The sequence below is a fragment of the Lethenteron reissneri genome, chromosome 8 (genome assembly GCF_015708825.2).
Source record: "Lethenteron reissneri isolate LAM-NWPU_2019-01 chromosome 8, ASM1570882v1, whole genome shotgun sequence".
Lineage (NCBI taxonomy): Eukaryota > Metazoa > Chordata > Hyperoartia > Petromyzontiformes > Petromyzontidae > Lethenteron > Lethenteron reissneri.
The window spans coordinates 3,874,479-3,946,567 of NC_083786.1; the positions used below are offsets into that span (position 1 = coordinate 3,874,479).

At 46.1% G+C, this 72,089-nt stretch overlaps 1 protein-coding gene across 1 annotated transcript; it reads left to right on the forward strand.

Annotated features, from left to right (window-relative positions):
- The first annotated feature begins 20,898 nt into the window (after positions 1–20,898).
- Positions 20,899–55,472, forward strand: LOC133360030 (transforming growth factor beta-2 proprotein-like). Its single transcript, XM_061578602.1, has 7 exons — positions 20,899–21,991; positions 37,491–37,654; positions 40,261–40,393; positions 41,363–41,473; positions 43,951–44,131; positions 48,724–48,877; positions 49,624–55,472. Exons 1-7 carry the CDS (start codon positions 21,658–21,660, stop codon positions 49,780–49,782), a joined length of 1,236 nt encoding a protein of 411 aa, XP_061434586.1. The 5' UTR covers positions 20,899–21,657; the 3' UTR covers positions 49,783–55,472.
- The last annotated feature ends 16,617 nt before the right edge of the window (positions 55,473–72,089 follow it).

Below are 72,089 nucleotides of genomic sequence, written 5' to 3' on the forward strand. Positions count from 1 at the left end.
GATCCCCGAAACGGAGTAAGTGGTCATGCCGTGTCACTTCCTGTCATTTTGATTTAAACGATCCCAGGACAACTGCTAATTGATTGCGCCCCCCTCCCTCACACGCGCCCCCCCCCCTCCCCTTTATAACGGCTCTGCGTTTTTGCATCAGTGGCACACATGACCAATTCCATCGATCAGACCCCAACAAGGTCACCACTCCCGATGCCGCTGTATCTCACCGTGACTTGCCTTCCCCGTGCCAGATCTTGCAACTGTCCCACGGTCGACACCGCACACCCAAAGGTCTGTTCTTACAGCGCTGCGCGTGACCCCGGTCAACGTGGGCAACGCCTGATCCGCCACGGGAAAAAAATAATTATCAGAGCTCGTGTCACGCCCGGTGGTGGTGGTTTGGTGGCTGCTGGATGCTTGAGCGGGTAGCCTCTCCACTCCCAGTGGTTGCAGCATTCGCCTCCTGGTGGCCCATCGGCGATTTGCGTTATTGTTATCCGGGGTTTCGCTACCTAGTTGCTGACACCACTGACCTGCGGGGTCTTCCTCTGAATGTGTTGTACGACTATAAGTTCCTATGAATGTGGACAAGAGCCCGATTGAGCACCGCTTTCAGATGGCTCTGACTCGCGATGTTGCACATTGCCCACAATGAGACGGGGGAGTTCGATTTAGAGAGAGAGACGTTGATTTTAAAATCCCGTAATTGCCTCTCCAAAAACGTTGAACTCTATCCCGTTATGTGCATACACGGGATAGCTAATTTGTATGCCGTGGTGATTTATGCGCGTGTAAAAAAAAATGCCGATGTAAGCGAGATAGGCGTGCGTTTGGAAGATATAGCGAGCGAGATACGGGCAACAACTGGTGCCCCATGTTTGTCGGAAGGCGAACCTATAAAGTGCGTGCTTCCTGCATCGGCCAATGGCCAGAAAACTCAGCAAACCCTCCCCCGCCAAACACACCACCCCAGCAATTACATACTCGAGTGTGTTTGTTGTTTTTGTTCATAGTCTCGGCTGAGAACACGGACCCTTGTCCACCCACAGCTACGCCGCACATCCCGGGCTCACTGTAAACAGTCGCATTTTTACATCCTTGCGTGATTCCGGAGGCTCGGCATGAGAAGTGCAAAATTAGTGTCACGGTTAATAATGCCGCGCGCACATTCGTGAGAGCATCTCTACATGGTTAGGCCAACGTGCGTCTACCGTAACCGTAGGTTTGCGCAGTCGGTGTCGGAATTTCCCTTGAATGCGCTGACGCAATTGTCTGAAAGCAAGAAAAATATTGTAAAAATAATTCCCAGCCTTGCTTATGTACATTGATATCTTGGCTGTACAAATACACTATGTTTAAGGACTCTTAACGTAACAGTCAAGATAAATTGTCTCCCTGATCAAACGAATTTGGAGGGAAATGCCTGTCTTGCTTGGTGACCTTTAGCTAAGGGTGAAATGTCCACATTTCTTTGGTAGCTTCCATATGATGGTTGCCAAAGGAATGCAACAACATTTTCATTATCATGGTATTATTTTCTTTGGCAACTTGAGAAACACAACAATGCACCTTTCTCTTTGCCAAAGTCAAAACCAAAGCCTCCAGTCGCATATGCGGTGACCAAATCGGCAGTGTGCATTGAAGAGAAGAGGGCAGACACTAAGCTGCGTGTTGTTCAAAACAGAGTGCATTACTGTAAATGTTCAAAGGACACCTGTGCAAGAACTATTCTCTGACACAATGCAGGTGAATGACAGCATCCGAGCTGTTCGTGATTTTACAACGACGAAAAAAAAAACCGCCTGTTGTGAATTCCCCCTTTTACTAAAGAGTCGTCATGCAGTCACGTTAGATTCCAGGAAGCCAAACGCGCACCTACAACTCGGGCGTTTGAACTTGTTCCAATAGACGTTTTAGTGCTGGCTAAGGGGGCGGCTTGGACTCAATGGTGGGTGTGCACCCGTGTGGTCGCATCAATGCGCTTAGAAATCCCTCATGCAGGTGTTAGATTTCCCATTGGCCCGGTGTCCCATTCTTTTCGGAAAAGAGCAATGGATCTCACACGGACACACACAAATACGGATACAATGATTACCTACCCATTAAGGCTTACAGACTGTTTGGTGCAAGTGCTGTTAGCAACCGACTGATAATAGCGGCGGGGCGCGTACGGCGACGCACGCCATGCAGCATCAGTGCTGGCCGCATTCACCTCCTGAGAACTGATTGATATTCGCAGACTCTAGAATGTATTCTACAGCTTGACAAAAGGCAGGCGGAGGGGTAAAGTGTGGGTACTACCACTTCTTCCAAGTGGACCTGTATATATGAATCCCATAGTGGAGGCCTTTCCATCAGGCGGTGCCGCGAGCAAGTCATTGCAGGGCTGCACCTTTATCATTCAACTTTTTCGCATTACATGCATGTTGTGGATCGTGCTTGTAATTATACACTTTGGGCGTGGAGTGTGGGTGATGCAGAGAGCATCATGTTCTCTGTGAGATTTCGTATGCATGCTTCTATACTTGATGTGCACGACACAATCACTGAGCTAGCAAACAAGACAAAGATCCACTCTTGAGCCCCATACACTTGTTGGGACTGTTAGAGAGCACCTACTAAGGCTAACACAGCACACAAGGGAGTGATATGGTCAGCACAATGCCCAGCCACCCTCATCTCTCTACATTGCTAATGATTACTGCACCAAGTATTAATTAAAGGCTGAATTGACCAATGGAATGCCCAAGACTTGTAAAATACCACTTGGCACTGTTGTGGAATGACTGGGGGATCGAATCCAGGCCACTGAGATTCTGAGCGCAGCAGATATGTGAATGCACTGTGAGTGTGGTGACACAAGCATCGCATTTGACACAGAGATGGGGTATGTCCTCAGAAGGATGTACAGTTAAGAGGGCCATGGCAGATTTTGCCTGGGGCAGATATGGCAGCCATTTTTCAAGAGGGCCACCATCCGTTTAATTGTTTCCCTTAATCTGGTAGACTCGGTCTGCTTGTGGGGTTGAAAACTTCATTAAATTGTATTATTTAAATAATACAGTAATTGTACAAGGATCATATGAGATAATATCATTGATACATTTCGTATTCTATGGTTTAAACATATGAAATGTGACAATGTATGGGGCAAAAGCACACGTTTATATCCATCAATTACAAAAGTATTATGGGACCTTGGGGGGGGCTGGTTCGAACGTTATGATCCCCCGGGGCCCCACCCCTCAGGGAGGGGTTGGGTATAAAAGGCAATGTTCAAAGGGCTCAAGGCAGTTATGTTTAAGCTAAGGGAAGAAGATTGAAGACGTCTTAGATAGAGCCCTGGACTCCCCTGGTTCGATGTCCTTTTCAAGGCCGGACAGGATTGAGCCAGCGGCGTGGTCCCGAAAGCCAGAGCCGGTGCTCTTGTAAGAGCTGGTCTGGAACTCCGGGTACCGGGCCCGACTTACCAGTGTCGGGCCAGTTAGCCTCCCCTAGCCCATTAGTGGAGGATTCGGTGCTAGGACAGAGTTAGCTAGGGGTGTATCCCGAGTTATACGGGTGAGGGGGCCGATACCCCCTCGAGTGTGTATATGCCCACTGTCATATTGTGAATAAACATACGTGTGCCTCAACCTCGGCGTCAAGCGTCCTCACCGGTACTTCAACTGGTGTCAGAAGTAATTCGAACATGGACACGCGGAAAACAGCGCGGGCCAAAGTACCGCAGGAGGAAGACACTGCCGAGATCGTCGAGCCCGAGACGGCTCCACAAGACAAGGTGCAGCCGGGGCCTGACGCCTCCTTACCGGGGCATCGAAATGAAGAGGGGCCGCAGCCAGACGTGTTACGGCTGGCTCACGGGAGGCTGGCGGAGCTGCTGTATGCCGCTGCCGCCACGCTGGAGACCATCACGCGACTAGGGGCCGGTGATCCAACACGGGGCGAGGCGAGCCAACGACCAGGGCGCCTTCCCGCCATTTCGGAGCAGTCCGAATTTGAAATTCCCGCCATCGACGCTACAGCTGTTCGGGGCGTGGCCAGCCTAGACATCCGCTCCGACATCGCCGTCGCTGAAGCTGCAACGTCATCACAACCGCGACAGGCGATCCCATCGGCCGCTTGCACCGATGCACAGCCGAGTGGTGGTGACATCAGCCTGCGGGAGTCTACAACGACCGCTGCGCTTCATCAGAGACTGCCCCCGCTGAAGGAGTTCATCGGCGCGGAGGGGGACTGGGCCGGTTTTCGCCGACGTTTCTTCGCCCATCAGGAGATGGCGAAATGGTCCGATGAGGAGGCTCTCTGCGCGCTGCCGGCGCTCCTCGACGGCGACGCGCTCGCCGCCCTCACATCGGCGCCGAGAGAGAAGCGGTCTACGTTACCGATGGCACTACAGCTGCTGGGCGGGGTCTATGGACCATCGGCTGAATGCCGACAGCAATTTTACGACCGCAAGCGGGGTGAGAAGGAGTCGCCCCTAGCATATCGGACGAGCCTCCTGGCGATGGCTAAGTCGGCCTTCCCTCGTATGGACGACGACGGCATCGACGCTATGGTCACGGAGAAAATCCTCCTCCTGGCAGACGACCTTGACATCGCTGTGGTCGCGCAGGAGGACGCGGAGATGACATCGCTCCAGGCGGCAAGGCTCCTCCACGCCAACCTCCTATCGCTCCGGCGGAAAGCCAGCAGGGCATCGGCGGGGCGTGCGGTGGCTGCAGCCACCCTTCCGACGGAGGAACTCTACGCCGTCGACCACCGACGGCAACAGGCGACGGGAGCACGGTCGGGCCGAGACGGGTCGGGCCGTTCCGACCATCCGTCACCTCCGACGGCGCTCCCGCGGTGTTTTAACTGCGGCGTCCGGGGCCACGTCGCCTCGGGGTGCCGCTCTCCTCGTCAGCGCGGGACGACACCTCAACGGGACGACGGGCCTCATCACAAGCTCCACCATCATAACCCGGCGAGTCGCGGCACCCCACACGTTTGGCCCACACACACGCCCGTCACGCACTCAAACACCGCAACGAGAGGGGGGCCGATATCGCGCACCATCGCACCATCACGCACCACTCCGGGTACTCATATCGAACCCGGCCAGTGGTCCGTGCTGGCCGATCGTGTGATAGCCGCATCGTCGGGGTCGTCGGCCGTTGTGGGGCACATCGACGGGGTTGAAGTGCGCATCCTGGTCGATACGGGAGCATCGGCGACCATTATTTCGGAGTTAATTTACAATATTCTCCCTGTCCGGAGCCGTCCTTTGATGCCTGTTAACGTACCATTCTATGCGGCTAACGGGGGCTCACTTGGCATCATCGGACAAATTCGTGCCCAAATTTGTATTGGGGAAATTAAATTGTCTGGGCCGATTTTTGTTTCCTCCTTCCTGGCCAAAATGCCGATTAGGATATTAATCGACCAGGGATGTATTGAGCTCCCGTCGGGCAGACGCATGGCGTTTCTGCCATCGCCAGTTACGACTCGGACGGCGTTCGCGACGGTGCCGGCATTCGTAGAGAGAACGGTGCGCGTCCCTCCGGGGGCGCAAATGTTGATTCCTTTGAAACTTCGGCGGCCCTTCGCTAAGGGTATTGGGGCCCAAGGGGTTCTGTTGGGGCCGTCTAGGGCCGGGGTTAGTGGACCTCATTTACTTCCGGCCCAGACCATAGTTAGAGGGGACGGTGAACCCTTCATCGCGGTCCTCAATGTGGGCTCGCAGACGGTGGTGGTCCCACAGGGGACCGTGCTTGCTCACGCAACGCCGGTGCCATGTGAGGAACCCGTCGCAAATCACGTCAGCGTTGTCCCTGCGTCGCGACCGCATTCGGACAGCGATGAAGGGTGGCTCGAGGCGCTTTGTGCGGGATTGACGGACCTGTCAGATTCAGAGCGTCAACAACTTAAAACACTACTGCGGGAATTTTCCGACGTTTTTAGTCGGAATAAATACGATTTGGGTTGTACTCACCTGCTGCGTCACCATATTGACATGGGTGACAGCGCGCCAATTCGCCAAAATCCGTTTCGTTTGAGTCCCGCCGAAAAGGACCATGTCAAATCGGCTATTGATGACATGTTGGCCGCCGACATCATTTCTCCGTCCACCAGCCCTTGGGGAGCGCCGATTGTCCTGGTTAAAAAGCAGGATGGATCGTTGCGGTTTTGCGTAGATTTTCGGCGCCTTAACAAAATTTCGGTTGCCGACGCATACCCGCTCCCTCGGATGGATGAATCGCTGGACGCCTTGGCGGGAGCGCGATTCTTTTCCACACTCGATTTACTTTCGGGATTCTGGCAGCTTCCTCTGGACGATGATTCAAAGCCTAAAACTGCTTTCCGTACACCGCATGGCCTGTTCCAATTCAACCGGTTGCCGATGGGCTTACACTCAGCGCCGGCAACTTCATTGGGTTCGCGTCAGTATTACCGACGGTTCGTCGCTGATTTTGCGACAATTGCAAAACCCCTGCACGCTTTAACATCTAAAGGGGTTCGGTTCCACTGGGGTCAAGAGGAGGAGGCTGCTTTCTGCTCCCTTCGGGACGCCCTGGTAAAAGCCCCTCCCTTGGTTTACCCAGATTTTTCTAAACCCTTTTTGCTCGACACCGATGCGAGCAACACGGGTATTGGGGGTGTGCTTTCCCAGGTGGTTGATGGCGTGGAACGGGTGGTTGCGTACGGTAGTCGGGTGTTGTCTCCTGCGGAGCAAAGATATTGTGTCACCCGTAGGGAACTGTTGGCAATTGTCTATTTCATCCAACAGTATCGCCCATATCTGTACGGTCGGCATTTCACCGTCCGCACAGATCATGCGGCACTACAGTATGCCCTGCGAGTTCAACAACCATCGGGACAGTTGTCTCGATGGTTGGAGGTTCTCCAGGACTTTGATTTTGAAACCACCTACCGTAAGGGCGTTCGCCATACGAATGCGGACGCTCTGTCGCGCATGCCAACCACCTCCGAATGTGCATGCCTCCTGGGGTCGGGACGTTGCAGGCCTTCAGGGGACGCATCGGTTCTGGTCTTGGCAGCCACCGACGACGACGAAACATTAGTTACTAATTCGATCGAACAACAGGGAAGAGATTCCCTGTTGGGGTTGCCCGTCGCTGAATGGGGGCGCCTCCAAATGGAGGATACCTCCCTCCTCAGGTGGCGTCGTCGCGTCGGGGGTGCTGGGCGGGTGAAGGGTGATTCGGATGCATGGGAAATGGTGCAAGGTCTGCTGATGCATTGGGACGGCAAATCCCAGCGACATCGGCTGGTGGTCCCTTCTGAGTTGCGAGGCAAGGTGGTGTGGGCCGCGCATGAGCGCCTATTACACCTGGGGACCCAAAAGACTCTTGCACTGCTACAACTTGATTTTTTTTGGCCTGGTATGACGAGGGATGTTGGGGATCTATTGGGATCATGCCCTCGGTGTGCGCAACGGAAACCGCCGGCGCGGGAGTCTAACCCGCCCTTGCAATCGATCAAAGTGTCCAGAATAAATGAGCTTGTCGCGCTGGACATTTTGGGCCCATTTCCCGCCACCCCCAGGGGCAATAGGTATTTGTTGACAGGTGTCGAGTATTTTACGCGCTGGCCTATGGCCTGGCCCCTTGCCAACCAGTCGGCAGCAGCCATCGTGGAGGCCTTTGTTCAGGGATACGTCCTGGACAAAGGTGCTCCGGAGCGGCTGCTGACCGACCAGGGCAGAAATTTTTCCGGTAAATTACTCAAACAAGTCTGTGACCTCTTAGGCACGAAGAAAATTCGTACCTCCCCGTATCACCCGCAAACTGACGGAATGGTCGAGCGCCTGCATCGCACCATTACGTCAATGATGTCACAGCAGGTCTCGGACTCACAGACTGACTGGGACCTGCATATTCAAGGGGTCTTGGCGGCATACCGGATGGCACCCCATGCAGCTACGGGATTTTCCCCCTTTTACCTCATGTACGGTCGCGAACCCGACCCGCCTGTTCGCGCCCAGCTGCAGATCCCCGACCCGCAAGGGAAAACTAAATTGGCTGACCACGTCAAATTTAATCTGGCCAAATTAACAGAGGCGCGGGATGCTGCTATGCTAAACTCGGACCTCCGTCAAAAGGCGAATGAGCGCCTCAGGCTGGGTCGGGCGCACGTGATACAGTGGAAGCCGGGGGACAAGGCATGGTTGCACTGTCCCCAAGTGCCCCTGGCTACCTCCCCTAAGCTGGCGCGGCCGTGGCGGGGCCCTGTGGAGGTGGTCGAAGTTTTGCGACCACAGTGCGTGCGCATTAAATGGGGGAAGCGGCGATGGTTCGTGCACCCCTCTAGGTTAAAACCCTTCGTTGCGGTACACAAACCCACTTCACACATGCGTGGCCAAACGTGTGGGGGGTCGACCGACTCACTGGGTCCGTCTCCGTCGTTCTCACCTAATGCCTTGCCGGCCGTGCCACCTCCAGGTGCATCAGGACTGACGGGCTCACGCCCGACCACCCCTCCTGGGGATACCGACGGTCGCGCGGCATCGGATGAGGTCTCACTCCGGGACGGACAATTGGCACCTGAGGGTCCGCCACCCGGGGTTACCCCGTGTGAGGGGCCCGCTGCAAGGACGCGCGCAAAAATGCGCAGACTGTTATGAGGCCGGAAGATATGTACATATGTTGGGTTCATTGTGTGTTGTGTGGGTGGTGTGTTCCCTGCCCATTGAAATGTACATACGTTGGGTTCACCTGGTGTTGTGTGTATGGTGGGTTCCCTGCAAATTGTATATAGGTTGTTTTTTTTTACGGAATTCGTATTTATTCAAGGAGGGGTGCGTCGGGTTGTTTTCTCTTCTTGCTGTTGCATTTTGTTGTGTTCTTGTTGCTGTTCTTGTTATTGTTGAAAAATAGTGAGGCACACGCGCGGTCAAGGTGTAAATGCACTTTTATTGTCATTTATGTATGTTGGCAGCCGGGACGGCTGCAAGCTATGCGGGGGGGGTGATGTAGGGGTGTTAAAGAGAGGGCCCGTTATGCATGGCAGCCTATGGAAAACAAACACAGTGGGCGGGGCTACGTAAGTGCACGAGCAAGTGCCCTCTACGACGTCCGAGCCAGACACCCTGGGGGGGGCTGGTTCGAACGTTATGATCCCCCGGGGCCCCACCCCTCAGGGAGGGGTTGGGTATAAAAGGCAATGTTCAAAGGGCTCAAGGCAGTTATGTTTAAGCTAAGGGAAGAAGATTGAAGACGTCTTAGATAGAGCCCTGGACTCCCCTGGTTCGATGTCCTTTTTAAGGCCGGACAGGATTGAGCCAGCGGCGTGGTCCCGAAAGCCAGAGCCGGTGCTCTTGTAAGAGCTGGTCTGGAACTCCGGGTACCGGGCCCGACTTACCAGTGTCGGGCCAGTTAGCCTCCCCTAGCCCATTAGTGGAGGATTCGGGGCTAGGACAGAGTTAGCTAGGTGTGTATCCCGAGTTATACGGGTGAGGGGGCCGATACCCCCTCGAGTGTGTATATGCCCACTGTCATATTGTGAATAAACATACGTGTGCCTCAACCTCGGCGTCAAGCGTCCTCACCGGTACTTCAATAGTATAACATACTATTAAATGCATTGTTTCTGGAACGGGACGTAAGTCCAACTTTATTCCTGTCGATTCCAAACATGTTGTTTGGCATGTACACTAAACACGGGGAATAGCTTTAAAAGTTGTACCATCTCCTGTAGATGTAGATGCCACTGGTTCTTCATGTGTTGCAGATACTAATGCCACCACCGTCATCTATTGCGCGGCGATTGAACTTACGACTCTCAGTCCGAACAGCCATCTGGGCATACGGACAGATTTATTCGTATCTCTGAAAGTTCGTAAGTCGAATGTTTGTAAGCAGAGGAGTCCCTGTACAATGACCACTGGGCAGTGGTAATGGAGACCTCACTTACGTCAGATGCACTGTTCCCTGCAACAGCCCTTCTCGCAATTGCAGGGCATTAACTCGACGGCAAATTTCCGTAGCTCCCGGAGGGAGTTGTCCAGCTTATTTCCCATGAGACACTCTGTCAATTTCGTTCCATCGCCACTCAACTTGGAAGATGCAAGCTCAGCAGCCGCGATCATCACCTGGGACCAACAGCAGCGAACGGCCTGACACGCAAAACTCTCTTCGTGTGCTTGATGAGTTTGATCCATTTGTCGGTAGAAGGCTGTCAAGTGCTCCTACTCTTCTGAGTGAAGAGCTCTCAGCGAGTCTGGTTTACACACTCCTGCCTGCTGGTACGGTCATACAACAAGACCACACGTGGACTCTGGCGAAGCTACCAAAAGCACATAATGCTCGAGTTCCTTTGCTAAGTGTGCCGAGGTTGAGCCACAGTGATGAGTGGCACCTATCCAGTTGCCTATTATCACTGGTTGGCGTGCAAATAGCCAACTCTTCAATTTGTCTAACGATGTCTTTACCGTGGTCGTGACATTAATTATCTGACCACAAAAACATCGGCGGACAGTCGGCTGACACCACCTCTGCTGCCTGTTTTTTGGCCAGCTTTTCGACTTGTCTAACTGTGCTTTGAAGTCAACATTTCAACGGATGAAGGACATCTTTTAAAAAAATGGTTGCCACTTCAGCTCCAAGAAAAATCTGTGATGGCCCAATAGATAAAAAAAAATCATTGGCCATATCCTAGCTGCATGCCACATTTCATGCTTGTATCCCCAAACCCACAGTACCCCCTGGTATTTCACATATCTGCTGCACGATGTAGCACAGAGTACAAGTTATTATTTCTAATCTATCCACACACAGGACAGCCTTGGCACACGAAGACAAAGATCCCCCCGTTAGCCAGCACCTACGAATGCCGACACAGCACACGAGGAGGTGGGTGACCAGCACCACACACGTGCACATCTACACACATCTGCACACGTATCCCCACGGGGCAGTTTTTAAACACACATGGAGATGCACGCGCGCACGTGCACATACATGGCAGCCTGTATGTGGACGGTGGTTATCCGTCACGAGGCAGATAGCATGGGCCAAAATACAACATCATCTCGAGACATTTCACACAATCATGATGGGAAACATATGCGAAGAAGCAAAACAATAAGCACTGGGAATTTGGTGTTGGGACAATACTGTAGAGGCTTACACAACACGATCAGCGTTTGGGGATTACATTGGACAGGGCGTTGCGGTTGGCAAAGAAATGGACTCGTTCCCCATCGCAAGATTGCATTCTTTATTTGAAAGACCAATAAATGGCAATGTGATCACGACAAAAACAACTATTAAAGTTACGCCACTTTTAAATGTTTACAAATTAACTTTTTGGAGGGAATTAAGCAAACTCCAAATGCCTGCATCGCCACAAAAAAACACATGTTGTATGCTTCGCAAGCAGTGTTTACGCATGCAGTATGTAAGTATGCTGTAAAATCCTGTGAGGCGGGCGGGAGGGGGAAACACAGCGCACACGTGTTGGTAATTAACTTCGGAACCTACCATTTTATTTCGGTATAATTTCGCTTTTGGAATCCAACCCTTACCCACATCCCACTCACCCCCCCCCCCTCCTCCGCCTCTCCTTTGCCTCCTCTCAGCTCCGATCATATCCCCAGCCCGATGGTTTGTGTTGTTCAAGCACAACGCCGATGTCATAATATACATTGCTGCCTTGCTGCCTCGTGTGTTTTTTCGGGTCGTGGAACCATCCCAAGACTATTCGAAGCTGGGACTGACACAGTGGGTGCACTTTTTTCCCCCTCTCTCCAAAAGTATGTTAATCGCAAAACGATTCTGGTATACAACACTAAAGGGTACGAAGGAAGGTGGGGGGGGGGGTGACATCGGCACAACGCACACATTACGGATGAGCGTGCAATGGAAAAACCTGTCTCAACCGCACGTTTCAATAAAGTGTCAATACACTCTACGACCCTGTGGTGTTTTCCAAAGCTCTGATAACCCCCTGTAATCGTGCGAGAATTTACGTGCACCCAAAAAAGTGCAATCATTTCTGTTCGCCACACCTGGCAATGGATAATAGGTTTAAAAAGCAGAGACGTGACTCTGCAAGGCTATGCGGAGTCTAATAACCTGCCTAATTTGAAAGCCTGGCATAACAAGGAGGGGTGTTCTTTCATAGCCTGTTTTTTTTCGGTTAATTTCCGCTGGGAGAGTGGGAGAGTGTGTGTGTGTTAGCAGGGCACATGAGCTGGGGGTGTATCGAGAACCAAGCTGATTCCTGGAAGGCACGGAGGAAGAGGAGGGGGGTTGGGAAGGTTATTTAAAGAAATAAGAGATAGGAAACAAATTGCAACATAAAAAAAGTAATTGAATAACGTTTGCCCAATTACTGCATGTACAATAATACATCCGTCCGCACGACGCTGTTGGTAACTTCGTTCGATTCGCAATCGGAAGGTTGAGAGTTCAAAGCTTTGTCAGAGGTTCATGTAGCACACGACATTCCTCCAGGGGGTGAATACAAAATAGTAGTTGAAAGTTGTCAGAAATCAACAATTGCCGTCCTGTGGAGCTGATTGGCCCTGGATTTTCTTCAGCTGCCACGAAGATGAGCGCTGCACCAATGTCCATTTGAGCAGGAAGACAATTTGATGACCACTTTGTTGTTGTAAGCACGTATCATTTATCAACAGAACTGTAATGTGCGTCTTCTTTCCTATGGCTGCTGATGTAGATGCAGAGTAACAACTATAATTTCACATTTAGGTGGTGAAGCCCAGACAATCCGCGTCAGGGGCAGCCGAGTGTATCACTACGATGCCTCCGTCGAATTCGTGGATGGGGGCATTGGGTCGTTGTACGTTGTGTATGGTCTATTTCATTTTCCATTTGTGCATCAGGTATCCGCATCTGCCATGGTTTGTGCATCTGCCGTTTGCAAACAAATGTACGTATTATAATTGTGAATTCGTTCATTATCATCCAGTATTGTCTGTCTTTTAAATACATGTATCACTACTGCACTACTGCTATTACTCTTCTGTCAGCTATCATCATCAGCAACAGTGGATCTATTCATTGCTGGATGATAAAAAGTATATATATATCCAGGAAATAATTGTTGGGTTTTAATAAACTTTCTGGTGGGTTGTGCATTTCGATATTTGATCAACTCCATATTTAAGGAGTCTATTGCATGTGGGAGGAAACTTGAGTATATGGAGAAAACCCGTGAGGGATTATCGCTCAGAGGTCTGCACAGACAGGTTCACTCGGAATCCATTTGCTGTACTGCCTACTCATTGCCACTTGGCATGTCAGCATGTTTTTTTTGGACTTTCACAAATACATCTGTTCCGGCATCGCCTGCTTTTCCAAGCGTTGGAAAACAGGGCGTGACTTTTTCGAAGTCTCTCACATTGCTCCACGCACGTGTCCGTCGACCCGATCATGATTACCGTCTGAATTCATCTTGCCATGCAGAAACCGTCTTTCACTGCTGACCTGCAAGACAGAGCGTTTTTACTCATCTTACACACCACCCCCCCTCCCCCCTTGTGCTGTTAAACTCTGAAACTCATCACCCTCCGCTGCCCTCGAAAACTGATTACGACTTGCAGTCTTTCACGCCTGCGGTCAATCGCTTCCCATTTTTGGATCAGTGCATCTCGAGGCGGCGATTGTGTTCGCAATGGGTCTAGACGTTTCGTCAGCGACTTTTAATATAAATAAATGAAAGGCGTTGTGGGTCGGGGATTATGAGACTTTGCCGCAACTCCTACCGAAATCTAACTCTATCTCTCGCTGTATTCTTTTAACGGTTGCCATAGCCCTTTGCTTATGGAGAGCGATGTTAATGGTCCTTCAAGCCGAACACTAAATTTGTTGGCAACGAACTAGGCTTTTTTTGCCTTTGATTCCTCTGGGTTGAACGAAAGAGCGGTGGGTTTACGAGTACAGACCTCGCAATTCCGCTTAAAACAAATTTCCCTGAATTGCCAAACTGATATCCCCTTTGGGTACGCATACACATAGCGCCGTATATAATGTTCACGCGCGCAGACTCCGTCGCCCGCTGAAAGGGGGCTCAAGCTTTTTTTTTTGCAGAGATAAAGTGATGTTGAATATGTATTGACAGCGACATCTATACAGTAGCTCGTGGAATGAGCGTTGAACAGGCAGCGCCTAACCAGCAAGGGAGCACTTTCACAACGAGGTTTCTGCAACGAAGCCCGCTTGAATCGTTTAGCCTGGCAGAGACCAGCCTAATAACTCACACGTGGGCTCCCCCGCTCCATCCTCCAAAAAAAAAACAGCACCACAAACAAGCGCTAACAATTGCATTGATGAATGGCAAGGGCTTAAAATGTTTTGCAGCCTAAAGTGTGCGGTCTGTAGAGTGTCATCAGAGAGTACTGGGGTACAGGACTCTGTTACAGGCTCGAGAACTGAATCTCTTCGAGGCTTTTCACACTCCAAAATGTAACCTCTTAAACGCGTTTCACAATTCACTTTTCAGAGAATGCCACGCTTTATTCTCTAGAACATAAACAACGCTGCAATCAAGTCAAAATGTATCGCCGTTCCAATCAGCAATGGGCTGTGTTCATCTCTACAGTTGTCTAGCGTGTGTTCGTGCTGTACTACCAATGAGCAGTCACTCTGGCTGACCATTGGTCGACTTGTAATATGTCAAAGTCATCGTCCAGGGTAGATTTGCAGCACTCGAACACGATTCCAGCAGGAATAACCCGGGATTTAAATACACAATATTGCATATGTATGATTGTTCAGTAGAAATACCAAGGCAATCTATTGCACAGTTATTAATAAAATATTAACAGAATCAACGGAATAAAAGTCACGATTTCATGGCTTCGCAAGTAAGAATATAGCGTGGCATGGCAGAACATAGGATGATGCAAGTTTGTGAAATGCAGCCTACAGCCCCCATCACATTGCGGGCAAATGTGTGTTGAAGCTGGTAGGAGTGGTGTCAATGATCGGCCTCATTGGAGGAGGCTCATCAAGGATACTGCTGGCCAGTTGTAGGCGTTCTTACTCCAACAAGGGAGTGGTAAAGGACTGACGCTCACAACAATAAGCAGAAGAGCCTGGCATATACATTATAAATAATTGGCACAGTGCAGCGCACAGGTGGTGCATCTGCAATTCATCTGAGTCCGTTAACCCGGACCATCTGCTGTGTCTCTCCCATGACTTTCTGCCACTGACTCTTCGACACTTCACGCTGGCCTCAAAGTCCACTTCGCCTGTCGCAAGCGCCGTGGTGACATCATTGCCCTTAAGCGGCAAGCGGCGGATGTTGTTGTTGTTCGACGTTCAACAATGCTCAAAACCATTCACACATACAATGCACAAAGCCCCCTCATGTAACCGTAGCAGACTGTAAGGGGACGTGCTGCATGGAAGCACCTACTGATGTTAGCACTGCACCAGATCGGTGATGTGGCCGGCAACGCTCTTGGCCGTCTTTGTCTCCCCAACGCTGACGCTTGCACTGTGCATCGAGGTTGAGTTATTTTCAGGTTGAGTCAACCTAGGGGAGGCTCAGGACAGGTTCGGGTAGAACGGGCCAGCGGTGCGCATGGCGGGGAATCGGAATAAAGGTCACCGATATCACAGTGCAATTTATATATATATTGGCGTGCGGCAAATCCCACGAATAAGTGTTATGTGTTTAGCCTGTGTGTGGAGGGAAACTGAAGAACACGGATACAACACATGCGCATGAGAGGGCAACGCTCAAAGCTCCACAGGGATGCGTTCAATGCACAGACACCTCCGATTGGCACGGTTCACTGCGTGCGGAGGCAAAGAAGTTCAGCATAGACACGGGACACACAAAGCAGTCGGTCCCGTCAAGGAACATCAACTCTCGTCGAGGAGCATACAACGATCGCACGAACTCCGGTCATCCTCGCAGCTTTTGGCTGCTGGCCATCGAACAGAGACGGTCACCGCACAGCGCACTTTCAAGTGTGCTTCTGTGGCCGTCTGGAATGCTCTTCCTTCCGATATTGGGAAGCCACTGAAGCTGTGCGCTTGTAAATCTACATTGAAAACGCATTGCTTTTCGTGTTTAGTTTGTTGTCCTTCCGCCACACCTTTGATGAGCACACTTGGCTACGTACCGTGCGAAAAAAGTTCAACATACATACATGCAGCGGACTAAATGTGTCTGTGGACTGCATGCATCACTTTCCCGCTGTCTTCCATCGCAGCCATTGTAGCTCCGCTGTCTACAACACGTGGTGTGGCACCGGTGGTCACTCACCCAACGAATAGTAAGCAAGGCTCGACCCTCATTAGCTTTGAGATGCAATGAGATCGGGCACATTCAGGGTTGCTGTATTTGGCCAAAAAGGCAATTATGCGTGTGGGAAGCAGCTGTACATTGAATTTCACACCGCACTACGATCTCGATGAACCGTGTTTGATTCCTAGCCAAACACAACACGAGTGGCAAGCAGTATTTGAACCTGTCAAGAACCCCAGCTCCCCTCAGTCAACTCAGCATAAAATGCGGGGGCCTGGTACAGTGTGTGCACTTCCAGCAATAGGGGGAATACTGCCGTGGTCGGGAATGTTATGGTCACACTGCCTCTCTGTGTGTGCTGTGCTGGCCTTAATAGGTGCTCGCTAAACATTCCTACGTATTCTAGATTTGAAGCTTTCGTGACTGCAAGGATTCATACTCTTAGGTTTTTTCGGTAAAGTCACGTGGGTAAATTTTTTTTAAATAATAAAATGAGATAATAATAAATGTGATTTAATTGAGTTATTTTCATTAATTATTATTTTCTTTATACATTTTTTTTCCTACGTGACTTTACCAAAAAAACCTAAGAGTATTGCTACGTATTGCCTCTGTGAACTCCCCCCCTCCCCCCCATTAGCACGGTTAGCTAGGTACGGTGCGAAATAAGTTCAACAAAGATACATTTACCTTTCCAAACGTAAGTATGTTATCTAAAGCGAGTCTCCTCCTATCCTCAAACCCATGACCTGTGACTCCTATTATCCATGGCTCTAAATATTCCACATAATGTCCTATTAGACTTAGATAAAAAAAAAAAAAGTCACAGTTTATATTTGCAAATAACACAAATTTGTGATCCAGAAGTCGTGAAAAATGTATCCTATTATCCACAGCAAACGGCGCGTTAAATTAATGTATCCATGTTGAACTTCTTTCGCACCGTACGTAGCCAACCATGCTAATCGGAGGTGCGGGGGAATGCCAACAAACTGAACACAAAAGGCAGTTGTCAAGAAATGAGTTGAGGAGCGGACAAGAGGATCTCACAATAGTGGCCTCATATCCGTGTTTCTAATTCGCACGCAACATTTTAATTCTTAAAGCTCTCTCTCTCTCTACGTGCCACAGCCTTTCTCAAATACGCTGGCGGTCATGGCTTTCCATTCAGCTCTGCCCATGATATTAGTCAGTCTATCCGATTATTCAAATTTCTTAGATGTCCTTAATTTACATTCTTCCCCAGTTTCGTGTACCTCTGCAAGCACGATGCTGTTTACAATTTGGGCGTTGCCATTTGGCCAATGAGGGTGCTGGATGGCATCACGGCACCTCCGATTAGCGTGGTTAGCCACGTTTACGGCGCGAAAGAAGTTGACCCAAAGTGTGATACGCTAGGGCTCACGAGGCACATGCAACTATCTCGAAGCCAAGTGCATTGTGGGGACACAGCATCACCACGTCACCTGCACGAGCCTTGCGGTGGTGGCGCACGCCTGCGATCCAGCATTGTGGAGGGTGAGGGTTGGTGGAACGTTGGGTTGCTCGGTCAATGACCAGGATCAACGGCGGCGTGGTGTATTCCGCAAATATGGCCGACTGTGAGGGTGGGCACAAGCCGGCGTGAGTAGGTTAAACGTTGAGTTTTATAAGGGCACCACGGGGTGACCAGCCCCTCCCCACCCAGACCCCCTAGCCCCCCTTTGTCCAGTCACGTGTCCTGTTGGGTTGACATGACCTCCGTGACACCCGCCTACAGCACCCATAGCGAGCCAACACAGTAGTGACGTCATATGTCCCTACGCTCGTACAGTCCCAACACAGTAGTGACGTCGAATTTCACTACACTAGTAACGAATTGCCATGTTCTGTTTACATGACAAACCTTACTAATTGGCTGTGTCGGGTGGTGGCGGGTTCAACGACACATTTATATTTACGCGATCTAACCCAAAAACCTATAGTATGGATGATATTGGTCGCGAAAGCCGACTATGTGTTAAACTGGATCTCATCTCTTTGGGATAGATTGGTGCCCCCTTGCAAGCATGCGTGGGTTTTCTCCGCGTGCTCCAGTTTCCCTTCCACGTGAATACATGTTGACATATCGAGGACCACAGCTTGAGCAATTGTTGGCACTGTTTTCCTCGCACCTCTGAGTCGCCCTCAGTCTTCAAGAGTGAGATAATACGGTGCACGTTGCAAGTTGAATTCAACGCAAACGCGCCCTGACTCGATCATTGCGTGCCACGTCCGCGGCACGGGTCGGATTCTGCAGTGGAAAAACAACCTGACGCCTGGTGAGCCGCAACCCGGCTGGCTCGCCACGGCCACGGCATGGCTCGGTTATGCAGTGGAAAAGAGGTGTATGTGTCTCGCACGTGGGGGCGCTGTGGCTCATGGGATGGGACACAAGGTGGGTTAAATTAACATTAAAGAAACACTCACAGGCTCGAACTCTGTTTGAGGGATGCTGTTTGCAATGCAAGTAATATAAGTTTATTATAAGTGGTACCGTGTGCAAAGCATATAAACATACTCGCATTGCTGTTGTTTTTACTACCACTGAACTGGGTTGTAAATACGTTTTTTTTAATATAAATATGAGATAATAGCAATGTTTTGAGATCCATTAAAGAATGTTAAAGAAAACATGTTTTAAACAACTTATTTTTAGCATCTCAAAATTGGAGAATGACCCATTTGTTTTCGGGTTATGGTGAAGAGTTATCCAAACGGGCCGTTATACATGTACGGCTGTAAGCACCCCCCCCCCCCCCCGTCCCATCTGTGGTACGGCACATGGTTTAAAAAATATACATATGGGTGATCCATTTACAGATGCTCCATTAAAAATAAGTGAGAAATTATAAAGAAAACAACGGTTTATTTCAATTTCTAAATGCCTCGCATCGGCAATCTTAGCATGTGTAGTCGATCATTTTCCACTGCCCTCTGCAAGATTCGGAACTGTCCCCTTTCACAATATTCAATCGGCTGTTGTGAAGAAAGTAAGGGGCCGTCCATAAATGACGTCACGCGATTTTGGACGATTCCCCCCCCCCCCCTTCGTCACACGACGTCACAAAAAGTCAGACCCCCCCTCAAATATGACGTCACAAAGCTCTGCCCCCCCCCCCCCCCCCAAATGCGTATTTAACGTGGCGCTGCACTCTGATGTTGTAGGAGAAAACATTTATTAAAAAGTCAAGATAATTAAGTCGAACGTGTTGTCTATATTTATTTAAAGTTGCGAATTTTGATGTGACGTCACATTTCTCAACCCCCCCCCCCCTCCATCATCACACATCGCCACAAATGTCTGACCCCCCCCCCTTCCTAGGTGCGTGACGTCATTTATGGACGGCCCCTAAGAGGGGAATTTAGCCCAGCACTGTGGAGACGACGGTTGGCGAATCGCACAAACGCTGCGAAACTCCCTACCCATGAGCGTCGAGGCTGCTATACCCTGGCAAGTCAGGAGACGGCGGTACAGCAGATGTTGACTCCATCTGCGTGAGATAAAGCGTTGCCCCCACTCGCTCACGCATGGGGTTTATCTGGGTTCTTCGATTTCCTCCCATGTGTAAACACTCATTTTTATATATAGAGAGGACAGCAGAGCTTGGGCGATGATTTGGTAGCGTCGGGCAGAGGTCGCAAACGGGTTTTGATTTCTTACCCGTACCCGTACCCAGCCACACCAAGGTCGCAAATGGGTACCCGTACCCGTACCCGGCTGGGTACGGGTACCCATTCCCTACCCGTACCCTACCCGAAATGAGTGACAAACGGTTACTCACCAGTGACTCACGGCCTACCCGTACCCGGCCGCACCAGGGTTGCAAACGGGTACCCGTACCTGACCGGGTACGGGTAGCCGGGTATCGGGTAGGGTACGGGTATCGGGTACCCGGTTGCGACCTCTGGCGTCGGCTTACTTGCCTGGCTACTGCCTTGCCCCGCTCGTCTGTGGTTCAGAATCAGAAGAATTTGTATTTAGGCTGGAAGAATTCGATGAGATATGAAACTCATTTTCGAAGATGTCCATGCCTCTGGTTCTTCATCTCTCGCTCTGCAAGCGTGATGGAACACTGAGCGTCATATTACATGGTGAAATTATTAGAAATCAGTGGAAAAGTTATAAATGGATCACCCTGTATATTACACATACTAGTATCCGTGCGTGTTTGTGCTGGGCCCCACGGTTGGATTTATTCCAACACTCGGGAGTGTTTCTGCTCTGTGAGTTATTCGATGCCAGCTACACTGAATCAAATCTTCTGGATTAAGTAAACAAAAACTTTTATGGAGTGAAAATGTAAAACTAAAACTTCGGGGAAAATCCCTATGCATCTTCAAAACACCTTTTAAAGTGACAATCGGTCACCAAAATCATCCAGCCCTGTTGAAACTCACTTAACAGATTTGTACAAAAATCCTCAAAGTCAAAAAGCCCATCCAAAAATCTCAAGTTCCCCGAATGAAGTTTCTAGATTCACTGGCTAGCCTCTGATCTGGCAACAACTGGCGAGACCACGCGATTTAAAAAAAAAACGCCACACGCTCTCTCCCTCCGAAAGCTCAACTCTGCCACCACCCCATCCACGCACGACTGCAGCATAAAACCCAGCCCCTGCGAGCCTTCTGCTCTGAGTGAAGCGCCACCCTCTCGCAGTCTCCACCCAGCCACGACATCCCAAACAAACCCAGCCGCCTCCTCTCTCTCTCTGCTGCTGCTGAGGCTGCTCAGCACCCCGGTCAAAAGGAGAAATATTCCATTGCCTGGGACCGCCGCTACTCAGCTGCTCAGCAAGGCGGCCGCACACAATGAGTCGCACTATGGCTCAAACCCATGCCTCGAAGACTTAAGCTGCCGGTCAGGGCAAAACAGCGACTTGTATTTATTACTTTCATTATTATCATATCTTAAAAGTGTGGAGTTATTTTAGGGTTTTTTTTTTCTTCTGGAAGTTTTGGATATCTCTCGAGCTTTAGGCTTAACATTAATAAGTTATCCCAACTGAGACGTTAACTTTTATGGAAGTACAAATCAATAGCCTATACACTAGTCACTCTGGCATCTGTACCCTTCACGGATATCGCCGTACATATACTGTAGCACATTATAGACCTCACAATTTGTGAAACTTTACGGCTGATCCACTAAGTTATTTCAAACACTTTTTCTGGCATGACATAGCACCGCAGCCAGCCAGTGGCAATTACCTCGACTGTGATAAAGCCTGACGTATAATTGCAGCAATAGATTTAGCAGGGTTAGCGAGTTGCCTTCCAGCCCAGTTGTGTAAGGGGCCCACTGCATTTTCTGCTGCCTCTATTTCACACAACAAACACTCCACGGAATATAAATAGAACAGCAGCATCAACCGACACGCGAATATAACAAACCGGAGCACCGTTTTCGAGGAGACCATGCATTGTCGCAGCCTCCTCTGCATTGTCCTCATGGATTACGTGCTGCGTTGCCTGTGCCTCTCCTACTGCTCCTCGATGGACATGGACCTGCTCAAGCGCAAGAGGATCGAGGCCATCCGTGGCCAGATCCTGAGCAAGCTCAAGATGACGAGTCCTCCCGACCTGCCGGGCTCGGAGGAGCCGGCCAGCCCCGAGGTGCTGGCACTCTTCAACAGCACCCGAGACCTGCTGGTGGAGCAGGCGAACGCGCGGGCAGCCACGTGCGAGCGAGAACGCAGCGAGGAGGAGTACTACGCCAAGGAGGTCCACATGATAAGTTTGCGACCCGACAGTGAGTAACATCCCACCGGGGTTCCCATTCATTCGTCTCGGCGTCGCAGCAGGGTGGCGACGCGTGCGTGAGAGATGATGATGATGATGGGCTCTCGCGGGCTCTTCTCGGGTGCGTGATAGACGCCAACGTCAAAGAGTGGCAGTGTCTCTGTCCCTGATCGCACGAGCACTGAGCCAACACCGTCGTGGAAATTTTCCCATGGCAGCAGGGGCGAGCCTCTCCATGCCATGGTCGCTCTTGGCTTTCTACAATTTGTGGCGTTTCGGTTTTTTTGTATCAACACCGGAGGAACTTTTTGCTGAGTTGACTCCCGGCTGAGGTTTTAATTTGTAACGTTCTGACTGTGAGTCATGACGTTCATTCGGTAGAGTCCGTGCTAACTGTGGCATAACGCCCTCATCTAGATCAGCCTAGATCAGTAGCAGCACTGTGGTTTTTGCTCTGTGCTTACAGAAGTTTACACGTTCAAATCGTTGGCGGGGGTTGACGTAGTCCATCATTCTTAAAGAAGCGGATACAATTATTAATCATTTGTACAGCTTGGGTTCTCACGATAAAAAAAATCTTGAATTTAGACCATCTACCAAGCCTGCTGTTAATGGAAATGGGGACCAACCCACCCTCATTAGGAGCTGGGAAAGACTTTGATCTTAAACCAACAAAGATGATTATTTAACCTTCAATGCCTTTGGCGTTTAAGGATTCCCTGAGTTTCGCTGTGTTTCTGTGTGTCGGTGTGTGGGGAGCACTTGCCCCAACAGCCAGCTGAAGGCTGTATGGGGGATCTTTGTATTTGTTTGGGGAGCGATGGTGTAGCGGTAAGTGTACTGTAATCCCAGTGATCTGGGTTGAGTTCCTGGCTATGCGCAGCATCAGCAGTATGTAGTCATTGTATACGGACCTATCTTTGGACTCCTGTGGGTTAACTCAGCCTTAAATGACCACTTGTGCTGGGTGTGAAAATCAACACTCGGGAGACAGAGACGGCTATGTTTGTGTGATGACTCCCCCTTTCACCTCTCATGCACCATATTCATCTTTAATTGACGCATAGAGTGCTCACAGAACCTCCTCCTGATACAAATGACTGCAGTGACGTTAACATGGACTGTAACGCCATAATATGCCCGCTGGAATAAACACAATAACTGAGTAATGTGTACGTAGGCGACGTGGGAAAATAGCCACAGGCATCATTCGTCTCGTGCATGTTAGATTGTGATAGGTGGTGATGTAGCAGGCAGCAGATGGCAGTACAGCAACATCTGTTGTACAGTACTTCTGTGTGCTCCTCAAATCTATGTTCCACGCCTTCAAACCCCCCCCACCCCCCTCACTGACCAGTGTGGTGAAGTATGGTCAAGTAAGCAGAGTCTGCACTGTTTTGGGGGGCAGTCCATCATCCAGCAGTGGAGTTACATATACGCTGTACGTTTGATGCACATGCCCCGGTAGGCAAAGTGAGTTTTCAGACTCTTTAAAATCAACTAGATAAGCCGCACAACTTTGCTAATCTCCCGCAGGAATGTCTGCCCACAATGTGGACTCGAACTGGTGTTAACCGTAGTTAACGGCAGCCAAATGGTAAGGAGAGAAAAAACACACTGACCACTAATCCACTGCAGTACTTAGCCCTGCCCTAGTATTACAAGGGGATGAATATCCCTCACTCCTTGCATCACTTCATATTCATCTCTCCTAAAGCCATAATAGTGTTTTTTACGACGGGGTGTGTAATTTCCCACCCACTCTGTAGACCAGGATCAGGGGACAGCATATACTGTACAGTGGTTTAAAGTCAGAAAATGGGACAACTACAGCAGCAGCCTTTGCCTGTTGAAACTTGACATTTCATTCGTTTAAACCCAGGGCCGACTTGACCGGCGATCATTTGACACGTAACAAAAATATCGTTAAAATGGTTCGTTGGTTTGAAAAGTAAAAAAAAAAACACATCTGGTGCAGGGCTAAAAACAATATTTGTTTAAAGCAACTTCAATTATCGCAGCACACATATGACTGCGTAATTTGAATTGTGGTCAATATAGCGCAGTGTTTCTCTGCACGTGTAAAAAAAACATGCACAGTGATATTTCTATATTTTAATATGTTTAATATACATTTTATATATACTGTATAAGTGTATATTACAGCCTAGTATTGCATTCCATTGGAATGCTGCCTTGGTGCAATGGTTTAGCACACTGGACTTGCAATCCAGGATAGTTGTACGTTCGATCTTCCGATACGGGGCATTTCTTAAGCTCCCCCGTGCCTGTCCATCCAGCGATATAAATGGCTACACCACAGTTAGTCGATTGACAGATTGCGTGTGGTGGATTAAAGCGTAAATACTCCCATCCTTTCCAAGATATATTGCCAGTATGGAGGGGTAGGTCAATAGTACGTGCTAGAGGGCTCTGTAGATCGCCATCTAGTGGACGCCCTTCGACAAGCAGTGGCGTGAACACGAAATTGCAGGGCTGCATCTCTACATATTGTCTGTGTGTCTGTGTATCCATTCTTACACGCGCCCTCTTGTGGCGACAAGAGTTACACAGGTAGCATTTAAATGCCGTGGTATCGATTCCACACCACGGTTTAGAAACCATGGTATCCTGGTTACACTATTGCATTAGCATGTGAGTCGCTGTGTTCGCTTGAGTCACGCAATGGATAAATGTAATACTACGCTTTTGTTAAAATGTAATTACCAGAGTAAACGGCGTTTTGAAGTGAAACAAAATATGTCTAATGTGCAAAAAAAACATTTATCTCACATTCTGAAATGAGTAATTGGAATGGAATTCCACATTTCATGGCAAGGCCAAGTACGTTCATAGTACGACCACTGGCAACTTTGCACAACGTGGTTGGTGCTCACTTTATAGACACCGATCAGTGATGGTGTAGTCAAATCCCACTGGAATGTATTCATTACGAAGCAGAGAAGTATATTTCCAGAGATTGGGCCTCTCATTTTCGGGGGGGTGGGGGGGGTGTGTGATTAGGTAAGGAAGAGTTCTGCCAAGATAGGCAAAGTAGGGCAATGAGGCATAGTGATGAGGTAATGTGTTAGACCGATACTCTAACTGGTTTACTTCATAGTACATATTGCCTGTAAAACGTTGTAATTAAGTATCAGCCAACATTAATTTGCTCTTGCAAATAATATATATGACTTGCTTTTGAAATGTGATACAGGAACTACAGTATTAGAGAGAGGCTTTGGGAATTGGTTCTATCCAGCCCATGCAAGCTTAACCCGACTGGCAGATGTACTAACAATTAGGTTAGCCACGTAGTGATTTTATCGCAGTTAAAGTGTATGCATGTGGACATATGCCATATATTGCAGGCATCATATATGTGTTCATATATATGTACCCTGCATAAGACTTCAAAGTGGAAAGTTGATTCAATTATCGTCTTCAAATTGTTTTTTTCCAACATGATTTATTACTGAAACATTGCAGACATTCATATCTGTGACATCTATTTGGGTCCCTTTGATGTACTCAGGAAGACATTCGTGCGCGGCTTGCAAAGGCGCGGCCTGCAATTTGCTGACAAAACCACCAAAGTTAGCATTTCAACCGCTAGTAAAGAGAGTCACCGGAAAGCATTCTCTCGACAGAGAAGGAACATTCCATCATGCACGCAACAAAAAGATAAAGTTCCCCTTCTATATTCTGTTAAGGCCAGCGCCGTTGACAAATGCCTATTAACGCTGGCATGGCGCATGCCGGAGGGGGTGGGGAGCGGTGTGGGTAAGGGCACTTACCCTGCCTGGCCACATTTGTCTCCCTCCATTTGCCGATGATGCTTGCCCCGAAACTAGTTGGTGATTTTAAGCAGTCAAGCTATGAAGTGGTACGGGCCAACGATCAGATTAAATTACCCACCAGTGTTGAGCACAGCCAAGAATCAAACGGTGGTTCCTGGGATTGTAATGCGGTGTTCTAACCGCTAAGAAAATTATCTCCGCATGTGATTTCTTTTCTTTCGTATTTTTTCCCCGAGCATCTCAATTACAACTGGGATACACAGGGCCATCTACATGCAGCCAGTTCTCACTATGCTGTACAAAACAGTGGAGCATGTGGGTCACGGAGTAAAAATAGGAGGTTTTAAAATATATATTTAAATTTAAAATAGGCAGTCGTAAGCAACACTAAATTGAAGGACTTGAGCCTAGATTTTAGAATGAAGTAGGAACTCGTGTAGTTTTTTTTGTAATGATAACTTATTTAAAAATGAGTCTAATGACTGGACACGAATGAATTTTCGCTAATGTTAGCCGTGAGAGCGGCTGACAAGCACTATACCACCAACGTGACCGTCTTGATGATGCATTTGCAATCCAGAGGTTGCCGCTTGAACCGATTTCCCGACGGACAAGTTTATTAAATGGGCACGTTTGTAAAATTCACCTCCCCTACCCAGCTCACCCACCGCCACCTCTGTCCGCCCAGCAGGAATAGAAAGGTAGTGTGGTGGGGTAAAGTGTGGGCACCTCCGCCTCTTGCAAGACACCTAGTCAGCGTGAAGGAGTAGGCCAAAAGACCTTCTCCTGGAGGGGCTCTAGAGACCTCCGCTTAGCGGAGGCCTATATTCTTAGGTTTTTTTCGGTAAAGTCACGTAGGTAAAAAAATTAAAATTAATAAAAGTAAAATAAAAATAAAATAATGATCACGACGTTTCGGAGGCAACACAAGCCTCCGTCTTCAGGTGGAACCGTCACAGCACGATAGCTGTATCTACGTGACTTTACCGTAAAAAACCTAAGAATATGAATCCTTGCAGTCACGAAAGCTTCACATCGAGTGGAGGCCTCTCCGCCAGCAGTGGAGTGAGTGAGAAATTGCACCACTGCACCTTTACCGTGTATCTATTGCTCCGTGCTCTAAGCCCAGCCTGCTGATTACGTAACTTTCTTTTTATTTGCGTGTTTATTTTTTTTATATAATAAAGATTTCGATTAAAGCTTTGCGTGACTGCAGGGATTCATCTTCTTGGTTCTTTTGATAAAGTCACGTAGAAGGGAAGTAATAAAAAATAAAAATTCAACATAATAAAATAAAATTCTCAACGACGTTTCGGCCACAACACAAGCAGCCGTCCTCAGGTGAAGAACAGGGCTGTCGGAAAGACAGCGTCCGAATTTTTTATTTGATTGTGTTTCATTTTTATTATTTTATTATTTCCTTTTACGTGACTTTACCGAAAGAACCAAGAAGATATAATAAAGAGTCTCTTTGTGTCAAATGTTCAAAAACAAAAAAACCCACTGGGGAGTTACAATGGATACTGGCTGAGCCACTCACCGACAGGATTTATAATGTGGAGCAGGTTATGTAATGCGTGTGGGAATACACTGTAGTAGTATACGTTGCGTGCGTGTGTGTGTGTCAATGTCAACACTGGGTTCGCTGAACGTCGAGCCCGGCGACCCGAGTTCGATACCCGCTCACGGTCAACAGCAGTGACGATTATCTGAACGGCTCCTGGGCCTCCCCAAAGTCGACTCAGCCTCAAATGAGTACCTGGTGCGATGTGCAATCATCGCTACTTGGGGAACAAAAGGCCGCCGGATCGTGGTGCTGGCCCCCCACCCCCTCGTGTGCCGTGCCAGCCTTCATAGGTACTCGCTAATAGCACTTGCCCCAAAAGTATGTTACAGGCTATGTGGGATATCTTTGTCTGGATTATCTGTTTGCATGGGGGCAATGCTGCGAATGGTTAGATCAGTGCAGTATAATCCCAGTGAGCCAAGTTCAATTTCAGGCCATGCACAATAGTAGTGGAAAATGTTATCTCAGTCTTGGCGGAGGTTTCACACTCGTTGAGCCAGCCAAAAAAAATGAAACACCACCAAGAAATGACACATCGCTCGCTCACGCGGTAATACGGGCCTTAATAGGTGCTCGCTAACGACACAAATTCCCTCCAGTTTATGAAAGCTAAAAGTCGCACACCTATATAGCGTATATTACACTATAAAATGTACGTGCAGTCCAGTATTTGTGTATGTGCATATAGAATAAAAACGATGTATCTGCAAAGACCAATAGGGGCAGGTTCTGTGAGTGAACACGCATGGTGATGACATGACAGCACATGCAAGCAAGGATGGTGTTAGCTAGAAGGATGATTTAGCCCGCTTTTGCCTCTCCAGCCAAATGTCTGCGTCGCCCGATGACCTCCTAGCCATGTTTGTTGTAGTACAGAGTTAGACCGATGGCCTTAAACTAAGTTGTCTTGTGGTTGTTGTTCGTTGTTTGACTTGCATCCCACTGGGATTTTTGCACACAGCGTTGGTGTACGGTGTTTTTACTGCAATATTTGGCTGTCTTTTCTTGGATTTTCTGTTTGCACTCAGTCACATATTCACTTTAAGATGTTTTTTGTTCATGTTTTTTGTTTGTTGCGGTTGCACCCGATTCAAGAGCCGAATGGCTCAAAGGGATATACCTAATAAACGAACTTGAACTTGATATCAACACGCACCATAACCGTGTACCGATTTCAAGGCTGAGTCAAGCAGGGGGAAGCACAATGGTTAGTTTCGTCACCATTTGCCACTGACGTTGCAAATGGTGGGGATTCAATGCCAGTTTGCCTGGATTATAAATCAGTCGATGAACCACCAATGAGACACGTGGTATCGGTGAGCACCTATTAAGACCTGGCATTGGTACAACAACACTACCTTTCGAATAATAAAAATAAAAATATTTTTATTATTTTATTATTTCCATTCTACGTGACTTTACCGAAAGAACCAAGAAGATGAACACTACCTTTGTTTACCCATTGCTGGTACAGTTTTTACACATTGCACCAGGTGCTTATTTGAGTGCGAGTGAGCCAAGGGACTGTTTTCACTGATGTTATCAATCGCCAAGAATTAAATCCAGGTCACCGGGTTCACAACAGAGTGCGTGAGCCACACTGCATCACCGCTCGCCATATGCGTCGTCTTCTCCACACACACGCGCGCGCGCACACAACACAAACACACACATTGTTAACATATGTAAACTGGTGTTGAGATCAGCTGTTATTGCTATAAATCGATCATGAAGCGTTTCTCTTGCCTCCAAATACAACAAAGGCCTGCACGTACACTTCCATACACAGAAAAGTTCCTCTTATGCGCGAGAAAGTAGAATGTGGACATTACATATCCTAGTATCAGTGGGATTATCCAAAACATTCCCCCACTTAATTCCGTGAAAAAATTGGATAATCGGAGTTTCCGTGGAACTTACGCATGCATGCATGTATGTTGAACTTCTTTTGCACCATACGTAGCCAACCGTGATAATTGGAGGTGCGGGGGAAGGACAACAAACTACACACCACAAGGCAGTTTTAAAGGCATAAGTTTTTAATCTAGATATCAAAGTGCATAGCTCCAGTGGCTTCCTAATATCGGAAGGAAGAGCGTCCCTGATGGCGGCAGAAGCGCATCTGAAAGCGTGCGATGCAGTGTGACCGTCATTGTTCGATGACGAGCCAAAAGCCGCTGCTTGCGAGGATGATCGGAGCTCGCGGCGTGTTGGTTCATGCTCCTTGACAAGATCTGCAACGTATTGTGGTTCATTTGTGGCAAACACCTTGTGTGCAATGAGCGCGACCTTTACAAAGTGTTCGTTCGGCAAAGAACTCCTGCCCATAGTTACGTGGCGCTGCGGGTAATTGGGTCATGGGTGAGAAGAGTCTTACTGTACGGTCGGTAGTCACTGAACGCCCAGGGGCAATGCACCGCACAGCACAGAGGTCCCATTCTGCCAGGCTCTGGACTCTCAATGCCACAGCCTGGCGCTACTTCAGTCAGCTGCACGCAGAGAGACCATTTATAGCATCTGCATGAGCCCCGGCGGATTTTTTTTTTTAATCGCTGCCCTTTGCGGTGTGCCGGAATTCCTCTATTTTACCGGTAAAGTCACTTGAGTAAAATGGAAAGTATGTTTTCTATTTAAATATGGATTTTTAAAAATAACAAACATGAAAAACACAGTTATGTGAAATGGTATATTTAGCAGTTAATAGGAAAATATCTACACATTAAGGTATTCATTGTGATGGCTGCCAAGGCTGCTGGTTAATCCAAAAGTAAAAAGTGGATCGAGTAAGGCTGGGTTGTAAAGTGACTTTTGTGCCCATTTTATTGACTGCGGGCTTCTGGAAAATGAGTCAGCCTTGACTTGGATTAGAATTCACAGCCTCATTATCGTGGGCCCATTGACTTACCATTATATAATGCACAATACACAGCTGGATGAAGACCTCCCCCACGCCGCGTCGATCGGTTATGGGGGATTTACGACCATACTTCAACAGGCTGGTCAGTGCAAATTGGTGTTGGTCATGGCCAGGTCGCTGGGTTTGTGGAGCGGTGCGCTAAGCACTGGGCCACCGTCACTCCACGTGGTCTACGATAGCAGTGCACATATAGAAAGTGCGTCCATTGAAACTGAAACTAGTTTTAGCTCAACGAAGTGGCTTATAGCGTGGAAATCTATATCAGCCGATTTCTACCGAGCGTGCAATGACACGTATAAAGCAGGGTGTTGTACAAGCCGTGCCTTGTCGGGAAACGGAGCAAGGTAAACATGATCAATCAAGGTTATTATGCGAAGATACTTTCGGATTGTGTAGGTATTTAATCAGGACGTAAACAGTTTGGGGGAGGTGTAGGTATGAAGAGGAAGAGAAAAGTTTTTTTTCCAGAAGTACAATACGCCTGTGCAGTATACGCGCGTATGTGCTTACTTGCACACTTGCATGATTTGCGTCATTCGATGTGAGTCTGCATGCGTTACGTTATTGCATTTCAATGTGTTCATGTTCCCTTTAATGTCCCGTAAATCCACATGTGAATTGCTTCGTGGTGTCGTTCTGCGGGGGTGGATGGAGTGGTGGCCCAGTGAATTCAGTTCATTGCCATAGCTAGCATATGGTGCCAGGGTACCCCCCATCACTAACCTGCATCAGCCAATGTGGTGAAATATGGTCAATAAACTTTGACGGCTGATATGGGCATAATATATTACCTCTGCATTAACGCATTGTTACGGGTGTATAGACTCGTATGCCAAGTGGGTGACTGAGATGCATTAACACTGCACCTCGTGTTTGGTCGTGTGCGCGTATTTTCGAACATGTGCCTAGACATGAAACGAAAATTAAGCAGATGCGTTTATTGTGTGTGCACGTGATTGGATGTCAAGATGATGAGTTAAGAGGCTCGATTAGATATACCGACAATGTCATGCAATAGCACATTTACATGCATAGAGGCTCGATCTATCCACATTGTTAACCTAATCTGAACTCATGCCAGGGCTTGGTTGTACCACACTCAGTTATTATTTCATTATTAAACATTCGGTAGTCACTAAGTCCAAAGGCAAATTATCCTACGTGTCAAAACCAAGCATTCTGGCGGTGCCCATCTGTGGTGAACCAACAAAAGTAAATTCTCAGTCCCTCCACACGACAACCAATGTCGCCTTACTCCAACAATGTGGTACTCTATTTTATTGACCCCCCCCCGCCCCAGAGCGATAATGGGCTGAGTCTAATCCCTGGGATGGGATTTGAACTCCCTCACATCCGTACGAGTGAGGCACGCGTTCTGCCTTGCAGCTACCACCTGGCCACATTGAGAGTGTGGCAACACCAATGCAGTCCTGTGCAGGTTGTCGAGAGGTACAGCGGGTGCTGTATGCTGCCGCGGGTCTGCGTTGCCATCAGGGGGCGAGTGCGGAAGAAAACAAGCATTGTTGTACTATACCATAGTCCAACATCTATGCGACCCGCCGACATGAACACTCATGGACCTGCGTGGTGAAGTGTGGTCAAAAAACCCTAACAATCCGAATGGCGTGTGGGAGCCCCCATCCAGTGGTGAAATGGCCAAATGAAAATAATAATTTGAAAAATAACTGAATTAATTCAAAGTAATTGATATACTATAAAAAATAATGTATATACGCATGTTTAAAGATGCTTGGCAGTGATACTCGATATAAATGTTTTGAGCTTAACATTTGTTATATAAGCATTATTAGACTGCTGTGTGGCTTGGTGCTGCATACATGAGTCTATTGATACTATTATTTTTCACAGCGCACATTCAAATGCTCTACTGTGATCTGCACGTACAGCACTCAAAGTCTATTCACAGGACTGTGTACATGAGTGCACAAGAAACCTGCCATTGGAAACTCGGTGATCATCAGTAAATGATCTGACACTTTCACGGAATTTACACGGCTATTGCTTTGGCCGTTCCAAGCACGTACCATTATTATTAGTCACACACCACAGTTCTCCTGGTTTTCTTTCCAGATTTTTCTTTTTCCGACGGACAGCAGAACATCAAATCACATTTTGCGAATTCAAAAACCGGTATTTAAAACAATTATTTTACAGCCCTCCATTAAACCGTTTGGCCGTAGACATTTGATTTAAGCTGGAATAACTCAATGAGCCGTGAATCTCTTTTAAATCACAGGTGTCCAGCCCAAGCCGGGGCCGGCACTGGTGGAATATCGCACAGGAAGTTAAGTGGACGGATCATTCGAACAAAAGCTAAAATATTACAAAGTAGATATGAATTAGACTTGCAAATTGCTGGACAAGGTTCACACCCTCATGTTGCCGAGTTGCTTGGCCATACTTCACCACACTTGTCAGTGCGGGTTTGTGAAGGATGGGCCTGGGACCGATTCAGAACACCACTCGCCATGGTCGGGAATTAAACTCAGGTCATTGTGCTCGCAGTGCAAACCGCTGCGCCACCACACTCCACCCCAACAGTGGGAAATGGCCCAGGAGTATGTGATATTCTACCGAATCGTAAATGTATCTCTTCACGACGACTCTGATCTACAACAACGAATAATGAGCCTTGTTAACAATACTGCTTCGTGTGTTAAACAGGACCCCACAGTCGCGATGGGGTGCTCTTGCCAATAACGTCTGGTAACCAGCAACAATTTGTTAAACAAGCCTGACGCTCCTGATGAGACCCAGAAAGTCGAAACCACTGCTGTCCAGACTGTGCTTGCTTACAAATATTATGCTGGCTAATAATGGTCTGCATAGCCAACTAAAACACATTTTATTCACAGAATGGAGTACTACTGCTTACACGTACTCCGCAGGTAAGTTGCTTCAATTGACTAGGTTTACAATTCACTTCGCTGTGAAAATCGCAACCTCCGATTAGCACTTTTGGCAACGTACGGTGCAAAAGAAGTCAAGCACACTGTACATACATGCAGTCCAACGTACATATTTGTATCTGCAACGAGGCGAAGTGATGAGTGAGCGAGCTGGGATCTGGGCAATGGAAAGTTGTGAGCTGGGAATTCTGGGTATCACCTGAGCGAATGCCACCCCCGGTACGTGCAGCAGTGGCAGCCTCAATTCTCACGAGGGAGAGGGGGGTTGGTGGGGGGATGAGAGCAGGGGGATAGCACCCCCCACCCCCTCCACCTACATTGTAAAAAATGAGCCGTGTTACGCAAGTTACATTGTCCTCGATTTTACTTCTGTCTCTGGAGTCGCCGAAATGTGCAAAAAAACAACTGTAACGTACCAGAGCACGCGTCATTAAAATGCTTTAAACAAGGGTGTTAAACGTACAGTCTTTTTTTTGAGCGGTGGGGGGGGGGTTGGACAGGGGTTGTGCTCATTTCCAGGAGGCAAGTTTTCCACCGCGAGCCGCCAGGGCAGTGCAAGCTGTGATTTGAGTAATGCGCTTGCCGGGAAACTTTACCGTCATGAGCACGTAGGCACGTATAGCACCTGCCGATCCAGCACCCTTTCTCAAAGCCCATAACTTTTATGGCGCATTTCTTAAGCCAACGTTTGCGTAAGGGAATGCCTCCTTGCAAACGCATATTCATTGTGCGTTTCCCGTCCTGCACGGGAGTGAATTCAGGTATTTTTGTTGAACTGGGAGTGCACACGACGGGTTAGCGATGTATTTAATATTTCAGACACGATCCATTTTCTAATAATGCATGGATGTGAAGTTTTGTGCTGTAGTTTAGCGGTTAGCGCTAAGCTGCGCTATGAACCCGGCGATCCGGGTTCGATTCCCGCTCACGGCCAACACCATAGACGATTATCTGAACTGGTCCTGGGCCTCCCCTAGGTCGACTCAGCCTCAAATGAGTACCTGGTGCGATGTGTAAACATCGCCACTGGGGAGACAAAGGCGGTCGGGCGTGGTGCTGGCCACCTACCCCCTCGTGTACTGTTCCGGCCTTCATAGGTGCTCGCTAACAGCACTTGCCCATACAGTCTGTTTAGGCTATACGGGGAATCTTTGTTTTTGTATTTGAGTAGACTTGGTGGAGATTAGAAAGGTGTTCTGGGTGGGTTGAGTGCAGTATTGTGGGTGCTGGATTTGAAACGAGCCACTACTCCGCAAGCAAAATGGATTTCTATGCCTTTGTTGAACTTTTTTCGCACCAGAGGTAGCCAGCCGTGCTAATCAGGGGAGTGGGGGAAGGACAACAAACTAAAGACAAAAAGCAGTTATAAAGAAATTAGTGTTCAATCTAGATGTTAAAGCGCAGAACTCCAGTGGCTTTCTAATAACGGAAGAGCTTTCCGTACAGCCGCGGAAGCGCATCTGAAAACGTGCGATGCAGTGACCGTCTTTGTTTGATGGCTAGCCAAAAGCCGCTGCGAAGAAGACCAAAGTTCGTGTGATGGATTTGTGATGGATTTGTTTCCCGCAAGTATCTCCCTGGATAATTAACTATTCCTGCACCGTGCATTGTAGGCGTTGAGGTTTCTCCGTGAATGTCACGTGACATATTGTATTCTAAAATAGAGAGAGTGCAACGTTTGCAAATCTGACCGTCACATATCTGACTGTCGCATGTTTTCAGCATTTAACCGACCACAGCCAGTGCAGTGTTTGTGGATGGTTTAACGGTCATTTTCTTTCGATGTTAATATATCGAACGATTTCATATATCCGTGTTCGTGTGGGATTTTTACCACAAGCTCAGAGGCATCAATGGAGAATGACAGCTGCCCTTTTCTCAATTGAATAAGAAGACACGACATTTTAAACTGTCAACTGGTTTCCGGATAGTCTGCCTTTCTATTCACATGCTACTCAGCCAGATTTCATGAATACATTTAATTGATTCTCACTGTTCTTCAATTTTTGTAGGCAGACCCCGACTGGCCATAGGGGAGCAGTCCGGGCAAATGGTCAATGGGCCGGTCCATTCCGAGGGCAGGTGGGCCGGTCTGTGTGGGGAATTTGTAAACGTGATCAGAGGAAAAAAATGTTATTAAAAAAATTGAGTACCTCGAATGCGCACGCTTCATTGGTTATTTATTCGGCAGCCCCAAAGATTCTTCATCACTGGCCCATTTGTTTTTTGGACCCAGCCAAAATGGGCCAATGAGATCGCACAGAAATTTGGGCCGCTATGTTTACAAATACCTGGGCCGATTTTTTGTGTTCGTCCCAGTCTGTCACCGTTTGTAGGATGTCACCAAAGTAGTCTTTATGCGTTAAAGTTACTGTTAAATAAGCCTGGACATTATATAGAAGCGTTTGCCAATTGCGTGGCAGTGGCTTAGCCAAAATCCCGAATGTGGAATTTTTGTCTGAAATGAATTTCAATATAATTATGTATCTATATGTAACTGTGGTTCCCTTGGTTTCGATTAAAGATGTAGATAAAGAATCCCGATGGACTCACATTTGATTAAGTAAAGGTCATTGGACTGAATTTTTTTACAAATTAATATTATAGCGCACCACTTATTACGTAAGGCTTGCCAAGCAAGAGTGATGTTCATTATTGAATAACAACCTGATAAATGTTGCCAAATAAGAAGGCAGCTTGCATTGCCATGTGTTTTTACTCATGTGTATAATACTGTTTGCAATTAAACTTGAATATAGAAATAGCTCTATAGCTTTTATACATTACTTATCCTGGGGCAAGCTGCAGTGCTGTTAACATGACACATTCAAACTGAAAATAATAGTGTTTTGGGTTGTGTTATACGACCCTGGTAATTTTCAAGCAGCTGTGGTTGTAAGCCACTCGCCAAATTGTAAAAAATAAAAACAGCACTGGCTCCCATTAATGACAACAGCAGCACGTGGTAAACCGTGCGTCACCTCAACGATGCTTTGTGTTCAAATCGTCTCCCTGCGTATGCACGATGAACGCATTTTGCCCGACGGTCGCCAAAACCGAGTCACTTCGCGTCGTTTCGTAGACAGGACCCCACCAAAGTGTTGTGGAATTTTTTAGTTTTTATTATTGGCCCAGAGCCGCCTGTGTTTGACCACGGAAGTCCCTTTGACCTGCAGTAATTATCGTAAATTGTGCGTGGGGAGTCAACATTGGCCATCCATGGAGAGGCTGGTTACTTCAATAAAATACGTGGAATGTTTCAGTTAGATATGATTGCCGTGCCATTGCTTCATTGGAACAAAACAAACTCGTTGAATCTTCTTGGTTCTTTCGGTAAAGTCACGTAGAAGGGAAATAATAAAATAATAAAAATAAAACATAATAAAAAATTCTCACGACGTTTCGGCCACAACGCAAGCAGCCGTCCTCAGGTGAAGACGCTGTCTGTCTTCCCGACAGACCTGGTCTTCACCTGAGGACGGCTGCTTGCGTTGTGGCCGAAACGTCGTGAGAATTATTTTATTGTTTTATTTTTATTATTTTATTATTTCCCTTCTACGTGACTTTACCGAAAGAACCAAGAAGATGAATCCCTGCAGTCACGAAAGCTTTAAATCGAAATTTAAACTCTTTGAATTTTTAATTTAAAACTGACCCGGGGAATTCTGAATGAGTCCCCGAGCCCTTTAAGAAGGTCCCGCTTGGGGATAATTTACCAATTTCCTATTAACGCGTTTCCCTCAGTTACCTATGATCTCATCAGACGTCAGATGCTAAGCAGAGTTGAGTTTGGATAGCATTTGGATGAGAGACCACTGCAGCCAAGTTCACCTACGCAGCGGCTACACCGTGCTACGCACAGATCAGCAGAGGGCAGTGCTGGAAAAATACATTGTTGTACTGTACCTCAATGCTCCCGCATCTATGTTCAATCACTTTCACCAACCAGCATGGTAAAGTATGGTCAAACAATCTCCATAACCGACGCGGTAGGGAGAAGGCCGTTATCCAGCATTTGATTGAAAATAAAGTACGTGTACGTTTTTTTTTTAATTTGGGACCATTCTGTGTGTGTGTAGGCGTCTCTTGATTACTTGTGCAATCCTGACATGGTTGTGGGTTTTTAAAACGTAATGTATTACTTCCGTGATGAGTTGTTGTCGTCACAATGTAGTCACACCTCGTTTCAATTTGAATATCATTTCTGTGACGTATGATTTGAGCTGTGAAAACGCAGTAAGGGGTGCAAAATGAGAAAATTAATCGACGATTAATGTTTTTGCTATGCCTTGCAGATAAGGTGCGGCGAAATCCTTACAACGACTACTTCCGAATCTTCAACTTTGATGTGACGTCAATGGAAAAGAATGCCTCCAATCTGGTCAAGGCGGAATTTAGGATTCTACGCATTCCCAACTACCAAGCCAAGCAGAACGAGCAGAGGATAGAGCTGTACCAGGTACTCCTTTGTCTCCACAGATGGACAAACGAATGAATGTGGAGATTCGTTTACAACAATCAAATATTCTTGGTTCTTTCGGTAAAGTCACGAAGAAAAGAAACAATGAAATAAAAAAATATTAAACAATGAAATTCTCACGACGTTTCGACTGCAACACAAGCAATCATCATCAGGTGTGAAAAACACGGCAAGAAATTTTGAAAAAAGTGGCGGTTTTTTCTTGACCTGGATTTCACACCTGATGATGATGATATTATTGGTTCTTTCGGTAAAGTCACCGTAGAAGGGAAATAAAAAATTAAAAAATATATAAAACAATGAAATTCTCACGACGTTTCGACTGCAACACAAGCAATCATCATCACGTGTGAAAACCACAGCAAGAAAATTTAAAAAAGTGGCGTTTTTTTCTTGCTGTGTTTTTCACACCTGATGACGATTGCTTGTGTTGCAGTCGAAACGTCGTGAGAATGTCATTGTTTTATATTGTATTATTTTATAATTTCCCTTCTACGTGACTTTACCGAAAGAACCGATAATATGAATCCCTGCAGTCATGAAAGCTTTAAATCAACAATCAAATAGCGAACGCGACATGGCCGAGGGGGTGTACAGAATGCATTCCACTGCACTCCTTTAGACTCCTCCAAATTGTTGGTTACAGCGCAATGTTAAATGAGTAATATTTAAAAATACTTTTTTTTAAACACGCTTTAATGAAATGTACCCTACTCGTAATGGCAGAACTCCACGACTCCAGGAAGTTGTCGCAAAGCTTGCCATAGCGTAAGGGGCCGTGGTGATTTACAGCCAACGTGAGTTGAGCGTGGGCAATTAGAGCCAAGCAGAAACATAACATATAAAAATGAATGTTTAAAAATACTTTTTTTTCATTTTTTATTATAGAATATGGTATTGTCATCAGTATGACATAAGTATACCAAGTTTGCAGTCGATACCATATTGGGAAGTGGGTTAAAATTGAGTTGCAATATTTGAGGATACGACAACAACAACAGAGTGAGTTAAATAAAAGCGTGTAATAAAAAAATGCCTGTTCACAACGACGACGACGAGGATAATTGATGATCGTGATTCATGATGATTGTTTATAATTATGATAACGATTATGGTGATTTAACAAGATGTTGATGGCGTTTTTCAATGGTTTACAATGATGATGGCGGTGATGATGGTTGTTGTTGATTGTGAATTACAATGCTGGCGATGGTGAATTATGATGGTGGTAATTTATTATTATAATGATAATTATTTTGATGATGGCACTTTATGATGATGAGAATAATGACGATGGTGATTCATGATGGTTGTAATTCCAAAGAACACAGGATGAGATGTTACTATCCTTTGTGCAAGCACTTCCAAGAGTTCATGAACAGTGAGCCTGGTGAAATTTGGGGAGCGCATCGTCAGTAGTGACCCTTTGGTTCCTAGGGTGTTTCGGCCTTTCATACTATACACCCTCCCCAAAGGCGGCCAGTGACAGGGTGATCAATCCTACGCTTGCGTCCCATTCCCAATTAGTCATAGGAGTTGCCTTGTTGTTGGTAGCCAACATCCCATGGGACTATGCATGGCAGGGGCGTCCTCCTCCCTGAGTCAAGCATTGTTGACTGCATACCTCCTGGCCCTCTCACTTTGGGGCCCAGCTGGGGTCTTTCCTCTTCATCCAGAGCCACTGACTGCTGCCTTCTGCCGCCTCCGATACAGCTTTGATTGCCGAACGCTGGCTCTGGCCCTTAATTCCCAGGTCTCTAAGCAGTCTGGTTGTAGATGTTGCCACAAAACCTCTGCAGCCCACCTCCACTGGTCGGACTTCTGTGTTCCAGCCATGATGCCGTGCTTCGGCAGCTAGATCGGCATAGCGCAGATGTTTTCGCTCATAAGCCTCATCTACTGAGTCCTCCCAGGGTACTGTGAGCTCAATGATGAAGACCTTCTTGAGCGAACGGGACCAGAGCACCACGTCAGGTCTTAGGGTGGTGGTTGCGATCTCCGGAGGAAACACAAGTTGCCAGCCAATGTCAGCTAGCATTTTCCAGTCGCGGGCCAAGCGCAGCTGGTCTCGCTCTATTGGTGTAGAGCCGCTCTTCGGTGGTTTAGCCCCTTCGCGGACAAAGGTCGTCCGTAAGGGGTGTGATGCTGCTGGGGGTGGTAGGGAGTTGGTGGCAGCTCGCTTGTCCTCCAGGGCAGACGCAAGGGTTTTAAGGACTTGGTTGTGACGCCAAGTGTAGCGTCCTTGGGTGAGGCTTGTTTTACACCCTGTGAGAATGTGCCTGAGGTTGGCTGGCATGGAACAGAGGGCACAGTCCGGATCTTCACCATACCATTGGTGAAGATTATTTTATGATGATGATTATTATTATGACGGCAATGATTATTTATGATTTCTAATGAAAATTATTATGGTAATTTATGATGGTGAATTATGATGGTGGTATTTTATGATGATGCTTTTCATGATTATTACTTTTTGAAACAACAATGATGATTTATAATGATTTACGATGACAATGATGATGGTGATTTACGATCATGATGATGACAATGATGCCGACGATCATGATTATTGTACCGTGCAGCTGCTGGAGTTCAAGGACCCGGGGGCCCCTTCCCAGCGGTACATCGACAGCAAGGTGGTGCGGCCCAAGTCGGAGGAAGAGTGGCTCTCCTTTGACATCACGGACACCGTCTCTGAGTGGCTCCAGCACCGAGGTAACCACCTTGGCTCCCATGAGGTCGATCCCCGCACGTGTTCTTCTCTGCCCAAATTGTGACACGGAGGATGTCCCGAACGTGTTTTCGGTTTGTGCCTCACGCTGCTTTGGCATGCGTCTGGAGATTGTTCAAATGCGGCAAGTGTTTTAGGGGCCGTCCATAAATGACGTCACGCACCTGGGGGGGGGGGGGGTCAGACATTTGTGACGATGTGTGACGAGGGGAGGGGGGGTTTGAGAAATGTGACGTCACATCAAAATGCGCAACCTTAAATAAATCTAGACAACACGTTCTACTTAATAAAATAGACTTTTTAATAAGTGTTTTCTCCAACAACATCAGAGTGCAGCGCCACATTAAACACGCACTACAATGAAAATAGTTTAAAGCGATTTGAAGCATGTTTTATTTATTTGGGGGGGGGGGGGCAGAGCTTTGTGAAGTCATATTTGAGGGGGGGTCCACCACACTGGTGACGCTGAAACAGCAATACATTGGCGCGATTGTTCACGTGACAACGATATTAATTGGCTGTATGTTTGTTTAACACGTAGGCTTTCGCGAACAATATTATTCATAATAAACGTTTTTGGGTTAAGATCGCGTTATTTATAAATGTGCCGTAACCCTCCACCACCCGACACGGCCAATCAGTAAAAAAGTGTCACGTTGACAAAAGACAAATAGTTCACTACTTTAGCCCACCGGTGTGTTGAAGAGTGAATCCACAACATGTTTGTATGTATGCATATTGAACTTCTTTCGCACAGCACATAGTGAACCGTGCTAATCGCAGATGAGGGGGGAAAGAGAGAATTGGCTGTTTCGGGTGGATGAGGGTGCACGATTCACATTCTACTCTCGCGAGCGGACCCGATATTTACAATTTTTAATCACGTTGGTCACGTGTAAAAGTAAAACAAATGAAAGTCGAATGCGTTTCTTTGCTTGTTTTGCCATTGACAGTGAAAAATCAGGGACTCAAGATCAGCATCCACTGCCCATGCTGTACCTTCGTCACATCCACGAACAACATCGTTCCCAACAAGAGTGAGGAGCTCGCCGCTCGGTTCGCAGGTAACGGTGGAACGCAAGCAGCCATTGCAAATGAGATTCGTCCCTTGTCTCTTGAGTCTCCGCTCACCCACTTACGTAAAATATAACTTGGGGCGCCGCGGTGGAGAGATGTTCACTACCTCGCCTAGTATGCCGGAGGTCGTGGGTTCGATCCCGACCCTGACGCCCGTATATTTGGAGTTTGCTTCTCTCTCTCAGTGGTCGCGTGGATTTTTCTCCGGGTCCTCCGGTTTTCCCCTTCACATTGAGAATCAACGTGCGTTTTAGAGTATTTGGCTGACGTACATTACCACGTTATAAGCGACTTTGTTGGGATATAATTTGTGGCCAGGTCGCATTTGAAAAAGAGATATATATCTTAGTGGGCATTACCTGGTTATGTATAAATGTAGTTCAATAGTTTAGTTTAAACTTTAAAGTTGTTCTCCCAAATTTTTCCGAGTTTGTGGTTTCGGAGATTGTACTGTTTCGTGTTGTGTGATGTCCAACGTTTCGCTTCACCTACGAGGGAGCTTCTGCAGGAATTTAATTAGAAGCTCCCAGCACCAGCACGTGAGACGAAACGTCGGATATCGTGCCGAACAACACCCACTATGAACGCCGAAACACTTCGGAGAGCTGTGCAGCTAAAACCGCAAAAAAAAAATTACGCGGTCACATTCAATTTGTGTTTTCTTTTCACATTTAAGTCATATTTACATGAGGCTAAATCAATGTCCTTCAGGGAGTCCTTCTGTCAACAGCATAACACCGCTGAGGTTTCTTCTGCAGCCAGTTCAGTGGGGCTTTTGTGGCCCAACACTGGACACCAGAATCACTCTGTCGAGTTGTTTTCCACATCGTTAATTCGATATAGTTATGAATTTCATCTTTCAGAGTAATGCCAGTAGGAATTTCTCTCAAAACACATTTTTTTTTACTACTAATTGGCGGCCAGGTTTCCTTTATAATTTGCACGTATATTCCAGTTTTGCCGTCAGCACCTTCGGAGTTGGTAAAATGTGTGCGTCTTTGTGGGACGTGAATAGTGTCCATTCTATGGAAAGAGACCAGCCCTCGTCATGGGAATATGGAGGGTTAATAACTGCCAAAGAGAAATGAGTCCTGCTTTCCACAGGAAGAAACTTTGACTTTGAATAACTGTGAAAAGTCTCTGAGGCTGATTGTATGGAAGCACATTTTGATATTAAAACAATTACTATCTGCCTATTCCCTCACCCTATGTTGCTTACCTGTTGCCATGTCTAGACAATTTAATATTTTTACAATGTGTTGCGTGGTAGAAAAGGACGCTAAAGCCGGTCGTGTAGGGGCTGACTGCCAAACCGTTTATTTAGGGCTTACGCCTAACTCGGGGGAAGGGGTTAACACAACGGTTCTTAACTAATCTCCCCAGGGGAAGGGTACTGGGAGTTCCCTACACCCCACCAGGCTATCGGGCTCTTCCCACAGCACTGGCCGAGGGTTCATCCAACGCGGCCAGCCGGGTAAAGTAGCCCCCCTTAGCCTGGCTCTCAAACCCACTATCCCGGAGCCCCCCTACTTCGTAACCACTCGCTCCTCTGACTCTCGGCGAAGACCCCGTCCACGTCACGGGTCTCCCCTCAAATACCCCGGGGGGCATGACGTCACTTTACCCCCGAGGCGAGTGTGACCTGACGTCAGCACTCCACTCCTCAACACAAGCATTGACCAGCGGCCAGCACTAATCAAAACACATCAAGAGGCTCTCATTAAGCAAACAAATTGGGGCACGAGCAAACATCTAAAGAATTACAGATACGTTTCGATTTAAAGCTTTCGTGACTGCAGGGATTCATCGTCTTGGTTCTTTCGGTAAAGTCACGTAGAATGGAAGTAATAAAATAATAAAAATAAAACATAATACAGTTATTCTCACGACGTTACCGAAAGAACCAAGAAAATTACAGATACGGTTATATTAAAGTGCGGTGCTACATCACATACCCGACCCGCTGAGGACAATTGAGGTACTTGTAACATAAAGCACAAACTGCTTTACACGTGTACGAAATGTTTGACCGTGCTTTAGAGTGTATGCAGTCACTAATTTCTCAAACCTTTAACGCTCCTTCCATTCGAATCATTCTATTCTCTTGCCGTTTTTATTTTACTGTTACGCGTCGTGATTGAAGGCACTTCATGAATATGAAATTACATGAGATTCTGGTTACAACGACCGTGCACAAGCATCGCATTGGTGTGGGGAATTCATTGGCCAGGGTGGATACGTGACAGTCGGATATCAAATGCTCTACTCTATCCTATTCATGTTGTTCATGATGATTCCGCTGTTGCGTATGTCCAGGAGCTAAATACCAATGTCAAGGTCTGCCAGCCATGGACGGGAGGACTTCAAGGGAAAGCGGTTGTGCAAGTTTTTGCTATTCCTCCTCCACTGCAGGAGCGCAGATTACAGTTATGATGATGATTCTGATGAGTGTATTACTCCCCAGGCATCGACGACGAGGTGGTGAGAGGGCCGGATGGCGGGCACCGACAGCAGCAGCAACAGCAGCAGCAGGGTCTGGTGCGGGGAGCGCACCTGCTGCTCATGATGCTGCCCTCGTATCGACTCGAGACTCAGCCCCAGGGCAAGCGGCGCAAACGTGCCCTCGACGCGGCCTACTGCTTTCGGTTTGTACCTGCCCGTTGCAGTCACGTCACCCGTTGAGCCTCTTCCGTTGCGAGACGTCTGCAAGTTGCAAGGCGTAGCGCCGTTGTTTTCTAAGACATTGCACTCACCGCAGAGAACCGCTGGTGCCAAACAGTGCCACACACCTTCCCGCATGGCCTTGTGGAAGCCTCGGGTATCGATTAAGTTATTTTATTTTGGGGTTTCCTCCGGTTCCGTTCCGATGACGTACATGTACGTACACGTACGTCATCATCATGAAAAAGAGTGAATTTACACATTCTGTTACGCCAGCAACAACGACTGCCGTTCTCCACTAAGTGGTGGAGTCAGCATGGTACCTGCACCTGGCTAAGTGCAGTTTGAGCCCATGTGAAGCGGCAGGAAGTCACTGGGCAAACTCAGGTTTTATGGGTTAACTGATGTGTCAGGCTACGTGCAGGAGCTCACGGGCAGACCTAGGTACCTTGGGTTGGCTGAGATTACTGGCAAATACATCACCTGTGCTCCCCACTGTGCCAATTTGCTGCGTTGTAGTCACCTGGAACTCCACTCGTTGTTGTGAGCGTCGCCCCTCTGCCCTCCACTGTAGTTGGAGAGTGACTGCCTCTAACTGCCCAGGAGTGTTCTTCGTGAGCCTCTTCCACCCACCCACACGTTTGTTTACTTACTCACTCACTCCTTGAGACAGCCTACTGCTTACAGTCTGGACCTACAACAACGATTGCTCACTCATTAATTCGTACGCTGTATTACTCACCCAAATACTCAAGTGTTCACTCAATTACTCGCTCACCCATTTATACACTCACTCGAGCAGAACCATTCAATGACACGGGTGGAGGTGTGAAGGCATGAAGTGCATGAAAACACTCAATCACTGGTTCACTCATTCACACAATTGCTCATTCACGCTACCACTCCATCACTCCCTCGATTCACTCACTCACAGGTTCTGCTCTACTATGCCATTCACTTAGTGTACTATACACATTCTTGTATACTCTCACTCCCTCAAGAAAAAGCACTCACTCAATCACTCACCAACCTATTCAATAATTCAGTAATTCTTCACTTAATCAATGGTACCACTCATTGTTAGGCTAACAACGTTCTCATTTACTCTGCCAATAACTATCACTCCCTGGCAATAAATGGCTTGCTAACTCAACGATCCCTCTCAAATGATTGTAGTCACACTGATTTTGCGTCGTTGTTGTTGTTGGGCGTCATGTGTGAAGACGTCAGCATAAACTGTGTTCCGTGTCTATCCACTTTCTCAGACCCATATCATTCAGCAGCATTTTAACCTTATGACGGGACCCCGGGGTCCCATAAGCCCCCGACTCGCATAATCTGCGTTGCGACGTTATTTTATTTCTGTTGAAGGCGAACGATAGAGCAATCTATGTATCTCGACGAGCTCTACACGATGCGCTAATCAAAGTTTCAAAGTTGTGTTTCTTCTGCGCCTCCGTCCTCGCTTGGACAACATGACAACAGAATGATCCGCGCCAGGCGGGTCGCGGCGTTTGTGTGCGCGGTGGGACGGAGTCGCCAAAAATAAATTAGTGTGTTACGATTTTAACTTCCGTTTATTCGGGACCCCGGGTTCTCGCCATGAGGTTCATTTGTTAAAGCGAGGAAACTTTTGACTCAACGTCCAGGCTCTCATTAGCAGAGGCGAGGGCAGGCTTTTTGAACAATTGCCACTCATTGGCTGACTCTTGACCGTGTTTGCTAAACGAAGTAAAAAAAAACATAATGTTTCTTTCGCAACAGATATTCAAGTATATCTTGTTTATCCACCATTATACCGGCAGCTCTTCCATTTAAACATTTTACATGATTCTTTTGCATGCAATCGTGAAAATTTTTCCATCACATCAAGACACGGAAATATGCAGCATTTACAATACTGTTTGTGTAAATTTCCATTCTACCTACCTGACATAAATCCACAGCAGTCATCTCATAGATTGAATCCCTGCCATATGAATCTGGAAATTCCTCAACTTTTGCAGAACCGCCGATAATTTTGAGTACCACCCCATCATAGCTGATTTGACAGGTGGCCACGATTACAATGCGGATAAGTTGCAGCCATACGTATTTTAATACCAGTAGCAGCGTCTTACGTTCGAGGAAAACACTATTTGCGTGGCGCAAGCTATTGGTAATTAAACGGCGGCTTCGTTTTCCAACAAGACGAGGTCTTGCGTTTCCAGCTTTTATTTTACGATGAAAAGGCCATGAACAACTGTACCCAGCAGCTGGCCCAGCTTGTTTCATTTGTCATAGTTGGGTGGTGGAGCAAAAATAACGGTGCATTTTGTGATAATACGCTCGTGCTAGGTGATTGTTACCTCCGATTAGCGTGCTCCGCACCTTCGATTAGCACGGTTGGGTATTTACGGTGCGAAAGAAGTTAAACGTACGTACATTACATCCCTCGTTGTGCAGGGGGGTGGTGGGGGTGCTGAAGTGTGATGGGGGGAAGGGAGATACCCATTCCGTCAGAGCAACGCGGAACGCAAAGCAAATACAGCTTTGAAACCTCGGGGGGGGGAGGAGGGGACATTTTTAAATGCCACAAAACAGCAGCAATCGGAAGACTTCGGCGCATTTTTTTTAAACAAATAAAGTCGGGGGCATTCATTGTGTAGAAGCGGGGGGGGGGGGGCTTGAATATTTGCGCGACGGCGCTGCGGGCGTGCCAGAAAGCACTTTAAACACTTCCAATGAAACAAGGCTAACTTGAAGCAGATCAACGGACAGTATTCGGCTGAGTGCTCTTGACATCAAACAAGAACATATTTTTTTTGCTCGAGTAAAAAAAAACACTTATTTTCTCACTTTCACTGCATGCATTTTTTTTATTGGCCTTCTGGGCATTGTGTTGGTATAGGAGGCCTTTGCTTCTGTGCAAATAAAACAGCCAAAAAATTCAACGGAAACGCTTTTGCTTTATTTAATTGAACGTGTTTTTTTTTCCTCTTTCCCTCCGCTTTGTTGAGTCTCGGCATTGCTGAAATACTTTGAACTCTCCGTCACCATGCTGGGAAAATTAAACATTGCAGGAATGGAAATTTGGGGTGGTGTCGTTTACTCCGACGTGGGGCTTCTTGCCAATGCATATGAAAGCCATTCTTAAAATTGTAAAACCCTAAAAATGCGTGGAATCCTGTTGCGATTCCACACCATTACGGTAAACTGTTGAAAATTGCTTTCGCATGCCTTTAGCCGGCAATGCCTGCCCCCCTTAAAGATGAGCTGCTGTGAGGCTGCTTACATTGAACACATTGTGCCTTGTCGTTATTAAGTCTTATCAACCATAATAGAGGTTTTTTTTGTTAGATCGCGTAAATATATAAATGTGTCGTTAAAACCCGCCACCACCCGACACGACCAACTAGTAAGGGTTGTCACGTAAATAGAACGTGCCAATTCGTCACTAGTACAGCACACTGGTGTGTTGGAGAGCGAAGCTACAACATTTACCATCTGAGTACGACGTTTCGCCGGTAGTTACAACTAGCTTCATCAGGCGACAGTCAAATTTGTGGATAAATCTAACTGGTTCATTGAATTATGCTGATTTGGGCACAACGACACGATTTATGTTTAGCATACATTGGACATCTCCGTATACTCGGACAAAAACGCAGGCCAACTAAGACTTTCTCAAGGTGTTTTTTTACCAAATTGCAGGAGGCACAAGAAGATCGACCGCAGTATGGGCACAGAACTTCTTGAAATTCGTTTGTTTACATGATGGCCAGTAAAAGATATTTCATGGATTCGATCATCAAAGTCCACAACTCATGCTTCATAACTTTCCATAAACTATAGTAATCTATGATGAAGTGGTTAACACTTTAAGCTTTAAACACAGTGGCCTGACATACCCTAGGACATACATCGCTTTGTACCTTTTATCGATTGTCATAACTTATCGTGAACTTGGTTGTGGTCTGACAGTGGAATAACTGCATCTGCAAGCAAGCCAGATGTCTGGGCAGTAAACCTCGGGGATTACAGAACTCTATGGATAGCTCAGTTTAAAACGTAGGCTTTCGCGACCAATATTATTCATAATAAACGTTTTTGGGTTAGATCGCGTTTTTTATAAATGTGTCGTAACCCTCCTCCACCCGACACGGCCAATCAGCAAAAAAAGTGTCACGTTGACAAAAGACAAAATAGTTCACTACTTTAGCCCACCGGTGTGTTGAAGAGTGAATCCACAACAATTACAATTTTTGAGTACGACGTTTCGCTGGTAATTACATCCAGCATCATCGGGCAATTTGCCCGATGACTCAAAAATTGTAAATGTTGTGAATTCACTCTGCAACACAACTGGTGGGCTAAAGTAGTGAACTCTTTGTCTTTTGTCAACGTGACACTTTTTTTTTCTGATTGGCCGTGTCGGGTGGTGGAGGGTTACGACACATTTTTAAACAAACGTTTATTATGACTATGGATAGCATGTACACATTCGCACATGTACCACGTAACACAAATGAATACAGAACGACCGGATGATGTCCTGAGTGAAAGTGTCTCCTGCGCTGTCAAATTGCAACCGCAGCAACGTCGAGGACAGCTGCTGTCTGCGCCAACTCTACATCGACTTCAGGAGGGACCTCGGCTGGAAGTGGATTCACGAGCCCCGCGGCTACCAGGCCAACTTCTGCGCCGGACCCTGCCCTTACCTTTGGAGCACCGACACCCAGCACAGCAAGGCAAGCAGGCGCCACGCGATCGCAGCACGGTGCCACTTATGGACCTGTCTATGTTGAATTTGTTTCGTACCGTACATAGCAAACCAATTTTAAACAAATGAGTTTTGAATCTCGATTTAACACGTTCCTTCGGAGTGGGAAGGTAGGAACTTGGTTGGACAGCGCATTCGTGCGATCCGTGTCACGCGGCGCAAGCTGCGTGGGGCGGCGCGTCACGTGGTGCTGAGCCCGCCCGAAGCGCTCTATGAAATACAAATTGAGGGCGTGGCACGACACAGACAAATCATCCCTGGTGGGCAGTGTGGAACGGTTGTCCCTACCTGTAAAAGTCCATCACTCCAGTGGCTTCCGAATATTGGAAGGAAGAGCGTTCCAGACGGCCACAGAGGCGCATCTGAAAGCGTGCGATGCGGCGACCGTCTTTGTTCGATGGCTGAGCCAAAAGCCGCTGCGAGGATGACCAGAGTTCGCATGATGGTTCATGTTCCTTGACGAGATCAGCAAGGTATTGTGATTCAAAATTGTTGCTCAATACCTTGCTGTGCACGATGGCATCTTTATCCATGATATATTCTGGTTTGTTTAACGGGTAGCCGTTCGTGACCAAAATTATCCATAATCAAGGTGTTTTGGGGTTAAATCGTATAAATATCTGTCATAGCTCATCGTGTTTTTTTATTGTTGTACTCGGGAGTGGGGAGGAGGGGGGGGGGGTAACCCGAGTTTCCGGCGGTGTGGTTGAGCAGGTGCTGAGCCTGTACAACACGCTGAACCCAGAGGCGTCCGTGTCGCCGTGCTGCGTGCCGCAAGACCTGGAGCCGCTGCCCATCCTCTACTACGTCAACAAGACGCCCAAGGTGGAGCACCTCTCCAACATGGTGGTCAAGTCCTGCAAGTGCAGCTAGGCCACCGACCGAACCGACCGAGAAGCTTGCCCGGGGCGAGGGGTCAAAGGTTGACTCAGGATGCCGACCTCTCTTTGCCCGAGATAAGGCCTTGGTGCGGGCGAACAAAGACTTGCCACGAGTTCTGTATGTGGCGCGTAAAACAAAAAAATATCATAAAAAAAAATAGATATAAAAATTAAACTAAACGGTGGCATCACCAAACGAGGTGCGGTCTGCCCCGCCACGCTTGTGGGTGGACTCAGCGTGCGTTGGTGCTATCGTGCGCGCTCCCGTGTGTGCTTGCGCGCGTGCTCTGAGCGTGCCTCAGTGGCGTCTCCACTTCGAGGTTAGCCGTATCTGTTTCGCGCGTGCGTGTGCTTTTAGTTTATGATCCTCTGGTCTTGGAACAATGCTTCTGCAAGCAGACATGAGTGTTTATTAAACGCTTGGAGAGTGCTAGAGTGCGTAATCAAAAAGCCCGTCTTTATCCGGCGTCGCGTGCTAAAGCCAATTATTACAGATGTTCACTTCGTTTTTTGCCGTATGACGTTTCGGCCCGATCTTGCATGGAACATCCATCCTGCATTCCATGCCTTTAGCTTTACACCTCATCTGCTTTTTTTTGTGTTCTGTGTCTACCTACGTCGTGATTGAGCGTACAGCAGCAGTGTCAATTTACGTCCGTTCTTCAAATATGGTACTTGTTTGTACTTCTCTGAACCCCAAGGCGATTGCTCAATAATCAGACAAAACTAACGCCCGGTAAACATTTCTCAGACAATTTTGAGTCTAAACGTCAGCAGTGCACGTATCCAAGGGAGTTTCTTGAATCTACCATTCACATCACGTGTGTGAGTGAACCTCTGATTAACCCGGTTGGCTACATATGGTGCATCTGACAAGGCTTCTCTGTGACATATACAAATTTTAAGTAACTTGGGATTTTACAAACCTAGAATAAATGCGCAACTACAACACATTGAAAACGATATCCATCCATTTTTGCTGTGTCCAACGGCAGCAAATGCGTCTAGGATATACTTACACCTTTGGCCTCTTGAGGTTACTGCCTGCATGATCCGGTGTGGATCATAATTTTCCTTTCAATCCATTGAGCGAGTCTTTGAAATCCCCACAATCCGCTTCACTAGCTAGCAGCCGTCTTTACACGGAACAAAAACGGGTGTGAAATTCCTCACCATCAGCCTCTAAGCAGACGCAAACAATCACTGAGAATTGAGTGCAATCGTCTGTGCGTGAATCTAGATGCGTTTACGAAACTAGTGTCGCAGTGACTGTTGAGGGGTGTGTTGCCATCTTCGTTTATAAAAGACTCATTCCCTAATTGCGAGCCAGCTTTGCGGTGGTTTTAATGTCATCCCCTTACATCATCGTGACTTCTTTACACATGTGTCTTCCCGACACAGATATAAAATGTCTCAAACCGCAAGCAAAGTGCCGCAAACGCAAATTTTGACTCCACTCTTTGGTATCACCGCATTAGCTGCGCTTTTATGCTCCGGTTAAGTTTGGCGGCATCTGTCTGCCCGCTCGAATCGCGCAGCGCAAAGTCACTGAACTACGGCGCGTTGAAATTCTCCTTGTTTTTTGTTGTTGTTCCTGGATATCTATCGTCAGCGCGCTTCATCATGTTCCGATTTTAAGCGTGCCATTTGCTCATGTCGAGCAGTGTGGATGTAGAGCGGTGCGGTCCGTCGCGGGGTTTTTGACATGCCACAGCCGAGGCTGCAGAGAGGCTGGTTTTGTAAGAGTCGCCCGCCGTTGCGAGAGCACGCAAGCCGTCCGTTCATTTGCCCGGATGACCTGCACATTATTAATGCAGGGCAATCACAAACTGTGTTACATCTGCCAGTCTCCAGTGTGGAAACTACAGTCGTGATTCAAGAACTCTTGTCAAAGGTGTAGCAGTAATCGAGTGCAGATTGTTGTTTTGTATAGAAACTGGATGGCTTTATTTTATGCTGGATGAATATTGTTTCATGTTTCCTTCTGTGGGTAACTCTGGGATCGAATTAATACCAGATCCTTTCGTTGTTCTAATATCATTTACATTAGCAACCTTGATATTGCGGCAGTTTAGCACACACTTTTAAGATGTTTCTGAGAGATGGGACTGTCTAATCATTTACTTTTCTGTGCATTAGCTTTAAACCTTGAGGGATGTTTTTTTTTGTAAATATATTTACTTTAAGTGTTTTTAGTTTAGTTTTTTTCGTGGCTTTTTTACACTGTACCTATTCGGATTATATACAGTGTTGTAATATCTTTGGGAAACTCTGACTTAACATTTTTTACGTCTAGGGATATAATGATTTGCCCCCTCTACTAGGAGGTGAATTATCACGATTCAGAATCACAATTTATTCGACAAATATTTTTTTTGCCTTTGCTATGCAAGTGAAATTTATGTATTCATAGACAATATAGTGGTATGGAAACTATACGCAAAAAAATCTTATTTGATTATTGCAAAACTATGTGCATACATTATAAGCGTAGAATTGACATTGAATTTGATAATAATTTAATTTGATTTTTGATTAAGCGTCGATTGTGATTAAAGAATCACTATCGCTGATAATGTCAATTCAAGTGTACAGGTGCTGGGGTTAAGCTAATCGACGTCAATACTTGCCATGCAATTAATCCATCTGTGCTGCCTGCTCTGGAATAAATGCCCGCTTGATGATGATAATTATTACAATGGTCTCACCCCGATTGGCCTGATCAGTTGCAGTGTACGTAGCAGCTGTTATTGAAGGAACTAGCATGAGTCAGAGCGAGGGGGAGGGCTCCCAGTATAGCTGACATGGGCGCAATAAACATTGCAGCCGCGTTCCGAAGAGACAATGCCAACAACTCACGTATTGTTTGTGTGAAATTGTAAAACTCGACAGCTGAAATAACGCAGCGCCACTCACTACTTGCCCGCGGCTGTGGCCGCTAAGAGGGAGCCGTTGTGAGGGTTATTGAGGCCGAAATTATTTGCTGGGAATATTTTTTTTTCCTCTGTGTGCATTGTGCTTAAGCTGTGTTTAACCTTGGCTTCTAATAATAGCTGACAGTTGTTTGAAAAAAAAAACTTTTGAAAAAGAAACTAAAAAAACGAATTCAAATGCCTGGAAGGAGATGTGGCTTTAATCAAGTGAAATGGTAATAGTTGCTTAACAAATTACGTCCGTGTAATGTTTTCCACGTAAAGTTAAGAGCGTGCGTTTTAGTTGTTGGATAAGGGTTTTTTTATGCTGAAATATGTTCAAGTACGTACATATTTTGAACTTATTTTGCACCGTACGTAGCCAACCGTGCTAATCGGAGTTGCGGGGGAAGGACAACAAACTAAACACAAAAAGCATTTCTAAATAAATGAGTGTTCAATCTAGTGCATAGCTCCAGTGGCTTCCTAATATCGGATAGAAGAGCGTTCCAGACGGCCGCAGAAGCGCATCAGCAAGCGCGCGACGCAGCGACCCTCTTTGCTCGATAGCGGTCACTGCGTCGCGCGCTTTCAGATGCGCTTCCTCGGCCGTCTGGAATGCGTGTCAACGTTGTTCCAACTCGCGCTTGAATGCAGGGAGGTGAGCGTTTCTCCGCGCCCGCCCATAACACCGGCGAATTCCATTCAGCAAGAGACCGAATGTGCGAGGAGGTCAACACTCTTTAGAATGGGGAAGTGAAAGTAGGCATAGATTTGCACTATTATTTTTTGTTCGTTTAAAAAAGTTAATCTCGAGCATTGTGTTACATTTACGCCGTTTTATAAGTGCTATACTATAACTCATGAATAAATAAAAAATGGTCTAAGCATCTCCATGCTGAAATAAGCGTGGGGACATTTTTTTCTTCTGTTGACAGTCCTGAGCTAAAGTGGTGTCAAATCCACATTCGTATGGCAGGGTCAGTCTCGTACTGTGCACGCAAATTGGGCTTCTCGACAATGACACCGCAAGGTCGACGCGAGAGCGTTGATGTCTTTGTCGGATTGTTACTGAGTGTTGTTCGGCACCATGTCCGACGTTTCACTGCACGTGTTTGGCTGGGACCTTCTTCAGGCGCATCATGCAGAAAACGACACGTGGTGCAACGAAAACACACAGCGGATGGCTATCTTTATCCAGCGCAACCATGTTCTCCTGTTGTTGTGACAAAAATTAACGAATTTGCGATGATACATTTACTTGTTCTCATAATTTCACCTGACCAGGTGAAGACCATTATTGCCCAGGTTAAGTGCTTGCCCCAGTAGAAGGTCAGGTATTAACCAAATGGAACTTTCGGCACGCTGCCCATTACAATTAAGCATCTCTGACACTTCACAATCGAACCATCTGAGTGCTGTAATTGTAATTAGATGATCAAGGCAGATATTAGTAATCCAATTTCACTCGATTTTTAATACTTGTATTCGGGGTTTAACAATTGCTCTGAATGTAGCCGCTTATTTTTTTTTTGGAAAATCATACAATGACATTTAAAATGGGAAAATTATATGACGAGCTTTTGGTTCATGGAATGGAGGGGCAAATAGTCGTCAATGCGTGTCAATGATGCGACAAGTCCTGCAGGTTACGCACCACATTGTGGTTATTTTCCAACAGTCTACAAAGTTTTTTTTTTTTAAAGCAATCATTAACAGTTATCAGAATACTTTGAACGTAAAAAAATACGGGATTACATTTTAAAATAATTGAGTAACCAGTAACCAAGGATGTATTACGTTTCACAAGTAATTATCTCCAGCAATTTGTATCAGTGAAGGCAAGGCCTGCTCCAACTGTTTGATCAATTAATTTGAGCATCATTGTATTCTTGTACCATGTATAATCGAGTGTAATTTTGAAGGGAGAGTTAAGGAAACTGGGGTCGGGGGTGGGGGAAGGATTTTATCAGTTGTCAGCGCTGATGCATTCGTTGTAAAGTTTAAGACATCCGTCCGATTGCGAATGACGATGTGTTTGGAGCAGGTCCTGGAGGTCAATGATTGTCTACTGCGCAGCAGCTGCACGATCTGGTGGAGGGTAGGGAGCGTTGGGCAGTGACGAGGAGATGATCGTGTTGGTGGCATCATTAGCTTTGGCCTACCAATGACATCTTCATCTCTGAATATGCTATGTTGGCAGTTGTCCGTTATGCTGCGTTGTACGCTTAACATTTGTCAAACCCATTGTCGTTTTTTAACATGCATTTTTCTTTTAAGAGTACCATTATGGTGCATTGCACTGCCCATGGTATTAAAAGTTCAATGTTGAGCCTAGGGATGTGCCAGGCAATGTTTAGAGGTGTTTATCTAAATCGTATGTATCCGTACCACTGCAGTAATGTTAATGAGCTGTAGGTCGTTTGAAGGTTGTAGATCTTATTGTAATACAGAGCGGTCGTAGACGTTTGACGCAACTTTGGCTTCACATTTTAATAGCGCTTGACCTGGTGTTTTGTCGAGGTGACGGTTTTAGTTTGACCGCAGCTCAGTTATACTGACATTGCTGCCACAATTAAAAAGCAATTACAATGCAGGTATAAAGAGTTGCTTCAACATCACAGCACAATCTAGTCGCCACAAGTTTAGGTTTGACCCAGTAGATTTATGCGCTGCATGTGAGAATTAAGCCAGACGACAATATGTCTCTTTGTGTGGAAATATAACTCGGTTTAACTGAAATATTAAACAAGGTATTTGATTTCACACAGTGTTTGTACGCGTGTGTGAGCGGTGGTGTAGCGGTTAGCGCGAAACGCTGCAAACCCTGCGACGCGAGTTCTATTCTTGCTGACGGCTAACACCAGTGACGAATATCTGAACCGGTCCTGGGCCTCCCCTAGGTCGACTGAGTCTCAAATGAGTACCCGGTGAGATGTGTAAACATCGCCACTCGGGAAACAAAGACAGCCGTGTTGACCACTCACCTCGTGTGCCATGCTGACCTTCATAGATGGTCACTAACAGCACTTGCCCCAACAGTCTGTAAATGCTATATGGGGGATTTTTGTCTTTGCGTGCGATACATACAATTTGCGTGTAGTTGCATTGGTATTTTATTTGTGATGGCACGGAAAAGTATTTTACAGCTGTTGTGGAACAGAGGCATATAGAATATGTGATGACATCAGACAGAAAGACAAGAAGATTTGAAACATCTGTAGCAAGTGGAGAGTGCTGTGATTGTGACCATGTTTTGTATGTGCATGGCAACTTGCAGATGTCCTTTTGGGAGTTTTCTGCATGGGTGTCTTAGTAATCAGTGTATTGATTTTACAATCCATTTCATATCCTTATGATAATGCAATTCCTTATGAATAGTTTAGGATCGCATGGACAAAGAGAAATGCTTCTTCGATGTTTTTTTTTACAAATAAGAGCTTGAAGAAGGAAAGTTTAGTGAGAATGGAGGCTTTGAGTTGGCGCCACGGTGGCGAGATGTTAACTACCTCGCCTGGTATGCAGGAGCTCGTGGGCTCGATCCCGACCCTGATGCCTGTATATTTGGAGTTTGCGTGTTCTCCCCGTGGTCGTGTAGATTTTTCTCCGGGTCATCCGGTTTTTCCCTCCACATTTACAATCATGCGTTTCGAGTATTTGGCTGCTATACATGTCCACGTGATAAGCCACTTCGTGGAGCTATCGTTTGTGGTCAGGTCGCTTCTGAAAACGAGCTACACAGCTCAGGTAGGGCCTTACCTGGTAACATAAAATAGTGTATCACCTAGTACAAACGTTTCGGAAACCATGCTCATGTAGACCAGGCTGTTGGTCACTTGTATAATTATTTACTTGCATCAATTTACACAGACGTGTGAACAAATGCCGACACCTAATATAATTAAACTAGTTTGAAAAAAATGACAACTGTTAAAAAATAGCACGCCAATTTAATGTTAGTTATTTGCTTCTTTTTTTGGTTAATTTACATTTTTTTTTTAGACGTGAAGTATTGGTTTTATATTTGTTACACTGCATTTGGATTTCAATCACAAAATGTGCTTATAGACCTATCGGATTTAACAGTCCTATATACGCTTAAGCCATTTATAAAACAACAACAACAAAATATGCCTGGATGTGTTGTGACCTGTGTAAAGAGAAAACCGAGTCCTCTGCAATAGAAATGTGGAATTTTCACACTCATGTGAGCAGGGAGATTATTTCGACATTCGCATCATACCTGGTATATCCATCGAGCAATCATTGTCAAAATTAATGACAGGCCACATCACGAATTATAGATTCAAAATTAAGAGTACATTTTTTATCACTGAATTACATCACTCGGTAACAACTGTACGGCTGTAGCATGCAGCCAGACACGGTAAAAAAATAGTCCCTGTTCATTTCATGTTGACTTTTTTTTTCACTTAAAACATAGTCCCGAAATCTTTGCGGTCTTAAGTCTCTTACACCAAATTATAAACCTGCCTCAAATTCATGCCACCCGGCAGCAGCTTAAAGAACTCAGCCCTGCTGAACACATCTTAACAATTACGCAGTTATTGTGTACAGTACGACGTCATATATCCGACCATCGCGTATCTGGCCTTACCACTTCACCGCCAACACCCAGCGTCGTATATTTTTTTGCGAGGTGTAACTCATTTTCAGCAGATGTTCACAACTCTGACCTCTTTCACACACAGTAATTCATTCTTAATCTCACATACATTTGCCTTACTCATAAAGCACAGTCAAGCATTTTAACGGATTTGAAGAGTGTACCGAAATTGGTGTGGGGGGGGGGGACAGGAAGGGAATTTGAAAAAAAATATACGTTTACTACCTAATTATTTTAGTGGGGTACCTGTAAATGGATCACCCTATAGACATATAGGTCCCCTTACTGATGAGCATGCTTACGGCTGCCCAGATAGGTTGTGGGATCAGACACCCAAGAACGGGCCCATCCAGAGTGGCATGTTGACGCTGCTCTTTGTCGCAGTTGACGTTTGAGAAGCCAGGCCTCGCCCGCAATGTCACACCATATCAAATCAATTAAATCATGGCCGAGTCCATCGAGATACATTTTCTCTTTAGCAAGGGAGAAGGGAAGAGTGTTTGTTGCTTAACTTAAGACGCATTTGTGTTTGTGTTCGGCCTCATGCTTGGCGTACACGTGTACGCTTGCACGAACAGGCTGGCCCAATTGATATTTTTGCATCTTAACACGTAAAAAAATGTCACGCGTTGTCAATCAAATCGGAGTTCCCTGCGCCAATAGCAGCTGTGTTGAACACGCCAGAACTGATGTGATCCAACTCGACTCTAACTGTATCTCGTCTTCTTGGTTCTTTCGGTAAAGTCACGTCGAATGGAAATAATAAAATAATAAAAATAAAACAATAAAATAATTCTCACGACGTTTCGGCCACAACGCAAGCAGCCGTCCTCAGGTGGAGACGGCTGCTTGCATTGTGGCCGAAACGTCGTGAGAATTATTTTATTATGTTTAATTTTTTTATTATTTCCATTCTACGTGACTTTACCAAAAGAACCAAGAAGATGAATCCCTGCAGTCACGAAAGCTTTAAATCGAAATGTATCTCGTCTGTTCTCACGACACAACGGAATGTCCCACAACGCAGAGACCTGCGTCGTAGACCTCACGGCTGATCGTGCCTCTTTCTGCTCACCTCTTCTCCTTACGAGTGTTTTTTTTTTACAAGTGGGCATCTGTTCAGAATGTGCTGCTCAGCGTAGGCACAGCGAATGGGTTCGCTTACAATGGTTTTACTGTAATACGGGACCTTGGGCCCTTTTGCTTTCACGTACAGAGCATGCAAACATAGTGTTTGTTTCCTCCACTCCTCCTTCCCAGAACTCACTCCGAGCTCGGAAGATAAATGATCTCGTCCATGCACTAGTAAACATTTCAAACATTCCTCACAGTCGTAAGTACACACTGATGATTTGCCTCTGGTCATTGCTGTGATGCTAAACGCTGTTCATTTGGAAATGTTCACTTGGGTGTCGTCTACATCTTGTCTTTTTAATCTCGACATCCGTTCCTCTTTGTTCTTACCGAATGCTCCATTGTCTGGCTTCACGGGGAAGTTTGTCATTCATAATGCCAAGCGTTTACAACGCACAGAGTGGAGAACGACCTTTGTTTGGTGACGCTGATTTGTCAACTATGCGCCCTTCAGAGCTGAGCAGTCACTGAAGATCCCCCATCAGCCTTCTCTTGAGTTCGTAATATCCTCAAATGATGAAAGGAGAGAGAGTGCTTGAGGTTAAGGTGATCAAAAAGGGATGAAACCAAGCTTTTATAGTATCATCGGAGTTTGTTTTTCTTCATAGTCCTGTGCGCGAGAATTTCAGGAGGGGCGAGAGTAAATAAAATCAAGATTTTTTTTTGCTTGAAACGACTTCAGTGCAGGTCGTTGTGAGATTTAGAATGCTTTAGCTTGGCCTACTTTTGTGGCTGATGTGAATTGAGGTCTTATGAGCTCAAGATTTCCTTGTTATGACAAGAGGTTGCCACACACACACACACACTGTTGCTTTTTTTGTTATTAAGGAAATGGCAGTTTTGTAGATGTCAGATCCAAAAACAATTTGGTAAGTCTGCATAAGTATTGATGTAAGAGAGGGCAGGGATAATGAAGTTAAAGTGTTGTACCATGCATTTTCTTTTGCCTCCTTCTTTTCAAAGCACTAAAAATTGTTGCCTCTTTTTTTCCGTGCGAGCAGGATTTTGTGTGTGTGTGTGTTGGATGAAGAAGAGTGGTACGTGTAAATATTGCCGGGTCTACGTTTTGTAGTCCTCCAAAAAAATACAGTATAGCCAAAAATGTGTCCGTAGTTTGTGATTCAAAAATGTTAAGTCTTGAAACATTAACTTATTTGTTTCAAGATATTCTTTTTTTTTTACATTGTCGTGTTATGTTTTAGTTTGTGTAGTCCGATTATGGCGATTACGTTTGCTTAAGCAAAAAGAAGGCAACTTTTTATTTGTCATTTCTTCCATTAAAGAATTGTATGTTTTGAAGACAAATGTCATATGAGCACCAATCAATTCTCATTTAAAGCTCCAGTTTTCAGCTTGTTTACGGTACATCCTCAATCACCCTTTGTGTTATTTAAGAAATATGATACCGTGGTTGAATTGCAGGTTACTTTGAAAAGTATACAAATGAAAAACTGAAATGTGGCTTTTGAAAGTCCATCTCATGTCGAAAAGTTAAAACCTAAATTGCTCACTCCATCAATGTTCATTGCACTGGGGCTTTAAATGGGCATGTATTTCGCAGGACTATAGATGTTGCGTTGCTTTAAATATGCACTTGTACTGTAAAGAGCTTACCTGCTCTCTCCTATCCCGTGGCTCTTAAATCCTCTGTAAATATGTAGTGTATGTTAAGGCAAACAACATTCCTTCTAGCCGTTTTGCATGTCAGTGGTACTGAATAAATCTTCTTCTTTGGAGCATCCAGTCCCAAGCGGGATTATGTCCGTGTTTTAACTGAAATGAGACATTTCCTACCACGGGCTTCCTGCCAGAGTTTAAAAACGAACGTCTGCGGGCTGCACTCCAGGTTAAAGATGAGTTCAAAAAACTGTCACTGGAGTGAACAACTGCACGGTTTACGTAAAAGGCAATCTTCGTAACAAAATAAAAATCAACCGAAATGTTTGTCCAATTCTACTCATCGGCGTCACATCAGAATCAGAAAAATTGTATTTTCCCGAATGAAGCCCATTGAGTTTCGACGCTCTTTGTCAGGCGCGACACGGTGACGTCAAAATACCCTCTGAGAAGTCTCGCCCCAGACGAATGCCACCCTCCTTGTTGGAGAATGGCGCACGGACGTGGATATCCCAGAACCACCCTCTGCGAGGTGCCTTCCAACATTCTCTGTCCCACACAGTAGACGGGCAGCATTTATCGTTTGCGCCAAATACTGCATGAGAAAGAGACACACTTCACGACAGTCAAACTGACATTTTACTTTGACTTAAAGCTTTCGTGACTGCAGGAATTCATATTCTTTGGGTCTTTCGGTAAAGCCACGTAGATTGAAGAAAAAAAATATCACGACGTTTCGATGGCAACGCAAGCAATCGTCATCAGGTGAAAAAATAGCGAGAGAGCTGCTGAGGCAGGATGTTATAACGGTAGCCCAAGGGTCATAAGCGAAGTGGGTGGGGCTAGTAAAGAAATTTGCATGTCAATGTAAGATTGGAGAGAGCTGGGCAACCGACATGACGACGAGGCTGTGTAGGTGGCCCTTGTATTGTGAGAGATAGCATGCCAATGTAAGATCGTAGAGCCACATCAAGGAAAACGAGCAACGGTGGCTGTGTTAGTGAGACATTTAACCTGTCCAAGACGAATGTACTCTGCAAACCCACTGGCTATCAGCAAAGATTCGTTCATGAAGCCATCCAGATATATAAACACGGACACAATTTCAATCGAGAAGATGGGTACAAACTGAGCAATCATTGGAAGGACGTTATTAACCAGGTTGAGTCATAACTGCCTGTGATGTTTAGTAGTTATTTTCGACTCTCTGGTGTTACATTAACAGGTTAAATGCCACATTGGTACCTCATTTGCCAGTTAAAAAATATGAAATTTTTTTTTTACCCTTTTATCTGGCAACAAAACTGACACCTTTGTTACGAGGAGTCATGTTTGCATAGACCACAATACCTGCAGTCATAATGCAAACAAAAAACATTATCAGAGTTATGTTTTTGTTTGCAAAAAACATTATCGTTTTCCTTAATGTGGCTCTACGATCTTACATTGAAATGCTATCTCTCACAATACAAGGGCCACCTATGCAGCTTCGTCATCATGTAGGTTGCCCAGCTCTCTCCGATCTTAAATTGACATGCAAATTTCATCACTAGCCCCGCCCACTTCGCTTATGACCTTTGGGCGACACCCATCTCAAACCTTTATACCATCCTGCCTCAGCAGCTCTCTCGCTATTTTTTCACCTGATGACGATTGCTTGCTTTGCGATATTTTTTTCTATCTACGTGGCTCTACCGAAAGACCCAAATAATATGAAATTTTATTTCCCAGAATTGAAAATGTTTCGCCAGGCTGAGAACGTTACCCTGGCCGCACTTGAGAACCCGGTTTATTCACAGGTGGCTGAGACCTGCATTCGAACCCAGACTCTCCGTGTTTGTTAGCTCAGCGCTCTGACCTCTGAGCTATCCGGCCATCTTACTATACAGTGTATATCATACAGTGGAGGGCAGCATTTCTCACATGCCCTGCATATGAGAATGAAGCACTTTGCTGTTGCCGACTCGGTCAACAGGTTTGAATCTCAGCACCAGCAGCAGCAACGCCACAACAGAAATCCCATTCAGCGGACGAACAGCAGCATTTGGCCCACAATGTGGCCAATGCTTCCGCTCACATCCCACCAGCGTGCAGAGAAATGCTGCTGCTAGCTGTTCTCCGCAGTCATCATCGTTTGCGATGAACAGCCAAAGAAGAGTGTAAAAAAAAGCCACACGAAGACAGACACACGTGTGCATACCTATTTAGTGATACAACTATTTTGACTCCCTTTGCAAAAACGAGCTCATCTGCATTGGCGGAACCGAGATGGTGGTTGGAATGCCACAGTCTTATAAACCAGTCATTATATTGGAAACCCACTCTTTGTTTATAAACTCAAGTGGTTGTTACCTGGCGGCACTCATTTTAATCGACGCCAGAGAGATGATGGGCTCGGTCAAGCTTAAAAAAAAAAGATTTGACATGACATCAGGGATGTAAAAGTATTTCAAAGGAAGAGGAGGAAATTCCAAAATAAATACTTGAAGAAGTGACCACTGGCGTTATGAAAACATGGAAAAGCGCTGCCTGCGTAGAATAACCTTGGGCATCATCAAAGAAGCAGGAACAGATGTAACAAATCATTCAATTTTAAAGAGGGCGAAAACAACTGAAGGTTTATAAATTATTCTCAAACATAACGAATGTGAACAATTAGGATTTGAAAAAGGTTTTTCTACCATTCACACAAACACTCGAATAAAAATGACTGAATCCCATTTACCCTTATGCCTAGCTTTTGGAAATGTATAGTGACTTAAAACACTCCAAAAAGCAAGGCATGGAAATTGTTATTATCGAAATCATTTTTTTTTTCATTTTGAACAGTTACACTGAAATGGCACGATGACAGTGCCACAATACCAATCAGAATGAGGGGTCATGCAAGGAAATAGGCTCTCACAAAGGCTATCCACAGCCATATTAGAATTTGTTATTTTTATTATATTATAGAAATACTGTAATGTTAAACGAGAAATAACCGCTTATGATTCGCAGATAACGATTTTTATCACAAAAAAAACTGGACTCAATATAAATGTGAGCAAAACAAAAGAGAAGTGCCACAAGTGGACAATTCATGAGGACATTTTTTTTGTCGGGACGTTCCTGATTTTGTTAAGCAGACGTTTTCCATGAACATTATTTAAGATAGTTTTCAATCAGTGCACATTACTTTCACTTACGTATGGAGCAGAAACTTGGACACTAACAGGAAACATGGAAAAAGCCTGAGAAGTATGCCACGTGAGAGATGTATGATCGGAATGACAATAAGACACAGCGGAGGAAATACATGGATCAGAGGATGTACATTCGAGACACCTTATCGATTGTTAATGAGCGCTAGCGGTGGATATCTGCAGGACGCACTGCTGGAAAGGATGATGATGGTCAATGGAGGAGACTGGTAACGGCTGAAAGGAAAGATCACAGTCCAAGAGAATAAACACCAAGGACATAGAGCAATGACTATAATCAGCTCGAGCGCAGAAGTAAGTTGGATATTTTTTGCCATTGCAGGACCACGAAGGATGGCGTCACTGTGGGAGGTCATAATGCAGCAGTGGATAAATCATTGTTGATTACGATCACTTAAAAAAAATACAATTCAACTGAATTAGTGTTCACAACCGTTTATCGTAGTATATATTTTCAAATGTTATTATTTTAACCAAAATAACTGCCAAACTTAACTTACGTTATAACATATCGCTGCATTAAACATGGTTTATAAAAAAAAATGCCGAAAAAAATACACTTATTAAAAATAAAGTTTTGGCCCTGTTGAATGTTAGCTTCGTATTGATAGATACCACCCTACTCTACGATATAGAGGCATGATTTACTATATTATCATTACTAAATATTTAACCATGAAAAATCCGGAGGGACAAGGCATACTGCTTTACAAAGATGTCCTGGCAGGGAGGTAAATAAAAAAAAATGCTCTCTTGCTGCCAGTGTGGGCTGTTGTTGCATTTCAGATGTCAAGCGAATAGATGCTTTTTCAGCAGGATTATTTTCTTAGGGGTACTTTTAAACTGAGGAATAAATGTGTTTAACAGTGCTGAATTTGATGGTAGTGGCCAAACATTGCCTGAAAACAGTTTTTTAAGCCAGTAATGTTCACAGAAGGCAATAAATATGATTATATTCCAATAGTTCTTTCAGCATCGTACGACAAATACATTTAATTTCAGCATTCGAAACTCTCACTGCGAGCAGCTCATCAACCTATTTCAGAGAATGGCCCGTGCAAGCGGATGTCACAGAACTACATCTGAAGTCATATCAGTAAGTCTATCATCCCCACGAGGTGCTGTTGCACCTTTGTATGTATCAGGGCACTCTGAAGTGTTTTAAGGTTGTGCCTACAGCATGTTGCTCTACATGATGTCTAACGTTTCACTCCACGTGCTTGGATCTTCCTCAGGAACTCAACAACTTGAGAAGTTTTCAGAGAGCTCAGCAGCACAACCACGAAAAACCTACAAGTTCCCGTTCATGATGTCCTAAGCTGAGATCGCCAATTTGCTACACACACGCTTAATGTGTTGAGACATTTTAATAGTGGGTGGCTGATTCCGGAATCCAATTCCAGGGTCTTAGTGATGCTTACTCAGCGCTCTGACATTACATTCGCCAGGCAGTGGTGGCTATGCCCGCCTGTAATCGATCACTGTAAATGCGAGGGTTGGTGGATCAAGCAAATGTTGTGAAACTCACTTCCCACGGGCATCGAGGAGGTGCCAGACCCTGGCTCGCCAGCAGGAGGCAGTACAGCAAGCGGACTAAGCCGCCATCTGTTTCAATCTGTACGGGGGATAGAGTGTTGCATCCTCACATGCGTCGTTTTTTTCTGGGTGCTCCGGTTTCCGTTTACAGTACAGGTGTAATGACGACTTCAGAGACTTCTCTTGAGATGGAACTTTATTGAGGACACGTTCACTTGACATCAGGCGGAGACCCCACCGCAACAGCCCCGAGTCTCCCGCGCATCTCCCTTATAGACCAACCGTGGCCACGCCCCCCTTCTCGATCATTTTCACTGACTCTGGACGCTCGCTCCACCGGCAGAATATACCATCCTCTTCCGTCACCTGACCACGCTCCCTTCTAGATCATTCCCGTAGCCACCAGTCCCTTCGCACTCACAACTGATACCCCTGTCATTACCTCCCGTGGCCACTAGTCCCCTTACACCGCATTCAGGCTCTATTGTCATTTACCTCCCTGCCAGGACATCTTTGTAAATACACTCATTAACCCTTTCCTATTCCGATGACGTACATGTACGTCATCGAAACGAAACCGGAAAATAGAATAACTGTATCAGTACCGAGGCTCCCACAAGGCCATGCGGGAGGGCGTGTGGCATAGTTTGGCGCCAGCTATCGTGGAGTGCAGTCGTGTCGCTACGGTTCTCTGTGGTGAGTACAATGTCTTTAAAATAACGGCGCTACTAAGCCTCTCTAAATAATATTAACGCTGAACCGCTTGCGAGATTCAGTGGTGAACGGGACACCCACCCTGCAACCTGTGGTCATCTCGGAATGGGAAAGGGTGAGTTGGCTGAAAACATTTACTTCTTAAATTTAATGCAGAACCCCCCTGAAAAAAGAGCCTTGTGACTCAGTGCGAATCTCTTGATTAAATAAGTAGTGTACAGGGTAGTCCAGACGTTTTGTGACGCCCAATTAATTGACCCGGACACTTTTTTTTTTCCTTTGCATATTTATTTCTGTGTTAAATAACCTTTACTTCAAAAAATGTAAAGTTTTATAGAATTTAATGAGGGTCACAAGACATCTGAACCACGTGTACAGTAAATGTCAAATCCCAGAAACACCAGGGGTATCATGGGCAATGAAACCTCTGCTAGAGGATTGTTCTCCTGTTATTATTCCATACACACTGGAGCATTTTACTCACTCACTCACTCTTCATTGCACACAGATCATAGAATAAACCACACTCTACCCCGCCAAATGCGATTAACCACTTTACCATGGGTCATCTGGCAAGTGGGTCGCACTGTGGTCAGGGTGCTCAGCTCAATGATAATTTAATGAGTTCACATCTCAGCGGGGGGGCTCAACTTGGCCTATCATCCCTTAGATTTCACGGACTTTATTAAAATTCACTGCTTCCACGATCGCCGTGTCCCCCTGTGACAAAATCATCGCCACAGTTTGGATCGCTTCATTGCACAATGTTGGGTTGCGGCAGTTAGAGGCATTGACCGCTGGCTGAAGTGAGTGAAGTGAGCAATTGTCCTGCACATGCCAGCTGAAGCCTTATGCAATTGTACCTACGGTGTATAATTTAAGTGTATGTATATTCTAGCAGGAGGAAAGCATATATGTTAAGCCAAAGTTAACATGAAACAGAATAAGGCCTCGTGATGGCCAAAGCAACCATCTGCAGCATTCCCACCCCAATAGAACTGGCACCGTTACCATGAATGCTGGCGAGCAGGCAAAGCCAGTATCTGTGCACAGTGCACATTGCCAGGCTGTTCAAGTTTGCGTGGAGCAACTCCGGCAGGGTAAATTTGCTTTCGCTCAGGATCGCCTGTGGTTTTATTTGTCCGTTGCAGACATAGTTGTAACATCTGCACTTGCGGAATGCACAACATGTTTCAAAATGAAGTGATCAGAATATCTAAAACGTTGATTAGCCTCGGCAGGATATTAAACAGGCGAATGATATTCTCCTGCCCCTGGGGAGTGAACGTTGAGCCACTTGTTTTTTGTTCATTTTGAGTGCTCGACTGAGTCGGAAGGTTGCCAGTTTAAATCCCACTCGTCGTCGATTGCTTTCCCTCCAGGGTTGGTAAAATGAGAACCACTTTTTGGAAGTCAAGAGTGGTTGTTCCGTGGACAGTCAGGCTCCCTCCATAGGAATGTGGAATTTCCACCACCGTTTCGGGACCACGGGTGAAAGAGGAGCACACTTTGAGCGCAGAGACACTTTTTACGAAAGGTGGTATATGGGCAGTATCGGTCTTTGGGTTTTTTCCCTTTAACTGTGCCATCACTCATTTAAATTACAAATTTTTGCTTTGCTAAAACAAGGAAGCAGACGTTTAAAAAAGTGAGCATATAGATGCGCTCACAATGATTGAAGTCAAAGCCTTCAATCATTGTGGAGATATATGTGTTACTCATGTATCGTCCAAAATGGTTTGTGCTGTATAAAAACAGATTTAAAGTACTACGTTCCTGGACTTTTGGTTTCTTTGGACAAATACATGTAGACTTTGCAAAAATCCAGTGCACTTCCCTACTCCCACCCACCCACACACGCCCGCCCGCCCGCCCGCCCGCTCGCTCTCACTCATTCACTCACTCCCCTGCCCGGCTGATGCCCCTTTTGGTTCCTGTTTTTGTTCTGCATTATGGAAGCCATGTGGGCAGGAAAGGACATCAAAGAACTTGGGCCGCAACACTAAGCGGCCCCACGATCAGTCAGTTAGCTGGCTCGGAGTACAGGACGCCGGGGTTGGCAACACTCATTCCTTGTGAGCGTGCATCGCTCACTGCAGTGGCGACACGAACTCTCATCCCGGCCACACGAACCCTGGCCGGAACCTCATCCCGGCCACACAAACTCTCGCCGAGACCGCATCCCAGCCACATGAACTCTCGCCGAGATGAGAATTTACGTTTCCACACCTCGGCGGAATGTCTCGGCGAGAGGCACCCAACAAACATGAGTTTTTTTAAGAAGGAGGTCCTAAATACGAGGGGATTTGGCGATCAGTTGAATTCAGTCAATTGCGATTTGGTATTCGTAATATTTGTGCATCTTTGAAAGTGTCTTAGAAAATATAGATTTTTTTTGTTGTTGCAAGAAATGCAATGCACTCTTCCAGAGTGAGGATTAAAATGTGTCATCTTTATATGAAGCAATGCAACGAAATAGATGTATTCTTAGCAAACTTTGTTTTGTTTATATTACAACAGAGTATTTTAACATTATGTAAGAGTACACGATACATTTTTCGAAAAACATGTCTTCATGTGACCTGAATCAGCCTGTGTTTTATTCCAACATTTTATTCCAATAATCCTCCAGCTTCTCAGGTCTTGAACTGCAAAATTAAAATGAATTTCAATACTTTATACCCAAGTTTGATTCTCAGCCATAGCTAACATAAGTGGCAAGCGATATTAAAACAAGTCCCGCCCTCTGCACTTCCGTCCAATCCGCGTAGTAAGGTATGGTCAAAAACCAACATGGTGTCTGGAGGCCTTCATCCATAAGTGAATAGAGAAGAGATAATGTTGATTGATATGCATTAACACTTTTATTAAATAACAAAACTGTCATTCTGAACCAATCGCTCAGCCAGTTTTGCAAATGTATCTGCAGCCTTTTCTTTACTTGAAACGCTAAAGACATAAAAAAGCAGTGTTTGCTGAAACGGCTGTTCTTGTGGAAAAATATTCACACTTGTGCATCAAAAGCACATATTTGCACCATTTGTATTGCTTATTGAATGTCTTAACAAAGCTCAATTGGCCAGAATGCAAGAGACATTTTCAAGCATTGTTTGTGTTTCCATGTGCCCATGTTGATAATAAAGGGAAGTTATTGCTCAGTTTTGTAACTTTCACACACGTTGTACAGGAGACTGTGCCAATACACTATGTGGGTTATGACTCTAAACACTCAACTCTGTGCCGCGTCGAGTTTTAAAAGACCCCCCCCCCATCCCCCCGTTATCACCTGAAAAAACACGAGCTTTGATGAGAAACAAAAACACTCAAACGGAACGGGTGTGTAGAAAATTACGTGCCGCGTAACATACACAAAGTGGCGCGCCTTTTAACACGTGAGAAAAAAAAATGATGATGAAGAATGGAGGAGGAAGAAGAAGCCAACATCATTTGCGGGTGTAAATTCTGAGGCTTACTGTAGCTGTCAGCATGCCCTCCTCCCCCCCACCCCTCCACTTGTGCCATGCCTAGCCTCAATAGTCGGTAGCCGTGTTGACTCCAGCAGTCTGTGACAGTCACGTGGGGCGGGGGGGATCTTTTTTTTTTATTCGTCGCAACCCAATTTTAATGATGGAATTATCGTTGTTCGTGAAAACTGAAGTGCTTTGTTATTCGAGTTAAAATAAAAAGTAGTTAAAAATCTCTCCCTTCTCAAATCGTTGTTCCTGAGCCATTTATTTGAATTTCACATTCATATGTACTGGGGCAGGGAATCGAGGTTTCTGCACAAGACGCTCCACCGTTGATTTCCTAGAAGAAATCTTTGCAATCAATCCGAAAGAGTCGGTGGGGCGAGCTGATGATTGATCCGCATCTAATGTGTTATTGCGCAACAAAGATAAATATGAAAGAGCCCCTTCAGATGGCATTTGTCGTGCTCTTCCACCCTGGCTAGACACACACAGTCGGATGACGTGGGAGCAGCGGGGGAGATGCGAGGAGATGTGAGTGGTGGTGGTGGTGGGGGGGGAGAGGACTTTGAGTGACGCTGATGGAACACGACGAGAGACTGAGGAAGGAATGGGCTCGGAGCGCCGTTCCTATGTCTCTCTCTCTCGGGTTCACGTGGAGGGTGGCGAAGCCCCGCAACGCTGTAGCTATGCTCCCCCCCTCTTCCGGCTGGAACGGATGGAGAACGGTGGTTCATTAAAGCGCCGGGAAATCTCACGCGCTCCTGTCTGTCAACCCCCGTGCGAAGAGAGGTCAACGTGGGACGGCGGGTGGTGGAGGAAATTACTTTCTGAGTCACTGAAATAACAATTATGTCATGTACACATCCTGCCAGTCTAAACATCCAGGTCGTTAATTTGATGTTCCTGAATTGGTGATCTAATGCAGAACGTATAAATGGGGAGTGGGAGGTGCATTGGACGTTCAATAGCAAGTGTGGTGTACACTTATATAGATTGAACAATACTAATAATTCACTAAGAGTGTGTTGTCTATGTGTTCTGTGTTATGTCTATTTTAGCATGGATTGATTGGTTTTCATCAAAACTTCATTGTATGGTTTATAAAACAAATATTCAGATATTCAAGAGCTTAATATTCGTTGTCATATTCGATGAAGACACAGTAATGGTGGAAATAACCGTACAGCAAATGCAGTAGTTACGTTATAGGCACGCAGTGTTTATTGCACACTCTTGGATGATGGTAAAATGCAGGGCAAATTATTTGCTTCAATATTTACGAAGGGGGATTTGAACATAAAGCAAGCAGACAAAATAATGAGGGTAACAAAAAACAACTTTATTTTAAAACTATGGCTTCCTGGGTGAATCGATGAATCTGTTCAGGTGGCGTTGTCGTGAGAGCATGCAATCCACACACTGATTGGGATTGACTTAGCCCATCATCCATCCGCGGTGAGTAAATTAGGTGCAATGCTGTGTGCAGTCAACTGAGATTGCTGTATGGGAGATGTTCTTAACTTGTTGTGCACGCACCCCCTGGGGGAGTGAGATGCCCTTTCTGGGGGTGCGAGAAACGCCCAGATTGTTTTAGAAGGTAAATAATCGAAAACACAAATTAAGCTCGGGCACTTAAGGGGCCATCCATAAATGACGTCACGCACCTAGGGGGGGGGGGAGGGGGTGGTCAGACATTTGTGACGATGTGTGACGAGGGGGGGGGGGGGTTGAGAAATGTGACGTCACGTAAAAATGCGCAACTTTAAATAAATACAACACGTTCTACTTAATTAAATAGACTTTTAATAAATGTGTTCTCCTACAACATCAAAGTGCAGCGCCACATTAAATACGCACTACAATAGCAATAGTTTCAAGCGGAGAGAGGGGGGGCAGAGCTTTGTGACGTCATATTTGAGGGGGGTGTCTGACTTTTTGTGACGCCGTGTGACGAGGGGGGGGGGGGAGTCAAAAATCGTTCAAAATCGCGTGACGTCATTTATGGACGGCCTCTAAGTAAAACTACTTTGTTTCATTAATCCTATGTATTTGTTAACATTATACACGTTTTAACGATTGGGGACCAAAGGGGTGGAGGTAGGAGACTCCCATATAAAGGCAAGTCCAAGTCACAAAAACGAATCTGCACGAATGATTATTTCATAGCACATGTCCAAGGTGCATGACGAGCCAATCGACATTGGGAAGCCACTGGAGTGATGCACTTCTAAATCTCGATTGAAAACTCATTTCTCGGGAACTGCTTTTGGTGTTTAGTTTGTTGTCCTTCCCCCGCACCTCCGATAAGCAAGGTTGGCTACGTACGGTGCGAAAGAAGTTCAACATAAATACAGTGCCTTATATCATGTATGCCGCTTCACAATCTAAAACTATGGCATCTAGTTAAAGATGTAAGTGGAGATTTGCCAGCATGCTTGAGTTATACGCGCATCGGTGCCTTGTGTTACGTGACATCCACCAGATGGAAAAAGGAAATAGCACCAGATCCCTGGAAGATAAATCCCGTTGGCTTGAAAATGTTCAGCGGCGTCCAAAAGTAATTTCTAACTGCTTCCTCAGCAACTTCCTCGGTGGGTTCCTTAAGGAGTTGGTTCTGCTTTCCTGAACGAGGTGGCTTTGCGAGGATTCTGTTTGGATGCGCATCACTGACAGCGGGAGTATTCTGTCTTTAAAAATCACGTCACATTTGGTAACCTTTCTCGCGGACACATGCACCCACTTGTTGCCCTGCATGGAAAATTAGAGAGCTTGTGAGCACGCATTCGAGTTTCCAGCACTTTCACAAATTACGCCTCCAATGCTATCCGGCCAAGTGGCCACTGTTTACAGAGCAAGTAACCTATTCATTAATTAAAGGTCATGCATTCATATATTTTGGTCAAAGGTTGGGCTCAGCCCATCCATCCATCTGGGCCTGATATCATCATCATCACCATCGCTTGCATTTTGTTGGGATGCCATCGGTTGTTATACTTTGGAGAAAGTAGCCGCTGACAGGGAAGTGTTTAATTTACATCACGAACTCATGCCTGTTCATTGATGATGACTGCCATCCCATTACTTAG

Coding starts and splice junctions, on each gene's coding strand:
- LOC133360030 (XM_061578602.1), top strand. CDS start 21,658: ATGCATTGTCGCAGCCTCCTCTGCATTGTCCTCATGGATTACGTGCTG. Junction 21,992..37,490: donor GATAAGTTTGCGACCCGACA/GTGAGTAACATC, acceptor TATGCCTTGCAG/ATAAGGTGCGGCGAAATCCT. Junction 41,474..43,950: donor GCTCGCCGCTCGGTTCGCAG/GTAACGGTGGAA, acceptor ATTACTCCCCAG/GCATCGACGACGAGGTGGTG.